General features: G+C 32.7%; 1 protein-coding gene and 1 long non-coding RNA gene across 5 annotated transcripts; one reads left to right on the forward strand and one right to left on the reverse strand.

Moving 5' to 3' along the window:
* Positions 1–13,576: 13,576 nt before the first annotated feature.
* LOC129291848 (uncharacterized) lies at positions 13,577–31,136 on the reverse strand. 2 transcript variants are annotated; one of them, XM_054929400.1, is made up of 15 exons: positions 30,986–31,136; positions 29,284–29,473; positions 28,731–28,852; positions 20,817–20,937; positions 20,652–20,716; positions 20,431–20,544; positions 20,178–20,252; positions 19,508–19,546; positions 19,361–19,441; positions 19,162–19,275; positions 17,279–17,350; positions 17,147–17,183; positions 16,255–16,367; positions 15,141–15,347; positions 13,577–14,105 (listed from the first exon to the last, which is right to left on the reverse strand). In XM_054929400.1, the coding sequence occupies exons 2-15, from the start codon at positions 29,363–29,365 to the stop codon at positions 14,028–14,030; spliced, it is 1,320 nt and encodes a 439-aa protein (XP_054785375.1). In that variant the 5' UTR covers positions 29,366–29,473; positions 30,986–31,136; the 3' UTR covers positions 13,577–14,027. The 2 variants fall into 2 exon arrangements, with proteins under 2 accessions (XP_054785375.1, XP_054785376.1); XM_054929401.1 differs by having other exon boundaries at positions 19,361–19,432; positions 30,986–31,129.
* A 164-nt stretch (positions 31,137–31,300) lies between these two features.
* Positions 31,301–38,976, forward strand: LOC129291849 (uncharacterized). Of its 3 annotated transcripts, XR_008588777.1 has the most exons (7): positions 31,325–31,814; positions 32,447–32,531; positions 33,437–33,661; positions 34,964–35,049; positions 35,400–35,490; positions 35,632–35,724; positions 38,644–38,976. It is a non-coding gene; the product is annotated as an uncharacterized LOC129291849 (long non-coding RNA). The 3 variants fall into 3 exon arrangements; XR_008588776.1 differs by lacking the exon at positions 38,644–38,976 and having other exon boundaries at positions 33,437–33,614; positions 35,632–36,999; XR_008588775.1 differs by lacking the exons at positions 34,964–35,049; positions 35,400–35,490; positions 35,632–35,724; positions 38,644–38,976 and having other exon boundaries at positions 31,301–31,440; positions 31,532–31,814; positions 33,437–33,880.
* The last annotated feature ends 33,113 nt before the right edge of the window (positions 38,977–72,089 follow it).

The raw sequence follows: 72,089 nt of genomic DNA on the forward strand, positions 1-72,089 counted from the left end.
AACACCATGTCCAACAAGCATTTCATATGGACAAACAAATTGTCTTGAAAATTCTCAATCTAGGAGGAATAAATAGTTTTAAATATCTAAAAGTGTGACCTTTTCGTGTCTAATTCTTGTGGCAAAAGTTGTTAAGTCATTGACTTGCAATTTCATTGGGGAGACCAAAACTTTATTGTTGCAAATGACCAAGAGAACCCTAGCATTTTGCTAATTTCAAGTTTTGTTCCCCTCTCGATCAAAATCCTGCAAATAAAAAGAAATGCATTTTATAATTTTAAATGCATTGAGCATTCCATATCTTCACATGAATTGAAAAAAAAGAATTACATCTTTCGCATCAAAATTGCCACAATTTAAATTGGGGGCAAAAAAAAAATTGAACTTTTGATTTGAAAAAAATCATCATGCATTGTGCATTATCCATCCATTATATGGTCAACATAAAAATTGCCTTATTTAGATTGGGGCAAACAAAAAAAAATTATTATGCATTATGCATTATTCACCCATTGCATACTTCACATAAAAATTGTCACAATTTAGATTAGGGCAAATCAAAAGCAAATCATTCACTCTTCCATATCATTTATGGCATGCATTGCATCAAATTTGCCACAATTTAAATTAAGGGCAAAAAAAAATTGATTGAACTTTTGATCAAAAAAATCATGCATTATGCATTATCATCCATTACATGCTCAACACAAAAATTTGCCTCCATTTATGTTGGGGCAAATAAAAAAAATCACGTATTGCATATTACCTTATTGCATGCATTGCCACAAAAAGTACGCCCTTTGGATTAGGGCAAAATAAAAATTTGTAGAACCCAAGGAAGTAAGAGAAGACATAACAAGCCTCACTTGTGAGTTTCTCATATTTTCCATGTGAGATGAAACCTATTCTCACGCACCAAAAGCCCTACATTGTTAGGCACTTCCTTACCGTTCAAAGCCCTGTCAAGACAGGCACTCACCAAAAGCCCTACATGGTTAGGTACTTTCTTACCGTTCAAAGCCTTGTAAAGACAGGCACTCACCAAAAGCCCTACATGGCTAGGCACTTCCTTACCGTTCAAAGCCCTGTAAAGACAGGCACACACTAAAAGCCCTACATGACTAAGTACTTCTTTACCGTTCAAAGCCCTGTAAAGACAGGCACTCACCAAAAGCCCTACATGGCTAGGCACTTTCTTACCGTTCAAAGCCCTGTAAAGACAGGCACTCACCAAAAGCCTACATGACTAGGCACTTCCTCACCGTTCAAAGCCCTGTAAAGATAAGAACTCACCCAAAAGCCCTACATGGCTCGGTACTTCCTCACCGTTCAAAGCCCTGTAAAGACAAGCACTCACCAAAAGCCCTACATGGGTAAACACTTTCTTACCATATAAAGCCTTGTAAAGACAGGCATTAACCAAATGCCTGATATGGTTAGGCACTTCCTATCTGCTTGTAGCCTTGTAAAGACAGGTGCCCATCAATCAAAGGACCTAGGTTTTCATAAAAGTCTTGCCCCTCCTAATAAAATATATGTTTCTTTCTTCATTCATTTCTAAGAGAAGAATATCATCTCATGAAATTCTCACTTAGAAATCTAATGAAGGGGGCATTTGATCAACATATATTTTATTTGGATCATTGTCAATTGTTTGCAACATCTTTCTATATTTTTATTTGGACATTTCCATTTGCATCACATTGCCAAAACAAAAAAAATATTTTATTGTGTTTGTTATCCAATAGTCTTGCATTGTGTTTGGATCTTTGTCAATTGATCATTTTCATTTGCATCACATTACCTTATCACACTGCTAAAAAAAATCATGTCATTGTATTTGTGATCTAATAGTCTCGCATTTAATCATATCTTGTCGTGCCAGGGGCAATTAGGTCTTTTCATAAGTATTTCATGGCCGACCAAAATACATGTTTTATCTTTACTTGTCACTTATGTAAGAATTCAAGAACACACTTTTTCATATACTTACATAAGAAACAAGTAAAGAAGGGCAACTGTGAACACTATATTTTGTCCGGGTATTTTTTTAAAATTTAATAAAAATAATAATAAATAACCAAAAAATATAAAAATAAAAATAAAATTTAATCTTTTTTAGGATTATATTTTCAAAAAAATAATTAATTTTGATTTTGTTTTAACCTAGATAACCTTTTATTAGTTAGGATCTTATTTCTTTTAGTCCATTCAAAACTAACCAAAAAAATATAAAAATACAAAATAAAATTTAATCCTTTTTTAGGATTATATTTTCAAAAAAATAATAATTTAACAAAAAAAAAGAGGTTAAATCTTAAAAAAATATTGAAAATTAACTTTTGAGGATTAAATGTTTTTAAATTTCTCTCCTTAAATCTAATAATTTTCATTTAAATTATGTATTTTAAAATTAGATTTTTTCCTTTCCCTTAATTTGATTGACAAGAAAAAGGCGCATTAAAATCAAAAAGATAAAAATGGGGCACTCAGCCTAAGATTGCTTTCGGCTAGCAGAGAAACGCATGCACCCCATTCTTTTCTCCTCCTCCTTCTGAAATTCAAATGTTCAAAGAGTCAAGGAGATCGATATTCTCTCTCCTCATTTTTTTCGGCATTCATCCTGGTTACTGTCAACGACGTGGGCAGTACTGGAGCTTTTTCCATCTTTGTAGGAATCCAACTCGTGAGTGCTTCCTCTCCCCTGTTTCACATCACAAACTGCTCAACCTCGTTAACGTCTAGCTTGTCCGTCCGACACCATCACTGCTAAAGTCACTGAAAAAAAAAAAGAAAAGGGACAGAGGAGAGCTGAAAACTCAGACCCACGAGTGAAAAAAAACAAAAAAATAGAGAGGAGAGTGAAGACGCATGCACGTTGTAGAAAAAGCAAAGGAAGCAGAACAAAAACATGCAAGAACAGCAAAAAGCAGACAGCAAATAAAAAAGAAAATAGAATGTAGATCAAACACATTCACGCGAGAAAAAAAAACTGGAGAGCATGCACACGCTGCAGAAAAGACAGCATGTTGAAGAAAAGACAGAGATGCACATTGCAGAAAAAAGCAAAAGCAGAGCAAAAATGCTGCGTGCACGCAAGTGAAAGGAAGGAAAGCAACGTGCACGTAAGAGGAAAATCCTGAGTTTCAGTGATAAAGAGCAGGAGAAACAGCAAAAATGACGGGATGGGAGAGCATAAGGAGAGAGCAAAAAAGAGGACGAGGGAGATATAGATGAGAAGCAAAAAATAGAGCATGGAGAGGAAAAACCGAGAAGAAGAAAAGAGACAAAAATAGACAAAAAAAAACAGGAGAAAGAGGGCAGAAATAGAGATAAAGAGAGATTGAAAAAAGAGAGCTATGAACGAAGAGAAGAGAGAGACCGAGAGGGAGACATAGGGATGAGAAAACGGAGTAGAAAACAGAGCATATAGGGACTGATCCGAAATTGAAAAAAAATATGAGAAGGAGATGACGCGAGAAGAAAACAGAGCACGAGGAGGGAGGAAAAAAAGCTGAGAGAGAATGGATGGCTAGGGACGCAGAGAAGAAACTAAAAGGAAAGAGCTAGAGATGCAGAAGCGAGAAAGAGATGGAGGAAGCACAGCCATGCAAAAAGGGGACGTCAAAACAAAGAACGAGAGAGAGAAGGGAAGCTGAAAAAATAGAGGACAAGAGAGAGAGAGAATCGAGAAGAGGAGGACGAGAGAGGAGACAGTGAAGTCTCTGGCTGAAGGCTTGACATTTGCTTCGAATCTTTGAGAAGAGACCGAGAAGCTCTGGAGAAAGAAAAGAAAAAGATCGAAGACTTGAGGAAGGTTAAACATTCAAGCCAAAATATTTGGTAACCTTCATTGTTGGCTATGATCAGGAAAAGAATGTTAATGCAGCAGTGAAAAAAGCTTCATAGAACTTCACTCTAAAAAAATACATCGAACTTGCATTAACACAAGTTTGGATAAAATATTTTTTAAAAAATTTGCTAATGTGATTATGGTTGTGACAAATTTTATGTGCATATATATTGTAGAAGGGTGGGGTGAAATTTGATTTAATATGGGCATATATTGAATGAATGTTTATTTAATACATGCTTAAATTCATTTAAATGCTTAAAGATGGATTAGTAATTTAGTTCTTCAAAATTCTAATTTCATGATTTTTCTGTTTGCATTATGAGAGCTATCCAAATTTAAGTGTTTGGTGATATATTAATATGCTCTCAAGTTTTAAAGCATCAGTTAAAAATTATGGGTTTGAATCACATTTTTTGATTTCAAGTTTTCATGGGTCATTGTCCAACTAAAATGATTCTATATCGTGAAGATCAATAAGATTTCACAGATGTGAGGATCAATTTTGTATAATAATATAGGTTCTAAAGTCTCATCATCAAAATTAATTCTCTTTTTATAATTAATAAAATATTTAAGTTTCATGAGAGATTTCAAGAATCTTCATAGAGACTTAAATTAATCACATTATTGTATAGGATAATAAATCCTCGCAGATATCATGATTCACAATTTATATAATAAATAAATAAATAAATTTTGTAAATAAAATTATAAATATTTTTAATAAAATTAATTAATTAAATTAATGTATTAAATCTTTTGATCATATGAGATTTTTAAATATCTATAGACCTCTACAATAATCATCTTACCGTGAAAGTCAATAAGACTTCACAGGTATAGTGATTAAGATTTTTATGTTAAAAAATGTAAATTGTATAATTACACATTAAAAATGTACTTAAAATATTTACATTATTTCACTCTTTCATCGTGAGAGATTTTGAAATCTCCACAGATATTTAGAATAACTGTATTATCGTATGAGCTAATAAGGCTCTGCAGGTGTAGCAGTTAAATTTTCTAAGAAAATAATAAAACATGAAAAATAATTTTAAAATTCTTTTCTTTATTTCAAAAAAATTCAAAAGTTGAGAAAATGATTGAAATTAAATCACTTTTTGCAATTTAAAAGACACATATCAAAATTTTAGAAATTGTTTTATTGACAAAATAGTGAATTATTTTTAATTAATTTCTCTTGAAAAAAAAATATTTTCACCAACAAACTTTTAATCCCGAACTATGTGTACTTTGATCCTATCATAGGGTACGTAGGCCTCAGAGTCAGATTTTGAGTCAAGTCCTCCCTCGTAAATAAATAAATATTTTTTACTTAATTATTATCATTTTTATATCAAATACATGAATAAGAAAGGGAGAATTCAAATAACTTTAAAATTATATTATTCTAGCACAACAAACTTCAAGTAATCGTTCTTACGAACGAGTGTTGTATGGTGCCTAACACCTTCCTTACACTCAATCAACTCCCAAACCTATTTTTTATTTTTGCTTTGCCATCTTTATCCACTTTTAAACGGTTTATTGAGATTTTTTCTTAAAATTTTGGTGGCGACTCTCATTTCTCCGGTCTTCCTTTCGAAGGCCAGAACCTCCACTCTCGCGCCGTCCACGTCGCATTTTCGAGTGCGACAATGTTCAATATAGTTGCTAACATTCTGTTGAACTTTAAAAAAATGAAATTATGAAATTGTAAATTGAGGCCTCACTTAGAAACTATTGGAGGATTAGAATTCATGTTAGCATTATTTGGTGCAACTTCTTTTTTATTTCTATTTCTCTAGTATTTATTGTTATTTTGTTTGTTTTCTATTATATTTTAAGAATTATTTAATATGTTCATGGGACCATGTTAGGGTGAACATATTCATACTGTCATGAAGAGAATTGTCCTTTAAAAGTTTTCATGTCAATTGAAAGAAGGCAAGGTGTATGTTATCTCCCAATTTAGTGTTGGTCAATTCATCGGGTTGAATAGGACTAACTAAACTTGCAATTCCTTGTTTTTCTACCTTTGTGACATGTGGATAATTTGCTTATTAATCTTTAATTTTGGCAATTTTAGTTTATTTCTTCATGATATTATTCTCTATAGCACCATTTATTAAGTTTTTTTTTTTTGTGGTGTAATCTATTGCCTTAACTCTCCTCATCAAATCAAATTTGATTCTCCTTGCATTAAAAAAAGTTAATGATGGGATGTTATTAATATCAATTTTAGGCATCCACATGCTGATCCTCATCAAATCTTATTTTCCAATAATAAGTATTTTATTTGTGCATTTTTTTGCAAGAGTTATGTATTTTTTATATGTTTTTTATATATGAGAAACATTGTTTTTAAAATATGTAATTACTGATTTTTTTACAAAATAAGTATAAATAATATATATACAAAAATACTTAGATTTAAAATTGATTTTGTACTATATGCAATTATATCTACTCAAGTATTAAGTTGTCCATTAAACAAATTGATTAATTTGGTGTCTTTTAAAAAATGAGTAATAATTCACACAAAATATGCATATAACTTTGGGGGGAAAAGATATAAAAATACTTACTTTTTAATGACTTATATTATTCAAAACACAAAATTATATTATACAAAAAATTGTAAAAAAAAAACATGTAAAACAAATTAACTACTTATGTTATAAAAAACACAAAATCAACAGTTAAATTAAATGAAAATAAATTCAAAAAATAAAAAACATAAAAAAATATTTGCAATACTTAAATCAATCAACATTGAATTAAAGAATCAATATTATTATACTAATATCAACTATATTTTGAATGCAGAAATTTATTCTTAAAAAAACTACCAAATCAATTAAAGGAATTTTTAATTTAAAGTATCTTAAATAAAAATCATAGAAAAATACATATTTTCAAATTTCACATTAACTTTGGTACAATAATGAGTATTTCTCTACCAGTATTAGTGCTTGTGATTATAATTATTCCATTTATTTATGGATTTCTCTAAACTTTGTTATATTCAATAACATGGGTGATTGTAAGACCAATGATAAATACTTGATAGGTCCTCCTCTTTTGTATTTTTAGCTGTTTTGTTTTCAATTACTTAGCTTCTATATGTATTGCGTTTGAGTACACAATGTTTTGTTTTTAGATGTCATTAGAAAAATATATGGCTTAGGTGAAATTAAGGAGTTCGATAAGGATGAAAAGTAGCAAATAAAAGAGAGTTGATATAGAGTTTGAGGATCCCAAACATGTATATTGTTGTGCATTCACTTTACCATATCATGATTATAAATTACTCACATTATGCAGTGACATCATTTATAGCTCATGGGGTTGATTTAATCTAATCAATTTTAATTGCAATATTTTATTTTTGTTTAAATCAATCTCTCTGTCGGCTCTCATCCATTTAATGCATATACTTTATTTAGAGTATTAATCTATACTGGTACTTTTTAAAAAGTTGTGCTTAGTTCCATTGCTCTTTTGTAAACAATGGATGTTTCTTTAGCTGGAAACAACACTAATATCATTTATTTAATGCATATTGTTTTTTGTTTATAATTTTAATATATCTTGATGTGTTTTTAAAATAGTTTCAAGTGTGTGTATGAAATTATAAATGTTTTGTGAGTTTTAATAATTACTTAAAAATAATTGATAATGAAAAACCTATATAACGCTTTCATGATTGTACTCCTTCTATATCAAATTATAAGACATTTCAAGATAAAATCACACATACTAATAAAGTTTATTAAATTTATTTTACAACTCTACTTTTTAAAATTTAAAATACAAACTTTTAAAAATATTTTTTTATTTAATACTCAATTTATTAAAAAATATTAAAGAGAGAGAATATATGATAAGGGTAATATTAGAGAAACACCATTAATGAAATTTTATTTTTATTAAAGTGTCTTATATTTTGAAATACTAAATTTTCTCAAAAAAAAAAGTCTTATAATATGAAACAGAGGTAATAACTAATTAATTTTTACAAAAAAATTGTTTCAGTATTTAAAATTCAAGTTCAATAATGACTTGGTCTCAATAACTGCCGCAAGCATCATGGGTCTTCCATCATCACCCAATTTAATCAAATATTTATAATTAATTTTAGATATTTATGTGATTTTTAGTTATTTTGAAAATGTATCAATTTTAATTTTATTAATTTTATTTTGTTATTTTATATATATATATATATATATAATTTTACTTCAATTGAGTATAAAAATAGAAATATAGAATATATTGATATTTTTAAACATGGATATCTAACTCTTTGAAATGTCGATGTGATTTTTTACTACCATTTAGAGTATTAAGATGAGAAGATAACTTTCTAAGGAAAATAGAAATAAAATTAAATTTTTATTAACATTAGTCTCAAAGATTGAAGAAGAGAAGACGACGGAGGATGAATGACGGTGGAGAAAGGCGATGAAAACCCAAAAAATGGACTTAAACCCATGACGGAGAACGATGACAGCAAAGGAAGGCTCTTTAATGGCAGTGGAAGTTTGGGCTTGGTCGGAAATCAATTTTTGAGAGCAATGAGAGTGGTTTCATGGGAAATGGGAGAGATTCATAGGAAGAAGAGATAGGTTGAGGATTCCAAAATGTTAATATGAATTTGTGACTGCAATTTTGTGTATTTCTCAAAATAAGTAGCGATATATATAGGAGAGAAGAGATATGATATGCTCAAATCAAATCTCCTCAAGATATAAGGAAAAAAAGGAATAAAATCTAATAGAATAAAATATAATAAACTAATTTATTCTAATAACTAATAATCTGCTAACTATTAGAAATTAAATCTAGGGTTAGGTTTAGAAGACTAATGGGCCTAAAGCCCTTGGCCCAATTAGCCTACTTTCAACACTCTCCCTCAAGCTAGCGAATAGATGTTTATCATTCCTAGCTTGCTAATCATTTCATCAAACTTGATTTTAGCTAGAGGCTTGGTCATCATATTTGCAACTTATTTTCTTGAAGGAATATAAGCTAGACCTATGACTTGTGCTTCAATATTTTCTTTAATAAAGTTCCTATCAATCTCAACATGCTTCGTGCAATCATGTTGAGTAGGATTGTTTGCAATTTTGAGGGCAGTCATGCTGTCACACCAAATTTTGATAGGGACTTTCATTTCCATCCTATGTTCCTTAAGTAGTTGTACAACCCATATACCTTCACAAATCCCAAGAGCTAATGCTCTATATTCAAATTCTACTAAGCTTCTTGAAACTATTGGTTATTTTTTGCTTCTCCAAGTGACCAGATTACCCCACACGAAGATGCAATAGCCTGTTGTAAAGCGCCGTTACATTTTTTGAACCCAAAGTCCTCTTATTTCCATCGATACAGATCTCCACATCCTTCTTATCCCCTTTTGAGAAAAAATAATCCTTTGTCTGGAGTGGTTTTTAAATATCTAAGAATCCTATATACAGCTTCCATATGTTCTTTTTGAGGATTACTTGCAAACTGGCTCACAACTCCTAATGCAAAAGATATATATGGTCTAGTGTAGGATAAATAAATAAGTTTTCCCATTAGTTTTTGGTAACTTTCTTTATTCACAGCTTTCCCATCAAGTTTCACTTCCAAGTTACAATTGAGTTCCATTGGGGTTTCTGTAGCTCTAACTCCTAACATTTCAATCTCTATTAAATCTAGATTATATTTTCTTTGAGATACATTAATGCCTTTTGATGAGTGAGCTACCTCCAAGCCCAAAAAGTACCTCAAATTTTTCAAGGTCTTTAACTTCAAATTCTTTAACTAGTCTTTCTTTCAACTTCATAATCTCTTCATCATTGTTTCCTATTAGCACTATATCATCTACATACACAACTAACATAGTTATTTTTTGACCAAATTGTCTTACAAAAAATGTATGATTAGTCTGACATTGAGTTTACATAATTTATTTTTGTTTTCTAGACCACATAATCCCAAGGGAATCTCCATGTATACTTCCTCCTCCAAGTCCCCATTCAAGAAGGCGTTCTTAACATTCAGCTGATGTAATGGCCAATCCAAGTTAGCAATAAGAGAAAGTAATACATTTATAGTATTTGAATTTAGCCACTAGTGCAAATATCTCTTGATAATCAATGCTGTAGGTTTAAGTAAAACCTTTGGCAACCAATCAAGCTTTATATTTATTAAGGCTGCTATTAGGATTATATTTCTTAATAAGAACCCATTTACTTCTTACAACTGACTTCTCATGAGGTAAATCCACAATCTCTCAAGTTTGATTTTTATCTAAAGCTCTCAACTCTTCATCAATGGCTAATTTCCACTTAAGATTAGATATGGTTTCCTTAAAGGTCTTGGGTATATTCTCACTATCAACAGTAACAACAAAGTTCTTAAATTGAGAATTAAGCTTGTCATAACAAACATAGCTGCCAATGAGATGTCGAGTACAACTTCTTTTACCTTTTCTAAGAGCAACAGGCCACTGAAGATCTTTAGGATTAACCTCAGGTTGAGAATCATGACTTTGCTATGGAATAACAATGGGATCTTTACTATTTGTGTGCTATTCAGCTTGATTCGTCCTTGTTGCATCCAAGTGTGGTTCAAGATTAGGTTCTTGAGAGGTGGTAGGTAGCTGTTCTGGACTAGGAGGATGATTATACACAGGTTTAGATTGGATAGGCTATGTTTCAGATCCAATCATAGGTGAATCAAGGTCGGGTAAAGCTGTTTCAAGTTCTAAAACAATGGGGACATAATTTGTATTGTTAGAAAGTTGACAAGAATCAATAGAGAACGGGTCTAGTGATATTTAAGGACCAATATGAGGACTAATACTAGAGCTGCTAGTTTGTGGGTTGTTATTGAAATGACCATCACCATTATCTATGGCACAAATTAACCATTCACTATCACTCTCCCCGTGAATGGGTAATTTGGAATAGAATGGTAATGATTCAACAAACTTAACATTCATAGTGACATAGAACTTATGAGTTTCAAGAGAATAACACTTATATCCCTCTTTTGTAGAGGAACATCCCAAGAAAATGCACTTGAGGGATCGAGGTTGAAACTTACCACCTTCATCATTAAACACAAAGATAGTACACAAAGATAGTATGCCCAAAAACTTTTATAGGAAGGGAGTTAACCAAATGAGAGTTAGGAAAGATATCAAAAACATATTAATGGGAGTTTGAAAATTTGAAACCTTGGATGGCATGCGGTTGATGAGATATGTAGCTGTAAGGATTACATCTCCTTAAAATCTGTGGCACATTATTCCTAGCAAGAGTGGCCTAGCAACTTCTATAAGGTCTATTTTTTTCTCTTGGCCACCCCATTCTATTGAGGAGAATGAACACAAGATGTCTGGAAGTGGATTCCATTTTCAACAACAAAGTTTCAAAAATTTAAATTGATATATTCAGTTCTATTGTCACTATAAAGGACTTTTATAGAAGTTTGAAATTGGTTGTGAACAAAGATATAGAAGTTCTTAAACATAGCACAAACTTCATATTTATCTTTCATTAAAAATAGCCATATTAGATGAATATGATCATCAATAAAAGTGACAAACTACTTGGCCTCAGAATTAGTTTCAATCCTAGAAGAACCCCAAACATTACTATGGATTAAAGCAAAAAGTTTGGTGTGAGTAAAAGAAGTCGAAGGGAAAAAAGTACGAGTTTGCTTAGCAAATTGACAAGTGTCACAATGAAATCTACTTTTATTCATGGAATCGGGAAACAAGATTTTCATATAATCAAAAACTTGAATGACCTAGTTTAAAATGCCATAGCATAATGTCATCTTGAGACATAATAGAAAAACTGGAAACAAAATTGTAAGTAAAATCAGCCAAACAACTTTTGTTGGTGAGGTTCCCTTTAAGGTAATAGAGCCCATTGTATTTCTTAGTATTGTCAATCATCTTTCCCAATAGTGAAATTTATCAAAGATGGCAAGGCAATTTAGGTGAGAGGTCATACATTTGACTGACAACAAGTTACATTGAATATCAAGCACATATAAAACATGGATTAAAGTATAAATCTACTTTTAAAGTTTTTTTTAGGTGCAATTAGTATCTTAAAATATTTAAAAGCATGATTTTACCCCTAATATTTTAAAAATGATACAATTTTGCCTTATCTAACAATTTGATTATGTTGACCGTAAGTGTTGATGTGACATCCATGTTACATTTACTCTCCTCTCTTTCCTCTTTCTTCACTTACCTAGCTTTGCACACTTCATCCTCTCTTCTTCTTCACTCATCTTCCCTAAAACAAAGCATCCACCATTAACTATTTAATAATATCCAGGCAAGAATACAAATAACAAAACACGTTAAATATTTAATAATATCCAGCCAATAATACAAACAACAAAACACGTGAGTATACAGGCATCCATACAAATCAGAACAACTGAAAAGGTTGCAGAGCAGTAAAAAAATTTAGAGCAAACATAGGGCTACTTATGGGGAAATTGATATCAAAATCATAACTCAACAAACAATTCGTCAATTTAAAATCAAAATTGATACGGAACAAACAAATCATTACAATAAAAAAAAATCCAATAAACAATTTGTTGATTTGAAAACAAAAGCGATTTGATATGAAAGAAACAAATTGTGAAAATCAAAATCAAAGTAGAGTAAAAATCAAATCGCCACAAGCTTGCCATTCTTTACCCAAGGGAACGACGATGAGGAGGAAGACGAAAGTTTTTGCTATGTGCCGTTGACAATCAAACCTTAACTCTGAGCACAGCAACCACTTGAGCCCACTACCTCAGCCTTCGCTACACCATCTGTGGATTGTCCCCTTCACCATTACAATCACACCCCAAAACACAAAATCAGATTCATCCATTGCTGTCAGATTAATCTATAGTCAAATTCAAAAACGATAACTAAGAAAGATATGTGGGTTGTGTACCTAGATCAAAAACGGAGGTGTGGGAATTGTCAAGAGGAGAGGGATTATCAGAATTGGATGACGGCGTAGCGAGGGTTGGCTTATGGTTCTCATCCACGTCCTCATCCGCACTCTTGATGCGTCGATTCTTCTAGTTCCCTTTTCGTCAAAGCCAAGCGTCATCGCGAAAGGCATCTGGCGACCACGATCTTCAACCCAAGTTTTTTAGCCTTCCGTCAGCACTCTGTGGTTTGATTTAGGTTTTATAGCCTCCTATCAATGTTGGCTCAGACGATGATGAGATCTGAGCTTGGTATCCTAACCAGTAACCCCATCTCTGTCTTCATCCTTGTAGTTCCCCTAACTCATTCTCGCAGACCTTTGATCCATTCCTAATTATTGGGTTTGTATGGTTGTTAGGTAGAAGATGAATTAGGAGAGTGAAGGAAGCGATAGGTAGAGTTGGAAGAAGAATTGAGAGAGAGAGAGGGGAGGGGGGGAGAGAGAGAGAGAGGGAGGGCAACAGAAACATGAAAAAGAAGATGAAAGAGGTCGTGGAAGCCACGTGAGCATGCCATGTAAGCAAAATTGGTCAACTAATAGTCAATCATTAGGATCTGTTAATGCAGAGCAAATTTGCACCGTCTTGAAAAATATTAAGATAAAATTGTATCTTTAAATACTTTAAAACACCAAACGTGCCTCCAAAAAAAACTTCGAAGGCAAATTTATATTTTAACCCATGTATAATTTTCAGACACCAAAATCCAAATTAAGGTTTTTCTTTTGAAACGAGTCATCCTGTAACTTGTGGGGGCTTAAATCCCCAAATAATTACATAGAGCATGGCATAAAAAATTCTTGCGAAAGATAAGAGACTGATAGAGGAAGAGTAACAATGCCAAAAACAAGAAAACATGCAAGAAAAGTTTAATTATTTCTAACAAAGAATTTAATTACATCACGGTTCTATCTAGCCCCAACAATTTCCAACACCAAAGATCTAGTTTCTTCAAGGGCTTCATTTCTTCAAAACTCACCAGTGTCAAACATGCCACAGAAGTATCTCATGACTTACCATTCCATGCTTAATTGTAACCAGAAAGCAAGCCCCCCTTAATTGCCATGGTGCCAAGGGTTGTACGACGAGTAAAGCTTCCCTTTTTTCAGCTGTGATGTTGCTTCACAGATCTGGTGTCCTCTAAGAACAAAACTTATCACTTTTGTTGGTTCTTGCTCATATCATTTATCTTAGCCATCTGCAAATTAAGCAGCTCACGCACTCTGCATTTCAGCTGCACAAGAAAAGCAGACTTGTGTTAAGGAATTTTGTTAGATGATATCAGAAACTTTACAATATATATGACCAATGCATGAGTTTGGATGCCCCCAATTCAAGCAATTGAGGGGATCTTTACTTTAATTTCCACTTCTAAATTGTTCACGTTTCATTTGGATCATTTTATGTTTTAATTTTTTTTTTATTCATTATGCTATTTCTTTTTTATTCACAATATTTTACATTTTGCTTCTCGTATAACAAAAAAAGAATCAAAGAAAAATAAAATTAAAAATCTAGATGATTCAAATTTAATGCCTATGATTCAAAATTTGCTACGAAGTAGAGTGAGGATCCTTGATCATGCTGATATAGTGGGTAGAAAACTGACATTATTTCAAGAAGTGACTTTATCCAAGGTAAAAGTTCAAATAATGAAGAAAAATGAGGATGCCCAATATTGACCATCAAAGGTTATTCATATTTTATATCTTACAAAGCATTACCGTACAATTTGTTAAAAGTAGAAATCCCCGTTTGATAGCTTCCGCACATCTTTCATGGCCACTGATGTAGAACAAAGGGGGAAAAGAAGGAAGAAGAAAGAGGAAGAACAAGGGACTTAAAAGGAGAATGAGAGGTAGAAGAAGGACGGAGAAGTAAAGAATTATAGGGAGAAACAGAGAGGAGGGATAGAGAATTGAGGGTAAATAATCCCAGTAATAACTTTTCAAAAGGTCTACAATGCAGTTAATCGTAAAGACTATTTATAGAGACTGAAATAGCATAATAATAACTTAACCTAAAATAAAATAAACTGCGGCTTGTAATAAAAAGTAAAAGAAAAACTGACTTAAACATCAAGTAAAAGAAAGCATAGAATGGAAAACAACCTCAGAAAGCAAAATAAAAATAAATTACTAAAGCATCCAATAAACCTTTCCTAGTTTTCCTAATTTTCCATCAGTAGGGAAGCATATTTCAATAAGGGGAATTACAAGTAAAGGAGTAGTGAAAAGAGAAAACTGAATAATTAATAAGAGAATCTCACCTCATGAAGTCCTTGTTCTGTTTTTACAGAGACATGAATAGCTCCATCAGGTCCTGAAATCCGGTACTTCAACAGCTCAAGCTGTTCAGGATCTGCATATTCTGTGGCATAGATTACTGGAGCCTTTTCCAACAGATCAGATTTGGAAACAACATCAAGCCACAAGTGCTCAGTAAAATTTTCCCTTATTTCTTTGTATATGCTGAACTGCATAAGCAAACATCATAAACTCAGCATTATCTTTTACAAAAGAAAAATAATCAAAAAACTGATCATTTCTTATCATTTATACACTCCAAACTCTCTTAAAATGAAAAGTGAGTGTCCGTGCATGCTTGTTGGTGGGGTGAGAGAGAGTGACGTAAGGCAAAAAGAAAAAAGACACAAGACTAGACCCAAACGTGCAAATTGAATGGATTCTTTTTCGTTCGTTCGTTCGTTTCTTCCTTTCTTTTTTTTTTTTTCCTCTATGTCGCATATGAAATAGATGTACAGGCAATAGTCACCAGTCTATCCAAAAGAACAGTAAGCTTCAGCGACCTAACTATATAATACATAGAGAGCAAGGACAAACACAAAATTTGCAGATCTTAGTGGCATAAGCTTAGCTCCCTTCAGTTTTACTTGGACACTGTTTATTCTCAAGTGGGTATCATCATTTTAGTTAACAACCTCCTTAACAAATGAGTAGAGGGATACCTTTTTTAAGAATATCTCGTTGTCAATCACATTCTCTTCATAAAGATCTTATAAGTTTTGGTCTCAAATTCTCTCAATTTCAGTGTATCACCATGACATTTTGGGTGCTTGAAATTCAAGCCGTACCTAATCATGTCACTCTGAGTACTTTTGGATCCTCCATCATCATCATCATAAGCATTTTATTTTAAAAAGTTTGATGTGAACATGGATAGAATGTGAGGGTGCCTACAAACTTTTAACTCTTAATCTAAAACATCTTAGTCCATGAATTTCCAAGATGTGCGAAATGAATTTCCAACTCTTGCATTATTACTTGGAACCCTCCACATTGCCACTGGCATGAAATAAGTTTCACGACACATTGCAATTATTCTAATAATCAAGATGTTGCAGAAGACGGAACCAATAATACCTGATCAGCAGGTGAAGTGCCACACTCCCCAGAAAGGTCATGGACATACAAAATTGCAGTTGGCAAATGTGAAAGGGCAGCAAGTGTCAACTTTTCTAAATTGTTCCTGTCTTCTGAATATACAAACCAGGAAGACACACAGAAAAATCATGTCAAAAGAGAGAACATATCAACGGTACTAAATTCAATATAACTGATTGAGTGGATAACTGAGACTTGACAATTCACCCCAAGAACATGGAAGTTGCTTGTGGGCTTTCAAGGAATCAAGGAGCATTAGCTGTAGCTATAACATCCTACTCCCTCCATTTTAGACACCAGATTAAAGAAAGTAAACCTCCCCCCTGAATTTATTTTTTTTATTTTTTTTTTAAATCTATACTCAGTCCTACGGCAGATCTCCCAACTCAGCGACTCTTCTTCCTATTGCCCTGAGTCACAAAATGTATCCCCTAATCATTTGCATTCATTCCATCTGCTACTGCAACTGGGATCCTAAAGCAAGATTAAATAGTAACAAGAGGCATCCTAGATGCCTGAAGAGTTGCAATAGATTTCACCAACCGAAGGAAAGACAATTCCAAGTTCCAACCATCCATCCACATGGAAATCAAATGAGCTATCAGCTTACCAGAGGGAATCCATTCAAAGACTATCGCAAAAACTCAGATATAGATAACAAATATAAGTTAAAAAAGGCAAGAAATTGACGACCTAAAAATTGATCACAGCCGCTACTCTAAGCCAAATTAATCCTCAAACCAACCAATATATAAAGGACCTGTAATTAAAAAAACAGAAAATCTCATAGATACATAACAATAAGCGACTATGAAACTAAAAATTCATCACAGTAATATAGTTTAAGAAAAACAAATGGAAGTTTCATTACCATATTGTCTCTTCAGTAGGCCTGGTGTATCTGTAACCTACAGTTGAATCAGGTATATAATTAGATGGGTAGTGAAAGAAAAACCATTGAAAAAAAAAAGAAAGAAAAAACAGGCTAGAGACAATTTTGAACCTGAAACTTGTGATAGTTCAAAACAATATGACCAATAAGAATCCCTCTTGTTGTGAAGGGATAGTTGCAAACCTGAAACGCCAGAGAGAAATCAAAGGATAAATGTTAACATTATATGGCCTGTGGAATCTTAAGTGCAAATGTGGTTTTGCAGCTTTAGCTGAAGTATATTGTGAAAGATAAGAATAGAGCTAATCAACACCTGTAATTAAGAATAGCATACTTTCACTTAAGTACAACAAAATTGTGCAAATGACTTTTTTGGCTTAAGTTCACGAACCATATCAGATATGCCAAACGAAGCACATGTGAACAAGGTAGCAAATAGCCAGGGGATTGATGGAATTGAGACATTTACCCAGCATAACTACTGTCTACTAATTTTTCTTGATTCTGTGTATTTGTCTCTGCCATAATTTTTTCATTCTTTTGCATATAAATGCCATGGACGATACATCAAACATTAAGAAAAGCCTTGTATCTCCTCTGCTTCTTGTTCCCATCTGTTTCTACATCTCCTTATTGTTCCGTTTGCTTTCATTTTTCATGGTGTTAGAGATCAAGAGATATTCTAGTGCTAGAAAATCATGTTTGAATAACAGATTTTATTTCCTTTTTAGTCTAACAATGCCTCCTATTTGCTCTTCCCTTGTACCATCATATCTACTGTTCTTTAATTTTTGAATGCCCTCATTTCATGGGTGGAGTGGCAGGTCATTCGCTGCTATCTTCCCCCTATGTGTACCCTAGTTTTCATGATTGAACCGACAGAACTTGAGTCTTTCATACTCTGAATTAGCAATGTCACTGGAACGAGAAAAATCAAGCAGTCCAAGGACTATTGCATCCTCACTAGTGCTAATACCTATGCCGGGATACCAGAACACACTGCAAAGATCTCTGCTACTATTACTTGATGGTACATTACAAGCCAATTTAGGAGGCAATAAAATATTTCAGCCCGAGGAGTTGTTAATAAAATCTTTTTCCTACCTTTCTTGAAGTAGGTAGCATCAACTACACAAGAATATTTGTGAATCTAACAGAGATTAATTTATTGCTAGAACTCCATAAGTGTGTTGTGGCATTGAATGATCCCCATCTTTCATTGTCTTAAATCATGGATAAGCCCTTCAATCTCAAGTAGCAAGGTGGTATTTTCCATTGAAGAGAACTTCTCCCTCACTGCTTCCTGCATTTATCGTACTCTTCTTAACAATAGAAGGAAATTTTTCCAATATCATTTGTTATGGAATTGATTAATCAGGAAATTATTTGTTGTTTTCAGAATATCAAATCTTAGTTTTTGGGTCATTAACACTGAGAGAAGTACCCATCAAGTAACCAACCTAGCCTTTTCCCTTTACATCAGAACTCTGGATGACCACCGAAGGCAATTACTTCTAAAGAGCCTATGCCCAGTGATGAGAGCAGGAGAGGCCCTGTGCGCTCCTTGGAGCAAAAGTGACCAAATATAACAGAGGGATGATCAGGCATATTGTTGCTCTGAAGTGAAAAATCAGAGTGGAATGACTCTCTGATTCAGCTTACACTCTATAAGAGTTGAAATACATACATACATTCAGGTTGAGAAGTCATACATGAGAATCCATAGAATCAGCATCAGCTAATCAAATTGATTTGAATACAAGATAATATCAATTAAATAAATGGAGATGAGAAGAAAAAAATATACAACGACTAAATTACAGCTAAAACTAGAGGAATAAATAAAATAAAATGTGTGCAGCCATCAGTCACATAAAACACAAGAAAAGAGTGGTAGTCCAGCAAAATCAGGACATTTTTGGCCAAAAAAAAAATCAGAATCATAACATAGCATGAATTATGACAAAAAGAGAGTCAAGGATTCTGTTGTACACCTCAGGCTTTCCAGTAGAGAGTACACGGACCAAGGAAGATTTTCCTACATTAGGAGCTCCAACAAGGCAGAGTGTAGGTGTTTCCAAGCTAATTACAGGCATTGCTCTTAAAGTCTGTAAAGTTTAAAAGTAAATATGCAATGTAGCAGAGGAAACAATTGTTTAAAAGAAATATTCTCAATCCAATGGTTCTCCCAACCTTGGCAATGCCCAACAAATCGTCAACAATTTTCCCTTCTCGATAAAAAATATGTTCAACTTTTTGAATGCCCTGCAATAACTGTAATACATAAGAATCATCATAAAAAATTAGGACAAGATGTTCCAAATAAGATAGAAAGGACACCTCATTCAGTCTTTCCTCCGCTTCTCTCTTTGACGAGGACTGTTACATGAAATAATGATATCAAAATGTTAAGAAAAGGACAGCAAGAGAAAGGACCAAAGTAACAAGATGTCTGTATAAGAGAGATATCAGACTCTTCCATCTTAAGGAATTCAATAATGAGTCCCGGGAGAGAGAGGGAGGTGGGGAGTAAGGCCTTGTGCATGTATTTTTCATGGTGGAGTCTGGACAAGGTAAGCATACTGTAGCTAACCCAGTGAGACTCACATTCTTCCAGGATTTTTACACGTAAATAATATAATTTCTGGAACTGGATCCATCAAATGTAATAAATGATAAAGCTGACTTTTGACCAACCTACAAAACATTAATTTTCTGAAAGAAAGCAACATGCTCAAACAAAAACTAAAACACATATTTAGCCATCATTGCTGCTTTTATAATGAAACAAGGCCATGAAGATATAAATAACGCTTAAACACTTTAGATCAATCATAATATAACAAGAAAAATTCCAGACGTATGTTGAACTTAAAATCAACATCTAGAGTCTAATCCTGTAGAACTTTAAAGTTACTTGATATCCATATAGTTAAAAAATTGATCCTATGCATACAAAACCAAATAAACTTAAATTTCATCATCAGCATACGTGAGTTACTAGACAAACCTTAGCGCAAAGTGAAGCATGTTCCTTGCCAACAGATACTACCTTCTTTCTTAAAGCATCTACCTTTCCCAAGACCTACTAAATAGTATATCCACAGTCAACAGAAGCATGATATTGTACAATGTGATAAAAATGTCTAAAAGAACAAAATTAAAATCCATGGTCATCAAATTTGTACTTAGAGCATTTACAATGGCAATGGAAGTCCAACAACAAATGTTCTAATTGCTGCAAAGCAATTTTCCTTATATACCATTTCATAATATCCATCTCCAAGAGTCAATTCAACAAGAGACCTTTCATAGGGATGAAGATATGTTTTCTTTGGAAAATTCTCCACGTACGTTCTCAAAGGAACAGCCAGTTCCTGAAAAGATCTACCATGTCAAATTTCACCAACTTTTTCTATAAATAGAATATATATGTTGAAACAGACATAGAATAACATGAAATATTTAGAAGTTAAGGACATACTTTCATCAATGCATCAAGTTGCTTTGCACCCCTGTTCTTCTCCCTTTTTGCAGTGTTGGCAATCCCTAGAGTTTAAACAAATTAAAATTAATAACAACAAAAGGTTCAATGATGAAAAACAGGCATTCCAAGATTAAACAAAAGAATATCATTCCAGTCAAAAACCTTTTGTTGGAGGAATTCTCTTTGCCTTTCTTAGTGCTGAACCAATAATATCAACAGATGGCATCACCATGGGTAACTTTTGAAACGCCCCGATGGCTTCTATTTTTCTAGATGGTTTTTCCTACAGTTGAATATTTAAATGGTGACTACAATTTGGTTTGCACAACTACTTTAATTTAACACAGGAAAGAAAGAACAACAAAAATTTGATAGTTACAACAAAACTCACAGATTCAAGATCCTGAGGAGTAGCAAAGAAAACTAAACCGTATACCACACTTGAAAGAATTATAATATCCAATGATATACTCTCTCACACACGTGCCAAAGTAATAAAGAAACAAAAATAAAAGGGGGCAACATCTTGAAAATGAAAATACCCCATTTAACATCCATCATAGATTGCCAAAACATGAGAAAAGAAAGTTGCTATGATTATTATGATTCATCTATGGAAAAATGTCACCCCCACCACTGAACTTCCCAAATATATACATTATTTGATCAAGAGGGGGTAAAAGTAAATTAAAATCCTAGCCTTCTCAATTTCCAGGAAAAATTTTATACATTTCTCACCTAATGAAAGATCACTAGTCTATAGCACTTAGTCACCACAACAATGTGACTAAGATGTGGAAAATAAAAGAGGACAATGTTGTGCAATTGTAATAAATAACAAAGTAATTAAGATTTAATTAGGGTTTAAATAGATTTAGATTTGATTTATGATTTAAATAGAATTTAGATAGGATTTCATATTTAATTATATTATTATTACATTAGAAGGATGTGGAAATATATGATATTTATTGCAAATATTTGGTGTTTATTCCCACAGATATTTACGATCAAATAGGATTAGATTTATTAGGCAAGTTTTGATTTTATTTTTTATCATTGTAAATCTCTTCTTTCTCGGCCCATATCAGGGCTTCCGTACTGTAAATATTCTGTTGACAGCCACTGAATAAAATAAGTTCAATTTTGCTCATTTATCTTTGTGGTATCAGAGCACGAGGAAGAAAGAGCAACTGAATCATCAGAGATGGCAGCGGACTTGAACTCTCAACCTGAAACTCACCAAAGAACAAAGTCGACTAGCTTGGAGGGTTCATCCAGTGTGAGCTCACGTCAATTTGCATCCTTTGTCATTGGCCAAGAGAGCTCGCCCATCTCTCTCGTCTCAAACAAGCACACGGGCATCAACTACGGAGAGTGGGCTCAGTCCATTTGACTTGCAATAGAGGGTCGTGGTAAATGGGGGTACGTTTCCGATGAATCCCATTATCCAGAAGCAACAAATGTCAAGGTTTTTAAATTTTGGAAGACCGAAAAATTCAATGCTGTGCTCATGGTTGGTAAATTCAATGATGCCAGCTGTGAAGAAAAGTTTTTTATTTCTCCCAACAACTCGAGAGACATGGAACGTTGTGAAGGAGGCATACTCTGATGGTGAAAATGCTTCTTAAGTGTTTGAAATTAAATCAAAGCTGTGGCTTGTGAAGCAAGATAATCGTGACCCAAGTGAATATTACCTTGAAAAAACTTCTTTATGACAAGAACTTGATCTGATTACTACTGAGGAATGGACCAGTTCAAAGGACATTGCTCAATTCTGAAAGTGACTTGAGAAAGAACGTCTTTATGAATTGTTAGTAGGACTCAACTCAGGTCTAGATGATGTTTGCATTAGAATTTTGAGTTTAGAACCTTTGCCATCTGTCCATGAAGCCTTTGCAATGATCAGAAGGGAGTACTCACGAAGAAAGGCAATGTTAAAAGATGAATCTATTCCTTGAACTAATACTCTTGAAGCATCAGCATCTACTCTTGCTGTCAAGTCCAATGATCCTAGAAACAATAAAAGGCGTCCCACATGTGAACACTGTAAGAAGGTCGGCCACACAAAGGAAAAATGCTAGGATCTTCATGGTAAACCCCTTGATTGAAAGCCAAGGAAAGGAAGAAGCCATGGATATGTTGCTGAAACCTCTATGGGAGATGACAATTTATAGCCCTCAAATGATCAACTAAGTAAGATTCTTGAGATGCTTTCAGCTCTACAAACTAATAGCAAGCAACCTGTTGCCACTATGGTACAAAGAGGTAATTTTTCTAGAACCTTCACTACTATTAAACAAGTATACACTAGAGACCGTTGGATAATAGACTTAGGTGCTTCAAATCATATGACTAATAATATTAAACTATTTACAACATATGTACCTTGCCAAAAGAAACTTACAATCAAGATTGCAGATGCATCAAAGTCTATTGTTATTGGTATTGGAAGTGTACAAATTTCGTCTACCCTCACTTTACATCATGCTCTTCATGTTCCTAAATTAAAATGTAGTTTACTCTCAATGAGCAAAATTGGCAAAAGATGAGAAATGCCATGATGACTTTTTTGCTACTTATTGTCTTTTCAAGAATCTACTGATGGGGATGATGATTGGTAATACTAAAGAGTTTGACAGTCTCTACTACCTAGATGGAAGTGAAGTTAGCAGTGTTAGGTCACACAATAAAGTGTCTCCCCTAGAATTAGTGAGTTGGAGTTGTGGCACAAATGTCTAGGTCACCCTAATTTCAATTATATGTCAAAAAAGTTTCCTTCAATTTGCAATAAAAGTGATTGTCCTCAATTCTATTGTGATTCTTGCGAAAAAGAAAAACATTACCATGCTTCTTTTCCACGTTAGCCATGCATCCAAACCTTTTACAACCATTCACAGTGATCTATAAGGGCCCTCTCAAGTTCTTAATAGAACTCACTCGAAGTAGTTCGTCACATTTATTGATGATCACTCTAATGTTAGTTGGGTGTTCCTTCTAAAGGACAAATCTTATGCGTTATAGGTGTTCATTGACTTCTATCATATGATTAAAACTCAATTTTACACATCTATTCAAACTCTCCACACTAACAATGGCACGAAATACTTCAACAAACACCTTTCAACCTTTTTACTTTCCAATGGAATTTTACACAAAAGCACTTGCCCCTATAGTCCCTAATAGAATGGTATTGCTGAAAGGAAAAACAGACACATTCTTGAGACAGCACATGCACTTCTCTTCAGTAGCCATGTTCCTAAATATCACTAGGATGTTGTCCTAACAGCAACTTTTCTTATTAATCGTCTCCCAAATTGTACTCCGTCATACAAAACTCCTCTTGAAGTTCTACATCAAACTTACAATCAACCCTACCTGGAAAACAATCTTCCCTTAAAAGTTTTTGGGTGTGCTGCCCACGCTGATCTTTATCATACAAATAAACCTGACCCTAAAGCTGTCCGATGTGTTTTCCTGGGTTATTCTGCCACTAAAAAGGGGTACAAGTGCTTTGACCCTACTACCAAATGTGTCTTTACCCCTTGTGATGTCATGTCACCTTTCATGAAACCGAATCCTTCTACTCCCAATCTACAATTGAGGTGAAAAATTGGAATGAATTGCAGATTGACATGTGTGAAAAAACAAGTGAAACACCTAAAACAACTTACCCTATACCTTACCATTTGTCTGTTGAACTCACAAATCTTGATCTCAACCTAGATAGTGAGATCGACAACACCAACACCACTATTCAAATTGACACAAGTGATGTGCCAAATCCTAGTCCCAAAGAGAAGGAGAAATCTATGACAAGGGGAGACAACAGATTTGCACAGACCTATGCACGAAAAAAACAAGACAAGTAAAGAGATCCATGCTCCAAGCACTAATCAAGAGTCAGAACCAAATGTAGGTCTAAAAGAAGATGATGGTGGTATTGTTGTGGAAGAATCAGGCTGTAATGATGATTTTGATCTGCCTATAGCTATGAGGAAGAAGCCGAACGCCTGCACTAGGCACCCTATCAAAAGATTTGTCTCCTATCAAGCATTGTTTGCTAAATTTTGTGGATTTACTGCTCATTTGGATAATGTTACAGTACCAAAGAATATTGAAGAAGCCATGGCCTTACCTAAATGGAGGCAAGCTGTAATGGAGGAAATGGAGGCATTGACAAAAATGATACATGGGATGTTGTAGAATTACCTCAGGCAAGAAAGCTGTTGGATGAACGTGGTTTTTTACACCTAAATACAATGTTGATGGTAGTCTAAACAAACACAAAGGAAGACTTGTTGCTCAAGGGTTCTCCCAAGTGCATGGTATAAACTACACTGAGACATTTGCACCTATAGCCAAACTTAATACTGTCAAAATAATTCTATCATTAGCAGCCAACCTTGACTGGCAGTTACATCAATTAGATGTAAAAAATGACTTGCTGAATGGTGAGTTGAAAGAAGAAGTATATATGAAGTTGCCTCTTGGGTTCCCAAGGAAGAAACCAAATCAAGTGTGCAAGTTGAAGAAGTCCTTGTATGGATTAAAGCAGTCTCCAAGAGCTTGGTTTGAGAGACTTACACAAGTACTAAAAAAGGCAAGGTTCACACAAGGTCAAAGTGATCACACTATGTTCTTCAAACACCGAGGCACTAAAATTACTATTTTGCTGGTTTATGTGGATAATATTGTTCTTATAGGTGATGATATTGAGGAGATTGAAAACCTTAAAAAGGCGCTAGCTCAAGAATTTCAAATAAAGGGATCTTGGAGAAATGAAGTACTTCCTAGGTAGGGAGGTGGCAAGATCCAAGAAGGTAAACTTGATTTCCTAGAGAAAACATGTGCTAGATCTCTTGAAAGAGACTAGCATGCTTGGATGTAGACCTAGTGATACACCTATCCAAGTTGACAAGACAAGCGATGAAGAGAACCTTAGTAAGTCTATTAATATGGGTAGGTATCAACGTATGGTGGGATAATTGATCTACTTGTCAAATACTAGGCCGAATATTACCTTTGCAGTTAGTACAAGGAGTCAACACTAATATGACCCTAAACAAAAACACTTGAATGAGGTCTACAAAATTCTCAAGTATTAGAAAGGTACTACTGAAAAAGGTCTATGGTTTAAAAAATTTGAGAAACAGAGTGTAGAAATCTTCACAGCTGCAAATTAGGCAAGTGATCATGAGGACAGAAAGTCCACATCTGGATATTGCACTTTTGTTCGGGGAAACTTGGTTACTTGAAAAAGCAAGAAGTAGAGTGTCGCCACTAAAAAAAAGTCATTAAGGAACTAAAAAATGTGAATTTTCCTATGACTCTTTGTTCAAATAGTATGGCAGCAATTAGCATCTCACGCAATCCAGTCCAACATGATAGGACTAAAAATGTTGAGATAGACAAACACTTTATCAGGGAAAAGATTGATACTAGCATCATTCAAATGAGACACATACCAAGAAGGGAGCAAACGGCTGATGTTCTCACCAAAGGTTGAGTAGAGATAAGTTTGATCATTTTATTAGCAAGTTGAACATAATTAACATCTATATTCCAATTTGAGGGGGAGTGTGGAAATATATAATATTTATTGTAAATATTTAGTGATTATTCTCGTAGATATTATATGATCAAATATGATTAGATTTATTAGGGAAGTTTTGATTTTATTTTTTTATCATTGTAAATCCCTTCTTTCTCAGCCCATATCATGGCTTTCCTACTGTATATATTCTGTCAACACCCACTGAATAAAATAAGTTCAATTTTGCTCATTTATCTTCAAAGGATTTGGATAGATTAGGATATATATATATATATATTCATATGATAATAATGCCTATAAATATGAGGCAGTATGGTACCTAATTTCAGAGGCGGCTTCGTCAGTGAGGTAGTGTGAGAGAATTCAATGAATTCTTTGATAGCCACACCAATAGATTAAAATTGCAAGAAAAATATTTGGTTTTTGCGTATGTAGCCGAGCTCAAGCCAAAACTTGTAGAACCGGTGTGCCTCTTCAAACCAAGAACAATGCAAGAAGCCAAAAGTCTTGCATGATTGCAAGAAATCATGTTAATGTGTCAAGTAGGAAAAAAGGCACAGGCACTTCAAGATATTTATGGGTCACAAGCTTTTGGAGAAGGATGAAGGAAGGACACCTCTACAAGAATGTGGGAATCAAGAAGCCAAGAATGGCATCAGAAATCATGGGGATCCTGCAACTATAACAATTGAAGTTGAAATAGGGTCTTCCTTACCATATTGACTCAAGATATGTATTTAGTGCCACAAGAAGGTTCTATCGTTCAAGAAAAGAGTGGGTCTTTTTCGATCAGCACCCAAGAAAATTGTGACAGCATTATCAAAAAGAGCCAAGAACTCCAAGTAATTAACAGTTATGTCAACACAAATTCCTTTAGTCTTGGGATTCTTTCAACCAAGATTCTTAAAAGTTACTGGTTGCAATCTGCCATCTATTCTAAGTTCTCTATTAATGCATGTTCTCCAGACTCAATCACCATTACCCTCTACTTTGCCGATGAGAACGTATATCTCTGCTTCTTCCTTCATGCTGGTGCTCGTTCCTGTTCTGACTTGGCTCAAAGGCAATTTAATTAGGATCCTCTAGGGGTCCAGTTTGATACAATTTTCTGTGTATTTGACCCTTGCAGGCAAGAGTCTTTCGGGGGAGGGGTATGGTTATGTAATTATAATAAATAAGAAAATAATTAAGATTTAATTAGGGGTTTAAATAGATTTGGATATGATTTGTGATTTAAATAAGATCTAGATAAGATTTTACATTTAATTATATTATTATTTTAGTAGGACGTGGATAGATTAGGATATATATATATATATATATATTCATATGATAATAATGCCTATAAATAAGAGGCAATAGGGTTCCTAATTTCAGACTTTAATTTCAAATGAGAATTACATATTCAAATTTGCTCTCTTCATCTTTCTGTTTCGTTTCTCTATTCCCCTCTCTTTCTCTCTCTTTCCAGCCTAAATTCTATACCAGACAACTTCATTTCTTGATGCAAAAGTTCAGCTTTAACACCATTGCGCCATGTGTTGTTTTCATTATTACCCACTTAGTCAAATGTACACATAGACATAGTAATTACCCTCCCAAATAATTTTATGCTTCATTATATTTATATTGCTCTTCCTTGAACAAATAAAACGAAAGAATCAAGCCCATGAGCTAGAAAAGGCAAAAAATTTTAGTGAAAACATAGCCAGAATTACAAGTCTCCCATTACATCAAAACAAGAATGGCAAGAAAAGGAAAAATATACATGATTAGCATGCTATAATAATTAAAAAGAAGTATATAAATCAATTTTTTGCTCAATTAATATTCTGATGGGCACCTAAGTTGGAGAGGGAACTCTCTCATAAAAGCTAGTTATTAAGATGGGAAAATCAATCTATTTACATGCCCCATACAACATTCCACACTACTCAATGTGAGATTAGGCATCACATACTACTCAATGGAATGATGAGCGGTGTGGAAGAGTATACCCTAGACAAAAGAAACCAACCAAAAAAGATGTTGAAGCAAGCTGTTGTGCAATTACCCTCATAAGGCAGGGCACAGGGAGAAGTGAGAGGAGTATTAGGAAGGGGCGAAGGATCTGAGGGGTATCAAATACTAGGCAGAAGAGGGTGTTTAGGATCCATTTTTGAGTATTATGTTCTTTCTTTCATTTCAGAATCAATGAGAGGTTCCTCTCAGCCACTGTAACAGTCCTTAATCCATCCTTGGAGTAAGGCCAGAGCTTGCCGCATATATAATAGAACACAAGTTCCAAAATATTGCAATTAGGAAGGGCGGTAACATGTCACCATGCTAATCCTTCTATTCAACTAGTGCACAATTTTATACTGCCTTTTCTTCAATCAATTGAGAGGATTGAATGGCTAAGCTATCTCCCGTAAGATTCATACAAGTTTACCCTAGCTTCATCTACTGTACAGGATATTATTAATCTACCTTACACTACAAGATACCAGATAAATGAGAGGTAAGGAAGAAATTCATACCTTGTTATTCTTGTCTTCGGTCTGCAAAGTTGGAATATAGCTTCCATTGGCAACTTCATATGAATTAGTTTGGATGTTGTTACAGAAGAGAATGATTGGATGCTTCTTGACATCGAGTATTCCTGCATTTAGTACCCAATAATAGGCAATGGCATGATTCTTGAAAGGAGAGGTGAAAGAATTGAAATCAAAAACCAGAGCGAACTCTGAGAAAATGCAAGTTTTTGAGAAAAAGATAACAAGAATAGATGAAAATAATTTCCTTAAAACAAATACAAGCGAGAACTTATTTCACAAAAGGCGTTTGTACTTTGTATAGAATGATTGAAAAGAAGATAAAGAATCATTCTTCTACATTAACTGCATGGCACAAACCAACTAAAAATCAACAACGCAGCTTTTGAGCCAAAATTAAAAGCAAAATTGGGAATTTATTGTCTTCACCAACCAAGTATAAAAAGAGAATCAATTTGGATTGCCTAAGAAAGACAATCAAAGGCGTAAGTAACTTTTGCCACAGCAAACACAAAGTTCAACAAAAGGGATGAACAACCTTTGTAGAATTTGGAGCTTCCGAAGAGTGTAGAATAGTAAGGAGTCTGCCCTCTGAGAAAGAGAGTTGAAGAGGCTCTCATTTCGGGGAGGGAGCAACTGCTAATGTCGGAGGATACCAATTCGCGAGTGTTATATGACGCTTCCGCGTCAAGCAGATGATGCGTTCCGGTTTCGAGCACTCTAGGGTACTAGAACAAAGGCAAAAAAATTGATCCATAAAGTTATAAAACATTAAAATTATTTTAATACTCAAAAATTTAAGTAATTATAAATATTACCAATTTTCAACTTAAATTTATAATTCTAAATTCAAGGGCACACAAGTCGGGTTTCATCTCAACTCAGTGCATGGCTTGATGTGGTAGTTTGAGCATTGAACTTAAAATTATATTAAAATAAGGTTAGGCAGGACAAAGTCCCTACCACGATGCCTAACTTAAAATATAAATGGGTTATATTTTGCAATTTATTATCCAACTTTACTCATGAGATGTCCAAACATTTTAGGCTCTATAACCTACTCAAAGGGTGATGGTGTACTCATCGTTTGTGAAATAAAAAAAAAAATTCACTAAATCAAATCTAATAATATTTTAAGAAGCAAATATATTAAATAAATCAATGCACAAATAATAATAGAGTTCATTTTTATTGGCTCTACTATTCTCTATCTTTATTTTTAGTTTAAAAGTTATTTCATTTCAATGTTTATCTTAACATAAAAATTATTTTCAACTTTATTTTTAGATTGCAAACCTTTGTTCCAACCAACAAAATTTATATTTGATAATTAACCAAATATAACTGAAGTCAATTAAATATATATTGAAATTTTAACTTTGAATAAAATTTTTAAAATGTCTTTTATTTAAATTAATATATTTAAAGAGTAAAATAATGAAAACTAATTGTAAAATAAATTGTATTGATGAATCATTATTTTCTTAAAAACACCTTAAACTATAGGACATGAAATCATTATAAAAAAAAAAACAGAAAACACCTTTATAACATGGGGATAGGCTTGTAATTTTAAGATTGAATAATATAGTGGGGGCTTTCTTTTGGGGATACTGAGGAGAGGGAAAACATTCATCTTCTCTATTGGGATAAGGTGGAGTTGGCAAAGCTAAGGGGTGCTTTGAAAATTTAAAGAAGAAAAATGAAGTCTGTATGATAAAACTTTGTTGAATACTTGTGACTCAACCAAATAAGTTATGAGTTGAGGCTCTGGAGGAAAATTATATGTGCAGTCCAGAGAGAATCCCTCAAGCGAATAACAAGAGGAGTGCCTCATCTATATATATAATAAAACAAGATCACCACAAATTGTTGAAAAAATGACTAATACGTGGCTCCTCACTCATATTACTATTCGATTGAACAGTGCCGGCTTGGTTAATAATACCGGCTTGTGGGGCTTTGTGTTGTTTCTTCTTAAGAAAAACATTCCCCCACTTTCATTTCAAAACTCCTCCAACCGATATGCCAATTTTTTAGCCAACAAAATTTTGAGGAATCATTTTGATATTATTTTTTTTGACATTCATCCTGTTGACAGTAAAAATCTTATCACTTTTAATATGATCTGATTTTAATCTTTGACATAGTTTTTTATAACGTGGCTATATATTAAAAAAAAAATAAAACTCCCTCCTTCCTTTCAAATTAAAAAGCAAAAATAAAAAAAAAATGATTACCGTGAGGTGCGTGAATGTCAATTCATTTGAACTCTCCTGCCCTACTCACTGTTCATCTTTTCCCATCATAACGCTCTATTCACTCTTCATTTTTCTCTGTCGACCTTGTCTGCTTTTAACAATGGCGCACACTACTCAATTTCCATGTGATTGTGACGGTGCCTATATGATCTGCAAAAGGGTGCTGGCGGATGAAGAGAAGTTGATGCACAAAACTTGCGCGATGCAATGGCATGTTAGCTGCCTCTTTAATCCTCTGGCCACTCTGATGCTTCTCTAACAAAACTGGAGGAGGTCAAGAAACGTCAGCAACTCATGAGCGAGAAGGCTGGGTTGGAGGAAGACGAAGGTGGCGAGGAGAAGAAGATAGGATGCGAAGGGAAGGATGTGTTGGATATTCTCAGTGGGACTTCGAACTGCTCCTTATGTATGCAGCTCCCCGAGAGGCCACCACGGTAACTTTGCGACTCAGATCATTCTCTATTCTCTATTATGTTTTTCGTTATCACTTCTATATACTCACTGTTCATCTTTTCCCATCTTTAGGAGCCCTCAGCCTCCCTCCTCTGCCTAATATACTCTCTCTCTACAGCCTAAGCTTCTCGCCATCCTTCTCCTCGTTTGTTCTCAACGACAAATCGTGAAAGGGAGGGGAATTATAGGGGATCTTCGGAGAGAGTGGAGTCAATTGGAGATCGATGAAAAATTGGACTCGATTGACAAATAAGGCTGGAGAGATAAACTTCATAACTCGCAGTGGTGAGATCGGGAACAAGAAGAAAAGTGAGGATGAGATTGGTTGTAACTCACATGTCCTTCATTTGCATAGGTAGAAGCACTCATTCCTTTTCTTGAGATCAGCCCAGAAACAAGACTAATAAATTTTCTTTCTCTTACCTCTAACCAATTCTGCTGAGATTGGTACATCTGTCTGACCCTTTCCAACTCTGTGTTAATTATGGTTTTTGTCCATTTTGTGCATTGAGTGAAATATCCTATGAGTTGGCGCATTTTGCAGCATGTCTTGTATTTTACTGTTTCTTCACCTTAATTTCGAGCTGTAATTTCAGGATAAGCTTCTTGGTTAAAATTGAAGTAAAATATTATCTTTACAAGTCAGTAATTTTGAGAAGGTTTTGCTTCTGTGCTAATAATTTTCTTCATCACTTTATGGCAAGTTTGCTCATGAAAGAACCACAAATTTGTGTGCAAAGGTTGGAAACTTTTGTAACATTTATTTGTCAAGTTCAATGGTAAAATTTACCGCCCACACCCTGATTCAGAAAGGTTATTTCATTATTATTATTTTTAAGGATGTGGATGTGAAATTAAAACTGAATAGATGCACTCAAAAGTACATTAAGAATAAGAATAAGTACATCAACTGAATCCTTCTCCAAGTTTCCCTTTATTAAATGTTATTATTTTACTTCTTGCTGACTGATATTTTGTATTTAGCAGGTGCTTTGATTCATTATTCTGTTGGTACATCTATCTCAAAAATTGTTGAAGATACAATGAATGTGTCTCTTACTCATATAAGTAGGTAAGACCAGTACAAGTGACTTGAAATACAATGAATGTGTCTCTTACTCATATAAGCAGGTAAGACCAGTACAAGTGACTTGAAGATGCAGATGTACTAGATGCTTACTTTATCCTTGATAGTAGCTTACATGTTCTGATCTAACTTACATTAAAAGGAGAATGGATTGTAATTAATGACATTGTCTTATTGAAAATTGTACTCAATGGTTAATATTGTAAACCATTGTGTTAATGTTCCTTTCATACACTTGCGAAAAAGGAAGAATGAAATGTATCTATATAGAATAATTTTCTGAGGCTAAACCCCGTAGGAGACCATAAAATCATATTTGTCTTCTTCCCTCCGTCAATTGATTTTAGATTGTTCGGCATGTAAGATTTTGATTCTCCTTTCAGTTGATATGTCTTCTTATCCCTTAAAATCTGTTGCCATCAAATTGTTTTCTTCCTAGCCAATTTGTAGGGTGCAGAGCAACTTGTATAGGGTCTGAAGATATGGAAAAATGTATAGTTAAGGTAGGTAGTTGCTTGCTAATCAATCAATCATTTCACTCCCTTAGCTTTTGAAATCATTAATTCCTTTTTGTTTTGCCAACTTCCCTTGGCATTTTATTTTGTTTCACTTGCCTTTTTGAGTTGAAAATAAAGTTATTTGCTATGTATATTCGTATAGCAAGAAGGCATCACTTGGTTTGTTCTCTCTCACTTTAATATCTTTTGATTCTTATATCTTATTTCTGATTTCTTAAGGACACCAAGATAAGGAAGAATGAGGTGTATTACTAGATGTTGTCTTATCATGACTTATACTTATTAGTAAATGTTAAAATCAAATATGTATTCCTTTCCCTTGTGAAAGATGTTTTCCTATGTACTATACTGAAACGAATTGCTTCGTCACAGATAATTTTGGATTTCTTCATCTAAGGCTAGCAAACAGATTCAAGCGGAGATGGGATATGAGTTCACAGTAGTGGTATAGATTGTTGTTTAATGAAGTAAAGTTGCAAGTCCCAGATGGCAATGTACCATTAGAGAACTTATTTGCCTTACAATCCTGACTGCAGACATTTTGAGAAAGGTATTAGAAAGGAAAAAACAGAAGACGTGGTAATAGTCTTAGCTAAGGTGAAGTTGAGTTTTTTGGTTTCTTCTTTTTTATTTTTCTCTGTCAATTAAAACTTGGCATGCCTGGGCCCAAGAGCAGTTGCGTATGTATAACAGAAGTCATTGATTTCTTGCAATTGATTTGTATGGACGGACTTGATAACTTTTTGGGAGTTCTCCTTTGATATTTATATGCCTCCGGTTTATTGATGTATTAGTCTGCATCAGAGACTTTGTATAGATGTGGCCTCATTCATCTCCCATATAGTATGTCAAAAACAATAAAAATTGGAATTTTGATAAGACTTAAAGTTGACAGCCCATTGAACCATGGGATTTGTTTAACTTTCCAATAATATGTATTTAGAATGCTAGAATCGAGAAATAAGGTTTTGCATGCAATTTGTTATGACTTTGAATGAGCAACTATTGCATTTTTCATGGTTACATCAAGAAACCCACTAAAAGTTATAAAATAAAGAAAAGAAAAGCATAACAAGTAGTTGAGAGAGTGTGCACATGTATTTTCAAGTGTGCGTTTGGTTTTCATTTTGTTAAAAGTTCATTTGGTAAAAATTCATTTGGTAAAAGTCAGTTTCATGAAAGTCAGTTGTTGTAACGAAATTTGTGTTTGAATATATTTTTTCAAAAATCAGTTTGATACATTAAAAGTTATTTGGTTTGTGATAGTGAAATGTGCTTTTGAATGTACAATTACCAAAAAGGACATTGATTTATAATGATTTATTATTTTTATTATACAAATGTAATAAAGATTATAAATAACATAAATTTTGATCTATAATGCTAAAAATTTGATCTCTAATTATTTGTACTTTTTAATTTGTAATTTTAAAAGATATAATAAAGATTTGTAATTTTTATTATACATTAATGCTAAAAATTAACATGATTAATTACTCAATTTATAATACTAAAAAAATTGATACCTAATTATTATTATTATTATTAAAATAATAATTATATTTTTAATGAATTAACTATTTTTTAAATAAAAAATAAGAGATTAAACTTAGGGTAGTATGGTCAAATAACATCTTACTTTTCAAATTCACTTTTCAAAAGCTTCAAATAGTTATGTTTCAGAAATCCACTTTCAGCTACTGTTTGAATGTACTTTCAGGATGTGCTTTCCTGCAAAATATTCTACCCAAACAACTTTCAACTTTTTAAAAGTGAAATTTTGCTTTCTGAATGTGAAACGGAGGAAAATTAAACGGACCCCAAGTTTTCTTATGGTGTGATTGTTTCCAGCTGCAAGTAATGCTTGAAATATTCAATCTTCAACTTTTATGGTCTCAGGGAAAGCTATTATGCAAAAGCTTCTAACTAGGGAGAATTCACTAGAGGAAGATGCTATAGCAACACTGTTAATTACTGCAGGCAAGGTAAGCATTTTATTTTGTCTTTACTTGGTTGTTTCACTTGCCTTTTGGGCTGGAAAATAAAGTTACCTAGCATGACTTGGTCTATCTTCTTTCACTTTAATTAATATCTTTGTAATTCTTGTATCTAATTTCTGATTTCTTAGAGATACCATTTGAGAAGAATGGGGTGTATTAATGAAGGTTATCTTATCGTGACTTATACTCATCAGTAAAGGTTAAAATCCAATGTGTATTCCTTTCCCTTAAAAAGGATATTTTCCTGTCTAGCATGTATAAGTAGATTTTATTTCTTTCCATCAATGCTGCCAATCTCATGACTTGGAGGTGAGATGTTGCTGATTTTGATGCAGAAGAGAAAAAAGTGGTGAGAGGAAGAGGAATAGAAAAATTTTGAAGAAGGACAGGTAGTGGCAGTGGCAGAAAAAGATCAGCTTTTTTAAGGTGAGAGAGAGAGAGATCTTAGATCATGGCTTAGCATGAGCTCCCCTATCAACATTATTTTTATTAGGAAATGAAAAAACATATGCTGAGTTATATGGCTTAGCATGACTTGAAGCTGAGATGTTGCTGATTTTGATGCAGGACAGAAAAAAGAGGCGAGAGGAAGAGGAAGAGAAAAATGTTGAAGAAAAGGACAGGTGGTGGCAGTGGCAGAAAAGATCAGCTATTTTTGAGGTGAGAGAGAGATCTTAGATCATGGCTTAGCATGAGCTCCCCCATCAGCATTATTTTTATTAGGAAAGGAAAAAAAACATGAAAAAAAAAATGTGCTGAGTTATCTGGTTGCTCTAAACATATTTCCATTTTCATTATTCTTTTTTTTTTTTGGGTAGTTGGTATAGCATCATTCAAAGTTACTCTATTCGGTCCTATTTATAAGACACTTTTTAGAAGTAATTTTTAGTTCAAAATATAAGATATTTTGTAATAATTAAACCATTTTTTTAATTTTACTTTTTCATGATTACCGTGAAAGTGTTTAATATAGTTGTATCCTTATTTAAAATTAAAGGTAAAATTGAAAGTATATGTCACTTTTTTATGCAAGAAAAAAAACTAACTTTTCTTAAGATGTATAGAACAATTAAAGCATATAATAAAGATCGGAGGGAGTATCATTTTTACCTTGAGTATGGCAGACCAGGTATCCGATCAAGATTTCATGAATATTGTGCAAAAAATAACCATAATGATAGAAAGAGTTTTTATTATTTCTTTGGTTTTAAACATAGGTTATGCTTTGTTTACAACTGGCCTTTTAAATAGAGGTAATATTTTGTTTGTCGCTGACCTGATTTAAAGTAAGTTTAATTTTATTATTTCTTAACATATTTGCTCCTTTCATGATTACATCAATTAAATGTTTTATTCAAAGTAGTTTGACAGTAATTAGAAGCATGAAGTTTCATGGCCATGGTCATTTTGAAGCCCAACTGCTCAGTCCTAATAACCAAACACACCATACATATCCAACTATCCTTCAGTTTATCGTTCCTTGAGCATGTGGTGGAGGTTTTGATTCCTCACTCATATAAATGGAGAGCATTTTATAGCCAGTCGTTTGCCCCTTTGTGGAAGACCTCACGGTGAAGGGATTAATCATTACTATTGATAGTGGATACCTTGAGCAATCGAAAAAAAAAATTTAAAAATGATTTGTATATATAAGGTTTGTTAAAGGTTATCATGCTACTTGACCTCGTACTTTTTTATTATATATTTGTTTATTTAGACGGGAAAAGGGGGAGGTTGTAGGGGTGACTTTGAAAGCTGGGAGATGTGTTTTAATTTTGATTTTGTTGAGTCTTTTCATTTCTTTTTTTCCTCTGATTTGTTCCTTTTTTTAAGACCCAAAATAAGTTCCATTCATCATTTTAGGCATGAAGCAAATGCTATATTGTTTAAGATTTTTTTTTATTAATTTGTTAACTTAGTGCCAGAATTTTTATATCATCTCTATTGATAAATTTCTTTGTAATTAGCCTTATTTTCAATATCTTAAGAAGCTCTTTTTTAAGTTTTGTTCCTTCATTTTTGATGGTATTGTAAGTATAATCATGGAGATGAGAAAAAAATTATTAATTGTTTCCTATTTTTACATATACAAATGTTTAAGTCATATTTATATCGTTAATTCGTTATCATAAAAAATTTCTCTGGACATCCCAACTGCTTACCTAATTTATCATAATACTATTACTTTTCTTATATAATTTGTATAAGTACAAAGGTTAATGAATTAAAATAATTAATTAGGACATTATTGTTCCACTATTAATCATAATGTATGGGCTTTTTGTGCACGGTGCGGAGGATTATAAATTGATTGTAATTATTAGGGAAAAGAAGTTCAAAATGAAGAGAAGAATGGATATAGACAAGTTCAATGTTAAGAATATAACCACTCTGTTTCAATTAAATTTTATTTATTCAAGCCTTTATTTATTCGTGGCTATTATATATTGCTTTTTCAATAGTAAGAAGTATTAAGGGAATGAAGATTTTGTTGCATGATAGTAAAAATAGGTATAAGTTTATCACTATAAATTATGAATGTAGTCTATATAAAAGTGTTCAAAAAATGAAAACAAGTAATGTTTGACATATTATTTCATATGTTAACATATGTGGCATGAACAATGAGCATGTGGTTGTTAGCCTATTTGTATGAAAATGAATAATTTTGTAAATATCTATGTGATGTAATAAAGTTAATGCATCTTGCGCATCGCACGGGAGTTAATGCTAGTTTGTTAAAGTACAATAAGTAAAGTACAAACTTGGTAAAACTATATGAATTAAATAATTAATTTTTTAAAAAAATAATAATTTATTAATAAATTTATTTCAAAATTAGTGTTTATTATTTTACTATTTAAATATATTTATTTCTCTAAATGAAAAATATTTTTAAAAATTTGTAAAAAGTTAAAATTTCAAACTATATTTAATTAATTTCAGTTATATTTGGTCAATTATTAAACTTAGATTTTGTTGGTTCATATTGAGATTTGCAATCTATCTCTTCATTTGGATGAGAAGAAATTTGGAAAGAAAAATAAAAGGAAGGAAAAAAAATGAAAAAAAGACAAAATCTGAACGGAAAACATTATCACTCTTTGTTTTTAGATGGATAATAAAAAAACAGGGAGAAAAGGAAATGAGCAAATATTATAATGAATATAATACCCTTATGTTACAGTATAATACTTTTATTTCTATCTTTATTAAAATTATTTGAAGGCAAAAAATATATCAAAATTAATATTATTAAAGTAATTAAAATGAAATTATTAAATATATTTTAATGTTATTATATTTTAAAAATATATAATTTAACAAACTTTAATTTCTATTTTAAAAATTTTAAAAAAAGTTGTTTTCTATTTTTTAAGTTTATATTTAAAAATTTTATTTTTTTTATCATTTTCAAAGAAAATGTTGAGTTTTTGAAGTTTTACGCAAGACTGCATCTTGTTTTTGGCTTCAACGTAGTCGTTGTATTATTTTTTATTTGTATTCCTGCATTCAAATATATTTATCTGCAGAAAGAAATAATAATATTCAATTTTATCATTTTACATATTTTTCCAGGCACAGATGTAATTAACAAGAGGAGAGGGTGGCCAAGGAATTCTCTAGGGGAAGATGAAGATGATGGTAAAGCCCTAGAGCAGAAGCGAAGGGCAATGTCAAGAAGGAAGTTTTACTCTCAAAATCTTTTCATATGTAGATAGAAAATTGGGGAAGAAAATATAATAGGTCTCATCCTCTATATTGAGACAAAAATTAAAGGGTAAATATATATTTTTGCTCATAAACTATTTTTTAAGATGCATGTAGTGTCTTAAACTATTTATTGTAATATGTTTGTGCCTAAATTAATTAAAATGTAACATTTTTTACCCTAATCTTAAATACCCACAAACGTCTCATAGGCCTCATTTTTTGTGAGTATTTAACTAACAGGCATTTATGAATATGTAACGTCATAGTAGAAAATTTATGGACTTGTTTTTTTTCTTAAATAATACTTGATTACAAATCCTTATTTATGAATAAGTTTTTTATCAGGTTTTTGAATATGATTCTCCCTTTTCCATATTTATAACAACGTTTGAATCCTCATTCTTTTGGGCTTGCATGCTTGATAGTAATTTTTTACCAGGTGTTCAACTTCATGTGTAATCTCAATCACGCTAGCAATGTGGGCCACGTCATTCTCGCCCACAGGGGAAACTTCAAACCTTTAATGGATAAGGTTGATTGTTTTGCTCAAGATATTCTCCATGTGTTAGGTTATTTTACTTTTGTTTTGATCGAGAGGCAGCAACTGCAATAGCCTGCTGATTTTTTTTTTTTTTTTCTATAATTGTCCTATTTTATTTACGTTTAATTTGTAAAACTTCTTTTTATGCTAATATATTCATTTGACTTTCTTTAAAAACAGTAATTAACATTAGACTTTTTTTAATATTTTGTTTGAATGTTGAAAAATTATTATAATAATTGTGATTGATATATCAATAATATCTTATTCCTTTCACATTTTATTAAAATGTAATATGAATATGAATTTATGTATTGGAAATTTTGTAGTTTAAATTGGATTTATATATTTCTTTTTTACTTTTGATAAATTTGATCATATATTTTTGGAAAACAAGGGGTCATCGATTCAAATTTCCCTTGATTCTTTTCCAAAATTGACCATCGTTGACCACCTCACCAGCATCAAAACTTCAACTGTGGCCCAACCACTAATATGGTGATGGTCTATCTGCCGGCAACAAAGTTCCAATAACAGTGAAGAGATTTTTTTTAATAAAGCAAGATCATTTCAGTAATTGAATGATAAAAATCAATTTAAATTAAGGATCTTGTGCATGCAAGAAATTTCACAATCATTTAAGCCTAACATGCAATTATTGTCTTTGAAGGGGCTTGGCTGATATTCTCCCTTTTATTTATTATTTGATAAATACAGTGGGCTACATTTCTGCACCCATAATTCCCGAAAGACATGGTGAAAGTTGATTGTCCAAGCTAGTCTTCCTTTAAGAGTAATGACTACATGCATTTGAACATAATTACTAGCAATACCCCGAGAACCATGCACCATTAACTTTAACTTTTTGTGAGTCAATTTTTTTTTAAATTTTTCTTCGTTATCTCCATCCAACCCAAAAATAACTGAGTCTCTTATAACTTGTCCTACATGGCACTAATAGCAATTAACAGTGTTGAAAATTATTGAGTTGGCGCTCAGATAAGAGCCACACAAGAAATGTAGTTTAAATTAAATATGTTGAAAAAAATAAATGATTAAATTAGAGTAACTTTATAAATTTTCTCACATAAATTTATGGGCAGTGCTAATTGAAAAATCAAAACTTACTTTATCCATTATATGGGCATAATGTTCCCATGTATGGCCACACTAATAGAACAATGTTTATACTGCTAATGTCTCAATTTGATGAAATCTAAATGGAGCACTGTAACATTATAAAATTTTTAAGACCTGAATTTAATTTAAAAAATATATATAATTAAATTAAAAATAAGAATAATTTGATAAAAGTTTAGAGTTCAAATTCTACTAAACAAAAGTTAGGTTTTATTTTGTTTTTAATTATAAAAAAATTATTAAAGTTGCCTTAAAGCTTTTGTGTTATAATAAAAAGATTTGGACCCTTCCTTATAATTTTTCCTAATTTTTTAGGATAAGTTTTTAAATAGAAAAGCACGTAGAAACAAAACAAAGAGCAAGAAATAAAGGAGAAAAACAAGAATGGACAACAGAGTGAGAGGAAGAAGAGAGGAGAAAAATAGGGAGTTAAGGCTTGGATTTTAGAGGCTTTGTGGCAGTTGCTTTCTTTGTTATGCAATAGGTAATGATAGGGGACGCGGAAGCAGAATCGTGCTAATTTAGGGATAGAACCCTGAAACAACAAAAACACAAGAACAAAAAGAAAGGAACGAAATTTATGATGAAAATAAAGAAAGGTATGAAGTAAACAATATGATAATGATCAAGGAGAAGATCCTCTAGAACACCTGCCTCTAGGAACCTCAACTTTCGAAGACACCACAAGAGTTGATCACGCTCTTAATCACGTCTGTTTCTCACACGGGATGCCACCACAAAGCACTAAGGCTCACAAGAGTTATAAACTCTAAAATGAATAATTTCATTCAACTTCTGTGTTCTTTACAATAGGGAGCATGCCTAATTTATATAGGCTCATAGAAAAAAAATATTTCCTAAAATTAAAACCCTAATTTCCTAATACTAAAAGGAGAAATAATATAAAATAATGATAAAATATTCAGCCACATAATTTAGGAGATGTGATCCTAAAATTATGGGATTACAAAATTTAGAAATTAATACTATAATTAATTCTAACCTTTGACTAGACTCAAAATAGAAAATCAAATCAAATGACCATTAAAATAGGAAATAATTTAGGAGACAATCAAGGGATCATAAAGATTTAAAATCACGCCACCCTTGACTTCTTTACTAGGGTTTCATGCCTCCTTGCTTGCAAGAGGCTCAACTTATAGTCTTCCTTGCATTGGGCTAAGGTCTGCATCTCTTGGGCTTGACTCTTCATGAGTTTGATCTTAAATACATTATACACGTATAGATGCTCTCCTTTGGGCTTGAGAGGAGTGCCCCAATGCTCTCCAAGCTCTTGAACTTCTTGCACAAGACTGAACAAGCTTGCTTCATGGCTTTAGTTCGGGCTCTTGTCATTGGACCTCCAATATGTTGTAATGGGTCTTTAGGTACGTTGGATTGGAAGTATTGGGCTCCTTCTATGTCACCATGCTCATGATTACCATCCTCAAGCTTCATTGCCATTAATGCTATGTCACCCGTGCCATGGGGTCCATCATTCCCTCCCAGTTAGAAAGGATTCGTCCTCGAATCTGCAGAATCATATAAAGATAAATTAGAAACATTAAATATGGCACTAACATTGCCATAAGAGCTAGGCAAATCAATCTTGTAAGCATTATCATTAATTCTTTCCAAAACTTGGAAAGGTCCATCTCCTTGAGCTTGAAGTTTGGACTTCCTTTGCTTAGGAAATCTCTCTTTCCTTAAATGTAACCAAACCCAATCTCCAGGCTCAAAGATCACACGTCTCTTGCCTTTATTAGCTTGCTTGGCATATTGCTCATTCTTTCGCTCTATGTTTGCTTTAACCTTAGCATGTAAGTCTTGCACAAACTCAGCTTTTTTCTTGCCATCAGTGTTAGCTTGCTCAGAGAAAGGCAAAGGTAAAATATCAATAGGTGATAATGGATTGAAACCATAAACAATTTCAAATGGAGAATAAGAAGTAGAAGAATGAACAGCCCTGTTGTAAGCAAATTCAATATGAGGTAAACAATTCACCCAATTCTTCAAATTCTTCTGAATTATTGCTGTTAATAGTGTAGTCATAGTTCTGTTAACTACCTCAGTTTGACCATCAGTTTGTGGATGGGCAGTAGTGGAAAAAAGTAACTTAGTCCCTAATTTATGCCATAGGGTACGCCAGAAATGACTAAGAAACTTCACATCTCTGTCACTCACAATAGTCTTAGGTAAACCATGCAAACAAACAATCTCTTTAAAGAATAAGTCAGCAATGTTAACAGCATCATTAGTCTTAGCACAAGCAATAAAGTGTGCCATCTTAGAGAACCTATCAACAACAACAAATATGGAATCTTTGCTTGCAGAAGATTTAGGAAATCCAATTACAAAATCCATAGAGATATGTTCCCAAGGGTGAGAGGGGACGGGTAAAGGAGAGTAAAGTCCATGAGGTTGGATCTTAGATTTTGCCTGTCTATATTTAATGCATTTATTACAAACAGATATGACATCTTTCTGCATGTGAGGCCAAAAGAAATGATCAGACAAAATAGCCAAAGTTTTATCTACACTAAAGTGTCCCATCAAACCACCATTATGTGCTTCCTTAGTAAGCAACTCACGCATAGAACAAATAAAAATGCATAATTTATTTTTCTTAAAAAGAAATCCATCAAATTTAAAGAAATCACCAGATCCATGATTTTCACAAGATTTTCAAATATTTTCAAAATCAGAATCAGTTTTATAAAGATCTTTTAGAATCTCAAAACCAAGTAATTGAGCATGCAAATAGGAAAGTAATGTATACCTTTGAGATAAGGCATCAGCAATGATATTTTCTTTACCTTGCTTATGCTTAATCACATAAGGAAAGGTTTCAATAAATTCCATCCAGCGAGCATGTCTCTTATTTAACTTACCTTGAGACTTGAGAAACTTTAAACTTTCATGATCAGAATGAATGATGAGTTCCTTAGCCCACAAATAATGTTGCCATGTTTCTAAGGCCCTCTTTAGAGCATAAAGCTCTTTGTCATAGGTGAAATAATTCAAAGCTGCACCGTGAAGCTTTTCACTGAAGTAAGCTATGGGCTTAGAATCCTGCATTAAAATAGCACCTATACCAATACTAGAAGCATCACATTGATTTTCAAATGCTTTAGAGAAATTAGGCAAAACAAGTAAAGGGGAATTAGTCAATTTATCCTTTAGGGTTTGGAAGGCCCTTTCTTGTGTTTTGCCCTATTTAAAGGTCGCATTCTTCTTAACAAGTTCATTAAGAGGGGCAACAATGCTAGAGAAATCCCTAACAAATCTCCTATAGAAGCTTGCTAAGCCATGGAAGCTTCTAATTTCACTTGCATTCTTAGGGGTTGGCCATTCACGAATAGCCTTAACTTTCTCCTCATCTACACGAATTCCCTGTGATCCAACAACAAATCCCAAAAAGGTAACAGCGTCCATGCAAAAGAAACACTTTTGAAAATTAGCATATAACTTATATTCCCTCAAGATGTCAAACACATTTTTAAAATGATTTATATGATCAGTCAAAGATTTACTATAAATCAGAATATCATCAAAGTAAACCACAACAAACTTACCTATAAACTTTCTAAAAACATGATTCATTAATGCCATAAAAGTGCTAGGAGCATTAGTCAAACCAAAAGGCATAACTAACCATTCATATAATCCAAATTTAGTTTTAAAGGCACTTTTCCATTCATCACTCTCTTTCATACGAATTTGATGATAACCACTTCTAAGATCAATTTTAGAAAAGATAGAAGCACCATGCAATTCATCAAGCATATCATCAAGTCTAGGGATAGGGTAACGATACTTTATAATGATTTTATTGATTGCTCTATAATCAACACACATCCTCCAAGATCCGTCTTTTTTTGACACCAAGATAACAGGGACAGCACAAGGGCTAAGGTTCTCATGCACAAAGCCTTTCATCATCAATTCCTCTACTTGGCGCTGGATCTCCTTAGTCTCTTCAGGGTTAGCCCTATAAGCAGGCTTGTTTGGAATAGCAGCTCTAGGCAAGAAATCTATCCTATGCTCAATTCCTCTTAAGGGAGGAAGTCCATTAGAAATTTTATTAGGGAATAGATCTCTATAATCCTGCAACAAAGAGACAACACTAGAAGGTAAAGTGGAGTCAAAAGTATTAGTAGAAAAATAAATATTCTTGGGAATTACAATAAAGGCTTGCTCACTCATCAAAGCCTCTTGAATCTTACTTTTCCCACTTTTTTTCACTATTTTCCTTCACTCCCACCATTCTATTTTTTTCTTTTCTCACCTTCTCACCACTCTTTTTCCTCTCTTTTGATTGATTTTCAAGTAAAGTAATACTCTCTTTCTTTTCTCTCTCACTCATGCCACAATCAAGGAGATCTCTCCTTTGCTTGTAATCTTGAGTAATCTTTAGTTGATCTTTATAGGCTTGGATGGGCCTAAGAGGATTTAATACAATAGTCTTGCCTTTAAAAGGCACCTTGTAACAATTTCTAAAACCATCATGAGTAGCCTTACTATCAAACTGCCAAGGCCTACCTAATAATAAGTGTCTAGCAAGCATAGGGGCTACATCACATAATACATCACAAGTATAAACTCCAACAGAGAAAGTAATCAACACTTGCTTAGAAACCCTAATTTCAGCAAAATCATTCAACCATTGCAATTTGTAGGGCTTAGGGTGTGGAATTAAAGGTAAAGATAATTTATTCACAAGTAAAGTGCTAGCGACGTTAGTGCAACTACCACCATCAATTACCATGCTACACACTTTCTCTTTGATGAAGCATCTAGTGTGAAAAATATGCTCGCGTTGCTCATGTTCATCATCCTCCTTTGGTTGAATATTGAGAGCTCTTCTTGCCACCAAGATAGAGTCAACTACACCATTGCATTCAAGCTCATCATTTGATTCATGGGAGGTAGAATCATCATTAACATTATCAGCATCATCTTTATCACTTTCATACATACTATGATAGCCACCATCATCTCTCAAGATCATAACCCTTTTATTGCTACAATCTCTCGCCATATGGCCCACACCATGACATTTGAAACACTTAATAGGAGAAGTGTTAGATGAATAAGAAGAAGGTTTAGGGTTAGAAGTTTTACCCTCATACTTGGTCTTTATTTCTTCCTTGGCCTGGGATGTATCTTTGGCTTTGGAATCCTTCCATTTGGAAGTTGTCTTGGAGTCTTTCCAAGAGGACTTGGAATGTTTGTTCTTATTTCTCTGCTCCAACTTTATAGCCTTGTGTATGAGCTTTTCCTTGTCCACAAAAGTGTACAAGTCAAGCTTATCTCTCAACTCTCGCCTCAAGCCATCCATAATTCTTGACATTGCTTCACGTTCATTTTCTTGAATGTTTGCACGAAACTTCAATATATTCAACTCGTGCACATACTCCTCCACTGTCATAGATCCTTGAGAAAACATTCTCAATTTTCTATTCAGCTCTGTATAGTAGTAGCTGGGGACATAAGCCTTTCTCAAGTACCTTTTAAGCTTCTCCCACGTTTTAATGAGCTTTTTCCCAAGTTGGCTTCTTTTGTACTATAAATCTTGCCACCAATAAACAGCATAGTTAGTGAAATTCAAAGAAGTAGTTTTTACCTTCCTTGACTCAGACAAATCAAGAGTCATGAAGATTTAGTCCATCTTCATTTCCCAATCAAGGTATTTTTCTGGATTGTTGCTACCCTTGAATGAAGGATACTTTACTTTTTGGTCCGGTAAGTCAACACCACGCTTTGAGGATTTCTTTCCCTTAGGAGAAGGGGGTTCTTCATACTCCTCATCATCGCTGGGGATCTTATGCTTCTTTCCTTTAGAAGAGGAAGTCTCCGGCTCATCTTTATCCTCTTTATGGAACCTATGATCAAGTTCCAAGCGAAACTACTGCAACTGTGTTTTGATAAGTGCTAAAATAGAGTTCATATCAATACTAGGGGATTCATCCTTATTACTCATGTTCACAAAAGCACTAGAAACCATATAAGATAAAAATAGGTCCTCACACACACAAACTCACGTGTTTACTCTCAAGATAAAGTCACTCGTGTTTCATAAAAAAAAAAATTAATGGCTTTTTTTTTTAATGATGAAAAACACACTTACCTTTTACCACTCACTAAGCTTGTGGGTAGAATCCAATGGTGAAACCAACACAAATCAAGAAACTAAGGAACAATCAAGTGAATATCTTCTAAATTAAGAAAACTAGAAAATAAGCACAAGGTGAAAAGAGAATTTTTTTTTTTTGCAATTTTGAAACAAATAGGAAAGAAAAATTTTCAAATAAAATTAAGCTTGTTAAAGGAAAAACCACACATGACAACAAAAATAAAAAAAAAAGAAATAAAAGTCAAAGAGTCAAATACTCAAAGACAAAAATAAAAAAACTAAATAAAATAAGAGAGTAGCACAAATAGCAAATAAGAGAGTAGAGAATTTGAAAAGTGCTATCAAAAATTAAAAATAAGAAAGTGATCAACGTATAACAAGTTGACTTTTCTCTTTAGGCAACCTCTTGGTGACTTGGAGTTCAAGAATAGCCTTTTTCTACAGTCATAACTCACAGCAATATATTTTTTTGTAATTTTTTTTGAATTTTCAGATTTTTTTTCTTTTTTTTTCTCAACACACTAACACTTTTTTTTTTTGCCTTTTTTTGCACGAATTTCTAGGTATTTTTTTCTCTTTTTTTTTTGAGAAGGCTAATAAAATAAAAACTCACATAAGATAAAAAGTCACAAAGATGAAGAAGAGAAAAAAAATCAAAAGATAGAAGTAGATGAGGTAGATAAGAGATGATCACAAAAATAAATAACTCAAGATGAAAAAGAAGAAGGAAGGACAAGAATTTAAACCAAAACTAGCAACCAAAGCTCTGATGCTAATCTGATAGGGGACACGGAAGCGGAATCGTGCTGGTTTAGGGACAGAACCTTGGAACAACAAAAACACAAGAACAAAAAGAAAGGGACGAAATTTATGACGAAAATAAAGAAAGGTATGAAGTAAACAATAGGATAATGATCAAGGAGAAGATCCTCTAGAGCACCTGCCTCTAGGAACCTCAACTTTCGAAGACACCACAAGAGTTGATCACGCTCTTAATCACGTCTGTTTCTCACACGGGATGCCACCACAAAGCACTAAGGCTCACAAGAGTTATAAACTCTAAAATGAATAATTTCATTCAACTTCTGTGTTCTTTACAATAGGGAGCATGCCTAATTTATATAGGCTCATAGAAAAAAAATATTTCCTAAAATTAAAACCCTAATTTCCTAATACTAAAAGGAGAAATAATATAAAATAATGATAAAATATTCAGCCACATAATTTAGGAGATGTGATCCTAAAATTATGGGATTACAAAATTTAGAAATTAATACTATAATTAATTCTAACCTTTGACTAGACTCAAAATAGAAAATCAAATCAAATGACCATTAAAATAGGAAATAATTTAGGAGACAATCAAGGGATCATAAAGGATTTAAAATCACGCCACCCTTGACTTCTTTACTAGGGTTTCATGCTTCCTTGCTTGCAAGAGGCTCAACTCATAGTCTTCCTTGTATTAGGCTAATGTCTGCATCTCTTAGGCTTGACTCTTCATGAGTTTGGATCTTAAATACATTATACACGTATAGATGCTCTCCTTTGGGCTTGAGAGGAGTGCCCCAATGCTCTCCAAGCTCTTGAACTTCTTGCACAAGACTGAACAAGGCTTGCTTCATGGCTTTAGTTCGGGCTCTTGTCATTGGACCTCCAATATATTGTAATGGGTCTTTAGGTACGTTGGATTGGAAGTATTGGGCTCCTTCTATGTCACCATGCTCATGATTACCATCCTTAAGCTTCATTGCCATTAATGCTATGTCACCCGTACTATGGGGTCCATCAGGTAAGCTCTCTATTTTAATCATCTTCCTTTCCTCTTAGCTTTCTTAAATTTTTGGAAGAGGCAAATTTTGGTTTTTAATCCCAATGACTTAGTTCTTGTAAGCTTTGGTTTCTTTAGGTCCTAGAGAGGTCATTTTGAGATTTTATATGATGCTTTAATGTTTTGAGTGGACAATTGGATAAAAAGAGATGTTTTGCGCACAAATTAAATCCTAAGGGATTGGCTTTTCTCTTCAATGGTTTGAGCATATTTATTTAGTTATAATTGTTCTATTTGAATCTAATGAGATTTAAATTAAACTTTGGTTTTCATTATACGGGTAAATTATAAAAGTTGGTAATGCTAAATAAATGTTTTTGGTTGATATAAAATTGTAAGGTTTGGTAATTGGCCTAATGGTGGTTAATAAATGTTTTTGGTGGTTAAGTAGTACTATGTAAATGGTTGGTATATGGACCATTAGGATGGATTATGGCTCATTGATCTAAATTGTGTGGTATAAATTGTAGTCTTTTTTATGATATTTGCCATGATAAATGATGTAGATCACTTATATGTTGTAGAGAATTGTTGGTAGAAATTAATTGGACAATAAGGAACAAGCCAAGCCATATTTTTGGTACAAGAGGAAACTCTTTTGGTACAAAAAGGTTGAGATAACAGGAAAATTTATATTTCTCATTACTTTGTTTAGCTATTTTGGAGTAGATAATATTATTTAGTATGCATTATATGTTTTAAACAATTGAATGTATATAAATATGTTTTAGAAGGGTTTATGGATATTACTTTAATAATAATGCATCTATGTTTACTATCTATTTAATAATGATATCATTTATGAAAAAGAGATTATTAGCATGCATTATGATCATAGAGACGATGAGTTGCCCTTAGAGAAGTACAACTAGGTTAAGTATCTTAGATAGGCTAAAGAATTGCTCGGGGAAGGTAGAAAAGGATAGAAGGCATGATTTTGGTGGGAATTCACTAATGGAAAGATGTGATCTTGTGATATTCTATAGCTCACTGTCAGTATTTAGTGTTACCTTACCTATTTATAGGCTCAGTTCACTAATAGTGGATTGAGTGTCTAACAACTCTTAGTGGAAGAGGGGATTTGACATGAGAAGTATGAGGTCAATATAGTCCTCACATAGAGAATAAGTCAGGCTGACTCTGGGAGGAAGTTAGTTTCAACTTCTCAGGATCCACATCAATGGGGCATAGGCAGTTCAATAAATCAAATCATGTCTTGGATTATATTTTGTGCCTATGAAGGTACAAGCAGGTACGTGGTTTACCTGCGAGCTAAAGAGTGCTAAGGGCATTCTATTGGTTAGAGCGGCTTATGTCATGCATTTAATCATTTTATTTGGTTTAATTATATGTTATTTTGAATTTATTATTAATTTACTTGACTATGGCTTTCCTTATAATAGAAAATATAGATTTCTCTATTACTAAGATTGTGGTTGTCTCACTCATTTCTTTATAATATTTATAGGTTCAAGCGAAGGATCAAGTGATGAACGGGGAAAAGAGTTGAGGTAGGAGTTTGCTTGTAGATTGTAAAGAACTGTAACCCCTACCTTTCAAGCAAGTACATTGTAATGTATTTATGATTAGGGTACCAGTAGGATGTGATTATATATATGTGTGTGTGAATATGTATGGATTGTATGTCTTTATATGAATTTTTGTCTGCTTGTAGACTTGTGAGTAGAAAACTTAATTATGGTGTGTGCGTTTGATGAATTCATTTAATAGATCAAGTTTTCACTATAAAAAAATGTTTATTTTGGTGTGTGTGTATATATATATATATATATAAATATGTGATTCTACAAACAAATGCAAAGTGGTTGCATTGCGGATGGGTGTTATAAGCAAACATACACCTTGGATAGAAAGAGTGAGTGCATGGGCCCTATGGGGATCTTTAAGCTAAGTAAAAATATTTAGCATATATATTTATATAATTAGATATTGTTTGGAATAATTTTTAGCCACTCTTGTGTGTTTTGTGAATTTTGAGAATCTAGGATCCATTTTGAAAATGGCACTCAGGTGGTTAAATTTTGATATAATGTATTTTTTCCATCATTTAAATGTTCCATCAAGTACTCCTAGTTCTATTTAATGTGTCCAAAGTGTTCTCACAGGTTTGTGACTATTAGGATGAGATTTGGACAATTTTAAAAATGATTTTTGCCAAAAAACTATACTTTAGCATCTGAAAATCTAAATCTCAATCTGACTCTTGGATTTCTCTAAAATTTGGATCACAAGTAAAAAGTTTTATAAGGTTCGTGTTGGCTTTGGAATTACCTCAATTAGACATTAGATGGAGAAATAGTGTACTTTGGAAATTGCGTCGGAGGTGTTGTCATGACAGTAACAACAACTGATGTTGCAACATGCACAAATTTCAATCCGTTCGTTGGATCTTTTTAAAATTTGGTGCACTAGTAGTACTCATTGAATGTAATGTGTAGGTTCTTGAATTACTCTGATTAGATGTCAGATGATGAAATGGTACACTCTGAAATTTGGTCCAAAAGTGCTGTCATGACAACAAAAATGTCTAAACTTGTAACATGTTCAAATTTTAATCTGACCGTTGGATTTTCTTGAAATTTGAAACATTATTAGTACTCATTAAAAGTGATGTGTGAGCTCTATAATCACTTTGATCAGGGGCCATATGGTGAAATGGAGCCTCTTAGAAGTTTGCCTAGGAGGGTTGTCATGGTAGCAAAAATTAATGCTGTCATGATAGGAATTAATTGTCCATATTTGTCTAGTTTTCTTTTGTGTGCTATGTATTAAACCTTTATACTTTTTAAAAAGGTTTTAAATGTGTGTTGTTCTATTGTCTAATTTGTTTATTGATTTAAATGATTTGTTTCCTAAGTTAGTTTTAAGATCAACTCTTTAATCACACTTAATTTATTTGACTTGGGTGATTTTGGAATAACACTCGAGGCAAGTGTTACAAGCACTAATTGATGTTTTTGGTGTAGAAGTGAAGCAGATTTATACCCTTCCTCCAGTTTCACCATCAAATAAAGCTTTTGATTTCTTTTTTATGTATCCCTTTAATTAGAGTTGTCAATAAAAGCTAGGTCAAGGACCTTGTATTTTTTAAGTGTTGAACTTGAAACATAGAAAATTTTGGTATGAAGGGGTTTTTAGGCCCTACCTTTCTAAGCACAGTGAAAAGTGACTCGAACTTAGTCTAGCCTTTAAGTCCTTATATTTTTTTTTGTAATTTTATTTATATAATTTACTTGAAGTTTTGACTTGATATATGAGAATAAAATAATTTATTAAATATTTATTTTAGATGATGAATATGAAGTTAGTGAAACAACAATTTATTATAGAATAAATAGTCTATAAATAATACATATGTATTGATTTAATTGAAAATAAATATCTTAAGTATATAAGGCTAAGTGTATAATTTTTTTTTTAAATAGCACCACCTCCTCCAAATTGACCCCTTTATAAAGGGTCTAATGTTTTATTTTTATATGAAGATTGATGATAATAAAAACTAAAGAATATTTACAATTTAAATATTTAATTAAGATATTCTATAATTTATATATGCATTAGTATAATTAGAAATTTTGTTTTTAAAAAAAAATCAAAAAGGCATGTGTGCTTTTGAGCCCAGCCCTAGGTTCTGTCAATAAGAGCTAAGATTAAAAAATTTGTTAATTTTAGGATAAGATAGTTTATAGGCTTGAGCCTTTAAAAGTTGAGCTTACAAAGACCAAGCTACTCTTATCCACAACTTTGCCCACATTTTAAACAAAGTCTAAGGAAGAATTGTCAAAGAAATTTTATTTTATTTTTTTAAAAAAGAGAGAATATGTTGTAGTTATTTAAATTCAATCTCATGCAACTTCAATAAAATTCAAGATAAAACAATATAATTTATTTTTAAAAAAAATTAGTGATGAGCAGTTCATATATAGTTTTTGTTTTTTGCAAAATCATCAAAGCTGTTTCATGCCATCAATGATGGACACTAATTGATATGTTTTTTTCCTTTCTTATAATATATATATATATATATCTAAACATCATACTCCACTGTACACTATTCTTAACATTTAAGCTAACTTCATGAGCTTACTTTTATGTATGTGCGTACGCAAGAAAGCGAATTCGTATCCAATCAAGTGTCATTATATTGGCTTGAAAGTAATTTGATTGTTGACATTGTTTGCACAACAAAAAGTATGATATGTTGTTTTTTTTTTTGAGCAAAGTATGATATGTTGTTAAAAAAATAAAGAAAGAAAGAAAGAAAAAAATTATGATAAGTGCCATGGTATTGAAAACTTGACTGGATCAACTAGTTAGATCGATGAACTGCGTGAATTGATCACCTAGCCAATCTAGTCATCTAGTTGAATCATAAAGTTTGTAGCCAAGTTAACTTAAATGACCTGGTTTTAAGTCAAATATTCTCAGCTAACTTAATAGGTCGTAGATGTATATATAGTTGAGGTTGGACAAAGGCCCTTGGAAAATTCACAAGGAATAAGGGGATCTTTTAAAAATGGAAGAATTGCACTAAAAACCCCCTATAAGCAAGAAAATCACAAGTAAGGCCCAATAGAATCTGAATTGATTTTGCGTGCCGAAAGGCCTTTATAGCAAATATATTTGTTAGTGAAAGGACTTATTTTATCTTGCTCTTGCCCTTGCCCTTGCTCGATAAGGTCTATATTTCATTGCCATTACTGATCTCACAACCCCTTCAAATCCTCCCTAGCTAACTTATCCTCCACTCTCCCTTTGCTTTCATCTTTCTTTTCCTTCTCCATAAATGGAAATTCCTAAGTTTCTTTCTATGTTGCCTTTGCATACATCAAAGGGAAATCATGATTCATATTCAAAAGATGAAGAGAAGAGACTAATTTCAAGGTTCCTAAAACCAAGTAGGTGGTGAATTGATGCTCTAGATGTCGAAGGAAGTCAAGTTAACAAAATTGTGATACTGGTGTGGTGAGTTGTGTAACGATATCCATCAGTAACTATCTTTAAACTTAATTAATAAAGCCAGACAATTCAATTAATAAACTAAGCAATAATAGAAGGATCAATCTTGGCAAAAAGATTACATTTTACATCATTGGGATCATAAAGTAAATTAAAAGTAATAGTTACAAATTAAGGCTCTTTGAAAAGCATATAAAATCATAGTATAAAAGGTTGTGTAAACATAGGGTTTGGTTGGGCTTTGAAAATAGGTCAGAAAAAGGGTGGAAAAGTCATTCCAACAATTATGGACATGTTTGCCACTGTAAAATCCCCATCTGCTATGACTTATGGCACAGAGGTCACTTGTCATAGTCAGAGGCATAGTTCACTAAGGCTAGGAGGAGCGACCATATTTGCTATAGTTGCTTGCACTTTCCACCACAATGTACCCCTAATTACAGCATAGATTTAACAATAATAAAATATAGCTTTCAAAGAACCTAATTTTTAACTTGGACCTCCTATTAAGGTGATCCAAATGTCCACATGCAAATAATTAAATACCCTAACCAATGGCTCTGGTCTTAATTCAAATTGGTAATAAACAAGGATCCTAGACACTTAGAGCTAAATTAACAATTAACACACATATAACCCTATCAACTAAGTGTCTCCCCTAACTAGCCATTAGCAAAAACATTCCAACAAGCATAATCATACCATATGCATATACCACATCTATGCATAAACATTTAATCATCATTCCAAAATCACATATTTTCATGCTAGGCCCCCATATACAAAATTCAAATGGAGGTCAACACCAAAAATTGCCCAAGTAGATGCTAGGCACATGAAAATGAACTATAGTTAACATATACAATCATCCCCATTATTGGAAAAACAAATACTTAGGCAAACATTAGTAAAACTAGTGACTTTATGATTACAACATCTAGTTCCTTGCTTTTGTAGCTTCTCCTTTCCACTTGGCCTTATATTCTCTTGGAAAAATATTAACAAACAAGAGTGAGAATATACAATTTCAATAAGCAATTTATTAAAACTTATTAAAGTGTGGCATTCACAGCAAGCAAATAATAATTTCACCCAAAAAACTTTCAAGCTAATAACAATGATCATTAAGAAACAATTCAAATGATCAAATGCAACCACCTTTTTTCTCTTTTTATATCATCTGATTGAATCTATAGACTACTGTTTATATAAGTCCAACTCATGTGACTAGGATAGCCTTTCTCTCCAATTGTGAAGGTTGACCAAGATAAAGATTTTCACACTCACTCTTAAACCATAAATTCTTCCTTTTGAGATTATAGGGTGTCATAGTTGCTCGATTCATATCGTTTCCTATGGAATATGTGATAATGAGTGTCGTGCCTAATTCATGCCATACTTGTAGGTAAATGGCAATACAAAGAACATGTATTAAATAATTATGCTTACCACTATGCACAAACATAGTGAAGGCTATACCATGTAGATTTCCAATAAAACCCTCTTCCTATCTCTCAAGTGAACTCTTACTCATCTATAATCATGCAATTTCAAAATACATATACATAGGTATAACATCTTAAATTTTAATCCAAAGGTTAGATTAATTAAGTAACAAATTTAATTAGTTAATTGAAGTGATTAGGAGTTAGTCATAGAGTTTGGATGGCATTTGGACCTATTGGGCCTTATGTGAGGTGTAAAATAGGGCTCAAGGAACTATTAGCCCATTTTAGGATCCCTATCCAAGGATCGATGACTTGACTGATCAATTGATAAGTGTGGTGATTTTCTCCAAGATCAACTTGAGGTTTGATTGTCGCACCCGGAAAAATACAATGCAGACGGCGCGCGAGTGGAGGTCCCAGCCTTTCCAAATCAAACGAGGAGTCACCACCAAGATTTTGAGGTAAATCTCAGGAAACCAATTAATGGAAGGATAAGGGTGATCTGCGTAATTAGAGAATAGGTTCGGGAGTCGATTGAGTATGGGGAAGGTGTTAGGCACCCCATAACACCCGTTCGTCAGAACGATTACCTGAAGTTTGCTGTGCTCTTTTAATATGATTTTATAATTATTTTAATTTTTCCTTTTATATTCATGTGTTTCAAAAAAATGATAAGAATTAAGTGAAAAATGTTTATTTATTTACGAGGGAGGACGAACTCGACTCAGAATCTGACTTTGAGGCCTACTTATCCTGTGATAGGGATCAAAGTCCACGTAGTTTAGGCTTGAAAATTTGTTGGTGAAAATATTCTTTTGAAGAGAAATTAATTAAAAATAACTCATGATTTTGCAAATAAAACAATTTCTGAAATTTTGATATGTGTGTTTTAAATTGCAAGGAGTAATTTAATTTTAATTTATTTTCTCAATTTTTGAATTTTGAATTAAATAAAAGAAAAGGGTTTAAAATTATTATTTTTTATATTTTGCAATTGGGAATTTAATCGCAGTACCTTATTAGTTCATATAGTAATACAATTGCTCTAAATATCTGTGGAGATTCTGAAATCTCACAAAATAAAAAAATTTAGTAATTTAATTTATTTTATTTTTAAATGCTAGTAATAATTGGTTTAAGCATGTGTATATATGTTTTCCAAGAATCTTAATCGTCATACCTGCAAAGCCTTATTGACTTATACGGTAATATGATTATTCTAAATATCTGTGGAGATTCTAAAATCTCACACGATAAAAGAATTAAATTTAAATACGTCTTTAATTTAATTAATTTAATATATAATTTATATATATATTTTAAAAACTTAATGTTTATATCTGTAGAGTCTTATTGACTCATACGATAATATGATTGTCTTAGAAGTCTACAGAGATTCAAAAATCTCACATGACTAAAAGATATAATTGGTAAATATGATTACAATTTAAATGCATTAATTTTGTTAATTAATCTCCTAAATTGTGTATTATGTGATTATTTTAAAAAAATTATTTATTATATATATTGAGAATCACCGCATCTGCGAAAACTTATTATCCCCACAATGATGTAATTAATTTAAATCTTTATAAAGATTCTTGAAATCTCACATGAGACTTAAATAAATTATTAATCTGAGTTATAAGAAGAGAGTTAAATTTAATGATGAGCCATTGAAACTCATATAAATATGTACAAGATTAATTATCATGCCTGTGAAATCTTTTTGATTTACATGGTATAAAATCATTCTAAATGCCCACAGTGATTCTTAAAATCTCACATGATAAATAGATAATCGAAATATTTGTATTTGCAGTCGGTATATAATATTGTGGTTAGCTAAACAATTCATGCAATAAAGGTAATGGAAAGAATAGAAAAATAAACTATTTTGACAATTCACTGTTCTTTTGACTTGAGGGTATATTCTAAAAAAAATCCAAATTTAGCATATATTTTTAGCAAGATTAGAACCATGATAGACACGACTTCAAACCACAATTACCCCACAAAATTATCAAAATTATCAACAATATTCTCGCAAGCTCTCTCTATTTTTTTTGTCAAATACCTTTTAAATATGTTCTAAATTCTACATAAAAACATTTAATTCTTGAATGTTTTAATGCCTAAACATGCATCTGGATCAGTCCGCACTCATAATATCTACCAATATATATATATATGTTCATCAATGAATCCAGATTAAAGGAGATGGTATAACTTAAATATTACCTAATTTAACTGCCATTGACTACATTTCGAGTTGCAGTAGCCTATGATTCCAGTGTGGCCCCATCATTGCCCCTATCTTCTTTAACCTCGACACTGCTTCCTTCATATGTGATGACTATGCCTGGTGACCTTCTTCTAGCTCTTTACAGTATTCATTAAGCTCAGATACAAGCATGTTATCACTAAAACCTAAAGTAGTTCCATGAGTTGTTGCGTTTTGAATAACAAGAAGAGTATTCTCTGGCATTCTCTTAGGTTGTAACCATGGAAATGGAGATGAAGCAACCATAGTGGAGGGAGAGAGACTTAATGTCACAGAAGGGGAGGGTGGCCTAATAGCTAAAGTGCTCTAGAGTTGGAAAGCTATGAAGGAAGCATAGCTCACAGAGGAGCTGGTGTATCAGTGAGAATAAATGCCTTATTAGAGGCAGCCATCAAGTAGGATAGGGAATTTACTAGCGTATGCTTCGTTCGCATTGCACATAGTCTCATACTTTCACTCTCCTCTTCCTCCTCCTCCTCTCTCGGTCTTCTACTCTTTCGTTCTTCCTCTCTCCTTTCGTCTCTACTCTCTCATTCTTGTTTTTCTTCTTCTTCATGCTCTGTTTTTTTTTCTCGTCTTTGCTCGTTCTTGGCCTCCTTCCTCCAGTTTTCCTCTCTTTTCGTCTCAATCTCTTCCTCTCTCAGCCTCTGTTTCAGCTTTTAATCTCTGTCTCTATTTTTCTACATTTTTCATCGTCCGTTTCCCTTCCTTGATTTTCTCTCTTTCTTCTCAGTTTTCTTCATCCCTTTTCACCGTGTTTTTGCTTCTTTCAGTCCCTTTCTTTGTCTCTATTTTTTTGTTGTCGTCCAGGTTCTTTGCTCCTTCTTCATGCTCTATTTTTCGTTTTCTCGTCCTTGTGCTCTCTCTCTCGTTCAGTTTTTCTTTCCTCCATCTCCTCCAATTTTTCTCAGACTTGCTCTCTCCTTTTTTAGCCCCTGGTCCCTATTTTTTTCTACCAGAATAGCCTCTTCCCTCATCCTCTCAGCCTCTATTTTTCTTAGCCTCCAGCCTCTTTCACGTCTCAATTTTTTTTTGTCTCCTCCTCCATTCCTATCTTTTTTTTTCTTTTCTAGTCTCTAGTGTTTCTTCTCCGTATCCTCCTCCAAACTCTGTGTGAGAGATCCCTTTATTGTTGAAGCTCGAGCTCCTCCTCTTGCTGTGCACGTCTTCTCTATTTCTTTCTCCTTTTCTCTATTTCTGAACCCCAGTTTCTTTTACTCGCGTGCGTGTCCAGCATTTGCTTTTCTTTGCTTCTTCGTACGTGCATGTGTTTCTTTTTCTGCATGTTTCTCTGGCTCCTTTTCTTTGCGTGTGTGTGTGCTGTGTTTATCCACTTTTCTCTGCATGACTGAGCATTTTTCATGTCTGATCTTTCCTAAGTCTGCCTTTGCTGTTCTTCTGCATTTCCTTTTTAGCTGTGTGGCTGTGTGGTTGTCCTTTTTTTTGTGTTGAAAGTGAGCGTATGTGAACCGCATAAGGCTTGTGATAAGCCTTTTTCTTTTTTTTTCTTTTAATTAATTTTTTTTAAACACACAAACGCATAGATGTGTATATATATATATATATATTTAATGAAAAGTAAGATTTAAAGAGAGAAAAGTTAGCTCTCAAAAGTTGGCTCCCAATATTTTAAATGATTGAGATAATTTTAGAGAGATTTTAAAAATTTAAACAAGATTTTTTTTGATTATTTTAATGAACTAAAAGAAATAAAATCCTAATAAAAAAGGATAAAATTAAGCCCTATCTATTAAATTAAAAAAATTTTTGTTTTGAAAATATAATTCTAAAAGGATTAAATTTTATTTTTGCATTTTTATATTTTTTTTGGTTACTTATTTTTGTTTTTGTTAAATTTAGAAAATGCCTAGACAAAATACGGTGTTCACATTAATTATCACTAGTTGAGAGTAAAGGATGATGATGTAGCTAAGATGGCTTTTAAGACGCATTATGGACACTATGAGTTCCTTGTGATGTCATTTAAGTTAATTAATGCCCAACAATATTCATGGACTCTATGAATTGGATCTTCTTACCACACTTGGATAGGTTCATGGTTGTCTTCATTAATGACATCTTGATCTATTCAAAGAGTAAGGAAGACTATAAGGAGCACTTAAGGATTGTTTTATAAACCTTTTGAGAGCATAAGTTGTACGCTAAATTTTTAAAACGTAACTTTTGGCTTGCAGAGGTCTAATTTGTTGGACACATGGTCTTAGAAGTAGGGATTTAATGAATCCTCATAAGATTGATGCAATTTTGATATTGGAGTAGTCGAAGTCAGTGTTTAAGGTAAGAAGTTTTATTGGATTAGCTAGTTATTATAGGAGGTATGTACAAGGCTTTTCTTAGATTGCCTTCTCTTTGACTAAGCTAATTATGAAAGATTAGTCATTTATATGGGATGACAAATGCGAATAGGCATTTCAAGAGTTGAAGAGGCAATTAACTAGTGCTTCAATACTTATAGTTCTAGACCTTAAGGTAGACTACACCATTTGCATTGATGCCTCATTGAAGGGTTTGAGAGTGTACTAATGTAGAATGATGGGGTTGTGGGATATGCTTTGAGATAATTGTGACCTCCTGAGGAGAATTATTTGACCCATGATCTTAAGTAGGCAGTAATGGTGTTTACACTTAAGTTATGACATCACTAACTTTATAGAGCTACTTTCATAATGTACAGTGATTATAAAAGCTTGAAGTATTTGGTAGACCAAAAGGAGTTGAATATGAGAAGGAGGCGTTAGATGGAGTTCTTAAAAGATTACCATTTTGAATTGAAATATGATCCAGGAAAGGCAAACAAAATCACTAATGCCTTGAGTTATAAGCTAGTGCATATGGATAGTTTGATGATGCTATATGAACACTCGCTATTTAAGGATATGATTAGTGAAACTTAGAGTAAACCTCATATCTTTGCAGTATTAGTACTGATGATGGAAGTTACTAATAAATTATTGGAAGACTTGAGGGAAGCTTAAATGTAGGATGATTTCTTGCTTAAGTTGAGAGAAAAGATTGAAGTGGGAAAGACTTTGGATTGTGGGTTTAATGATAATGAGTTTATGACTTATTGGGACCATATTTATGTACCTAATGACCTTGAGATGAGGAGGTTGATTCTTGAGGAGGCACATTAGAGTAAATAAACCATTTGTCTTGGTGTCACTGACATGTAACATGATTTGAAGAGGAGGTGATATTGGTAGGGTATAAATAAAGAAGTGGTTGAATTTGTCATATGATGCTTGACAAGTCAAAAAGTGGAGCATGAATACTAGAAGCCTATGAGGTTATTACAAACTTTAGAGATTCCAAAGTAGACATGTGATGGTATCTCTATAGATTTCATTTCTTGGTTGCTAAAGATGTCATCGATAAGTGACTTAGGTGATTGTGGATAGACTTATAAAGTTAGCTCACTTTTTAGCCGTTAAGATCTCACTGTCGTTAGAGAAGTTGGTAGACACCTACATTAATAAGTAGTATGACTTAATGGGGTTCCAGAGAGCATTATTTCAAATAAGGATTCAAGGTTCACTTTAAACTTTTAAAGAGTCCTACACCAAGCAATGGGTACTTGATTGAAGTGAGTGTGGCTTGTCATTAGCAAATGGATGATCAAATAAAGATGACAATTTAGACTTTAGAAGATATGTTGAGGACATGTGCAATCGAGTTGAGAGGTAATTAGGAGAGCTATTTGCCACTAGCTGAGTTTGCGTACAATAAAAATTATCACTTAAGTATACATATGGCAATATATGAAGCTTTATATGGAAGAAAATGCCCATCTCCACTTTATTAGATGGAATTGAGTGAGAGAAGTCTTTTAAGACTAAATTTGTAGATGATACCATCAAGAAATTAAGATGATTAAGCAAAAGTTGTTGACTTTGCAAAGCCTCCAAAAGAGTTATGTAGATAAAAGGTGAAAACCGCTTGGGTTTATGGTCAGAGACCATGTTTTCCTAATGGTAACACTAATGATCGGTACTTGAGGTCAATTAAGGTAAAGAAATTAATGTTGAGATTTGTTAGTTTGTTCAAAATCTTAGTAAAGATCAAGCCAGTTGCCCACTAGATTACTTTATTGCCACATTTATCAGGTGTACATGATGTGTTCCACATCTCTTAGTTGAAGAAATACACCTAAAACTATATCACATAGTTGAATTAGAGGATATTAAACTTCATGAGAACCTTACCTACTTGGCAGAGTCGAAGCAGATTGTTGACACCAAGGACAAGCAATTGATAAATAAGACGATTTGGTTAGTAAAAGTGGTTGGGAAGAGTATGACATCTGAGGTGCCACTTAGCAAACTGAGGATAAAATGCATCAGTAGTACCTGTACTTGTTTGCATAGGTATGATTGAGTAATTGCCTTACTTTGTGATTTGTTGGTATGGGTTGATTTTGTGTTTGATTGTTAGATTACTGTTTGTTTGGGTGCTTTATTAAACTAATTGTGATTGTTTTGCTTATCGAGTTTGTTTAATTTTGGAGACAAAATTACTGTAATATGGGAGAGTTGTAATATCTCAAATTTTAACTCAAGAGTTAAATTAATTAACTAAGGAACTTAATTAGTTAACTGGAGTGATTAGTGTAACACTTCTAAGATAGAAAATTATATATATATATATATATATAAAGGTAACATTCCTCTCAAAATTTTTAGAAAATTCACATGTTCCCTTATATTTTACAAAATATTAAGTATTTAACCCATGTTCAGGTAAACAAAAATTTTGGGTTACAAATGCCAATATAGTAAATCTGTTTATTATAGTTCTTTCTATAAATTAATATTCTTGTGATTTTAAACTTTAATTATTTGTTGTTGTTGTTTTAATAATAAAGTTTTGCTTACTTTTCCCATAATTAGGGCTATACGTGGAAGGGAGAAAGAAGTGTCAAATTTTAGAGAGAGAAAAACAATAAAAGAGGAAGAAAGAAGAAAAGTGAGGTGGGAATATGTGAAGGAAATGAGAACAAGACATAAAATATTAAATAAATATAGGATAGGAATGAATTTGTGGTCAAGAAGTGTTTTTGTAATTTAGATAAATCCATTAAGGGTTAGTGACATAATAAATTATGAACCACTTGCCTCTCTAATATTTTTCTATAAATAGCCTGATGATCAAGTAAAGGGGGTGAAAAAAATTTACCAAGAAAGAGTAAGACAAAATTATGTAGAAAGAGACATGGGAAAAAAGGAGGATATAATAAGATCCTTCCTTAAAGAATGTTATGGTGGGTGAACATTATAGTGTGAATATGATACTGGTAAAAATAGGAAACAATGACTTGAGAGTGAATTTGACATTGCGAGAACGCTCTTGTCAAGAATGGCAGATGGCAGGAATTTCTTGTGCACATGCATTTGTAGCAATAAAATTAATTCATGGTTGTGTATTTATACGTTGAAGAATGCTATACCGCCTGTGCATAAGAAAAATTTTATAGCTCTACAATGATTGTGGTGCAAATCATTGACATGCCTCAATTGATCGAGTTGCATTATAAAGATTATAAAAATAGTACCTTTTTGAAACTATCATTAACTGTATGTTCCCCAAGACAACCACATCAAGCAAAGAGAATCACAATTTTAGAACAAAAAGATGTATCATTGCTCGAGATGTAATCAAATTGGACTTACTAAGAATAGATGTAAGAATTTCAATCCAATGTAAAGATTGAAAGGGAGTGAAAAACTTATGCATATTAATTAGTTTGAAATTAAAATGTATATAATTTTTATTTATTTAATGTGCTTTGCTATCGAGTGACTTTTTATATAAACATCCACACCATATTTTTTGTACTTGTGGTGGTGACAAATTATGTAATAAGGTTTGTAGTATATGTTGTTGTATCATTTAGATAGATGGAATATTTTATTTGTAAAAAGAGATGCAAATATGGTGTATATATATTTAAATCAATGTAATGTAACATTGATATCTATTTCAGATTTAATTATGTGCAAGTGTAAATGTTGTGATAACATAAGACTGTTGAAATCCCTAACATAGAACGAGAATATTGTTATTGTAACTTGTGAAAATATGGACCCCACTTGGAAAAAGATTATTTTTTAGTATAAAAGAAACTTACTTTTGAAATATTACAAGGTTATTTATAAATATACTAAAGTGGCATGAGAATTCAATAACTTCAATGAAGAATATGAACCCATTGAGTTGTCAAATTCATACTTGTCAATGTATAGTCAAGTCTACTTAGAAAATAAAGTCACTTCATTAATGCAATCACTAACGTGGCATAATAATATTGTTATTGTATCTTATAAAAACATAAAACTCTACTTGAGAATAGATTGTTTAATAAAAAGTGAGTTGTCTAATTTGGGATTTACAAACATGACTTGAGAATTCACTAATGTTAATCGAGATAATTCGCTAATGACTTATCAAATTTCATACTTGTCAATGTATAGTTAGATTCATTTGAAATTTACTAATGTGACATGAGAATATTGCTATTGTATCTTATGAAAACATGAAACCACACTCAGGAATAGATTGTTTAACAAAAAATAACTTGTCCAATTTGGTATTTACAAATGTAACTTAAGAATTGACTAACGTGACTTGAAAATTTACTAACATTAGTCAAGATAATTTCTTGTACATTTAATAAAAAATACTTAGGATTAACTGTTTTATTATATACATTGAGTCACAAAAAAACAATTAAGAACATAAAGTTTTTGTTTACATCATATATATAACCAAAACATAATTTGTCAAATTCATATCATAGTTGTCTAATCTATACTTTCAATCTTTTTGGTCATTCATGCCCAACCTTTGAAATAGATGTCATGGCTCATGAGACTACTCTATTGTGTGGATAAGTCACCAACAAATACAATAGCTCAGACTCCTTTTGCTTAATTGTTTCTACACAATTAGAATAAGTCAATTAACAAATAAACAATAAACAAAATTGTGACATGTAGAAATTTTATCTATTACTCTTTCAACTAACCATTATTAATGGAGGCATGATAAGACCACCTACTTCCTCTTGTGCAATATTGTTTCTCTAAGGCAAATGATGACATACATGCCACAATAAGCTCTATATAAATATTTTTTAACATAACATTTGTTAATAATTCATAAGGAAATGACACATACAATTACATAGACACTCCAATTTTAGTTAGGAATACTCATGTCTCAGTTGCTATTTCATTTGCACAACTTTTAATTCTAGGTCCTAATTTTCATCAACAACTTTAGGTTTAAGTTTCATTAATATTTCAACAAACATGTTTTTCTAGGAATAATAATAAAGTGAATGAGAAGCATTTAACAATCAATTTTTATATGATATTATATGGGAAAAAGTATACCATGAAGTAAGCCATTTTTGCCTTCTCTTTTGGTAATAGAACTTCCTTTGATTTTTTTTTAATTCTTCTTTTTATTCTTTGATTCTTTATCACCCTCTGTCATTGAGCCCACTATATACATTGTGGCTGTTTTTGACTCCATAACATAACACCACCAATGCAAACACTATAGGGAAAAATTAAAATTACAATCTCTTATGTTATAATATTATCTAGCATAATGTTCTTTAAATGGTTTTTCAAGTCCCATAGTTTTTGTTGGTCAATTATGGTTTCATATAATGAAAAATTTAATAGTTATAACTAGTAAGCAATTAATAAAATAAAAGAATTAAATCATAAGACAAACTACAAAATCAAGATAAACAATATGTCATTGCACAACTTCATCCTTTTCCTTTTGTTCATTCACCAAAGGTCTTGCAATTAATGTTACAACCTGCATAAAAAAGTAACAATTAGATTATAATTTTAATAACTTATTCTGTTTTAACTAGCACACTTACTCACCAAACTACTAATCCATTGTCTGAGATGCAAGCACTTGGATTCATATCTTGTAAGATAATACCCTTCAATCTCCACAATTTTCCTATTAAAGAAAATAAAATTATATCAACCTATGGCTTATTATATCAATAAATGAGTTAAACATCATACTCATGTCCTTCATTTGGTAGAATAAACTTTGTACAGTATTAGTAAACTTCTCTCTCTATACATTGTCCTTTTTCTACATGTTCTCTTTTCATCTTCCCTTTATCATCTAAAAAAAAGTGAATGATTCGTGTTGACTATTTGTCATTATAACCTTCTTAGTGTCATTTCACTTTTAGAATCTTGTTTTTTGTTTCCTTTTCCACAGCTTTTTTTTCATCAGCTCCTGATTCTCCTTCCTCTTCCTCTTTTTCACTTTCTCCTAATTCTCCTTCCCTTCTTTTTTATTTTCTTCTGACTCTTCTTATCCATCTTCTCCTGATTCTCCTTCCTCTTCTTTTTTATTTTTCTTCTCACTCTCCTTCCTCTTCTTTTTCATTTACTGTTGATTCTCTTTCCTATTCTTTTTCAATGAATTGTTCTCCTTCCTCTTGTTTTTCATCATGCTCTAACTCTTCCTTCTGTTGCTCTTCATCATCATCTTTTTCAATTACTTTGTCTTGTCTTCTTTTACCTTAGATCTTGAAGAGTGTTTGTAAAATTCCACATGTAAAGTTTACTACATCTCTGTATAGTTCTTTTATATCCTACATTGTTTAAAGTGTCATAAGTTTTAAATTATATAAAAGATGACTTTGCTAATTAACAACCATTATTTTACCCTTACTAGATCATAAAATAAATTCATTAGTGGCAGCTCCACTAAAAAACTATCATTTTCTGGAGGAGGGTGATATAAAATTCCATGATCACTTGCTTTTTCAAGTTACACTCGTTTTGTGACCCTTTCCTCTATCCAATGTTTTAAAGTATCTTCTTGCAAAGGCACCTCATTTGGCTCCGAGAAAAAAATTTAAAAATACAAATTCTGCATATTTACATCAATGTCATATACCCTATAAAATTTTATTGAAAATAATTTAACAAATAACACATTTATCTTAATTGGTTCACATACCGCAAGAAATAAGTGTTCTCCAAAATCTTTTTGTGGCCATCCTCCTTCTATGCTTTATATTAAGCTATTTTTTTTCCAAGCTTAGAGAGTACAAAAGATGACCAATCGCAACATACACTTCCTAGCTTTAATCCAGATGTGAATATTGTATTTTGTCCGGACATTCTTTAAATTCAATAAAAATAATAATAAATAACCAAACAATATAAAAAATACACAAATAAAATTTAATCCTTTTTAGCATTATATTTTAACAAAATAAAAAATTCTTGTTTAAATCTTTTAAAATTTCTTTTCAAATTATCCCAATCATTCAAAAATATTAGGAGTCAACTTTTGAGAGTTAAATTTCTCTCCTTAAATATTATTTTTCATTTAAAAAATATACATATATGTGTGTGCGTGTTAATCTAAAAAGAAAAAGAAAAGAAAACAACAACAACAACAACAACAAGCCTTTATCCCACTAGGTGGGGTCGGCTACATGGATTGCAAGACGCCATTGTGCTCTATCATTTATCAAGCTTTTAAAAATATTATTAATTAAGAGATCGCGTTCAATAACTTCTAAGAGTGTTCTCTTAGGCCTTCCTCTACCTCTCTTAATCGGACTCAAAGTTATATGTTTCACTCTTCTCACTGGTGCCTCTCTTGGTCTTCTTTGTACATGTTCAAACCATCTCAACCGATTTTATACCATTTTTTTCTCAATAGGTGCCACCCTCACTTTTTCGCGTACGTGCTCATTTTAAATTTTATCTTTACGTGTATGTCCGCACATCTATCGTAACATTCTCATCTCTGCTACTCCAACTTTATACTCTTGTTGTCCTATTAGAGCCCAGCATTCACTACTATATAACATTGCCGGTCTAATAGCAGTGCGATAAAACTTTCCTTTAAGTTTATTAGGCACCTTACGGTCGCAAATAACTCCTTTAGCTTTTCTCCAATTAAACCACCCAGCTTGAATTCTATGTGAAATATCTCCACTGATTTCGCTATCATTTTGAATAATGGCTCCCAAATATCTAAACTTTTTCACTTGAGGTATAATTTGATCTCCCAATTTCACTTCAAATTATTGTAGAATAGTCCTTTACCAAATTTACAATATAAATATTCCATCTTACTTCTACTCAGACGAAAACCTTTCGACTCCAATGTCCTCCTCCATAACTCAAGTTTGCAATTAACCTCTTCTCTTGTCTCTGCTATAAAAACTATATCATCCGCAAAGAGCATACATTTCAGAATTTCCCCTTGAATATGTTCCGTCAAAACATTTAAGATCAAGTTGAACAAATAAGACTTAGAGATGATCCCTGATGTAGTCCAATCTTTATAGGAAAATCCTTTGTTTGACCACTAGGCGTTCTTATACTAGTTTTTACCCCCTCATACATATCTTGTATGGCTTTAATATAAGCCATCCGTACTCCCTTTTTTTCTAACGCTTTCTAAAGCATTTCTCTTGGTATACGGTCATAAGCTTTTTCCAAATCAATAAAAATCATGTGTAGATTTTTATCTTTACAACGATACTTTTCCATTAATCCCCTTAGCAGATAAATCGCCTCTGTAGTTGATCTACCTGGCATAAAACCAAATTGATTCTCAGAAATACTTGTCTCCAATCTCAACTTGTGCTCAATTACTTTCTCCCACAATTTCATTGTGTGGCTCATGAGCTTAATCCCTCTATAGTTAGTACAATTCTGAATATCTCCTTTATTTTTATAAATAGGAATTAATGTACTTCTCCTCCACTCATCAGGCATTTTCTTGGACCGTAAAATCACATTAAATAACTTAGTTAACCATCTCACCCCTTCTTCACCTAAACATTTCCATACTTCGATAGATATACAATTAGGTCCGTTGGCTCTACCATTTGCCATTTTCTTAAGAGCTTCCTTTACCTCCTTATTACGTATTATTCGATAGAATGACGAATTTTGTTCTCCTTCACCAGTTATTAAATCCTCTAAGTTACTAGATGAACCCTCTCCATTATTGAAAATTTTAGAAAAGTAAGTCTCCCATCTATTTTAAATTTCATCATCTGTAACTAAAGTTCTTCCCTCTTCATCCTTAATATACCTTACCTGTTCTAGATCTCTTGATTTTCTTTCCCTACTCCTGGCAATCTTATAAATATTTCGCTCTCCTTCCTTCGTCTCAAGGCTCTTATAAAATTCTTCAAAAGCTTTAGAATGAGCTTCACCCACAGCTCTCTTAGTTTCCTTCTTAGCCATACGGTACCTCTCCCAATTTTCCTCATTGTTACATAAATGTATGGCTTTAAAACAGTTCTTCTTATACTTGATTTTGTCCTGTACACTATTATTCCACCACCAAGACTCCTTATCTCTCAGACTAGAACCTTTTGATTCTCCCAAAACTACTTTTGCAACCTCCTGTATCTTTTTAGTCATATCCTCCCACATGATGTTAGCACTTTCCTGAGATTCCCAAATTCCTTTATCCAAAAGATTTCGCTTGAAAATATCTTGCTTCTCACCTTTTAATTGCCACCACCTAATCCTTGGTGCTACTACTTGTCGACGTTTTTAGATTTTACTCATAATACACACATCAAGGACTAGGACCCTATGTTGTGTCGTTACAGCATCTCAGGGAATCACCTTGCAATTTTTACAAAGTCTTCTATCTATGTTCCTAACCAAAAGAAAATCAATCTGTACCTTAAGGCTCTACTTTTGTAAGTGATGAGATGCTCATCTCTCTTCTTGAAACAAGTATTAGCAATCTTAAAATCAGTACGCCAATGAGAAATCAAGAAGAGTTTGTCCTTCATTGTTTAGCTCTCCAAAACCAAAACCACCATGCACCCTCACACACTGACCAGCTTCCCTCCCGACATGCCCATTAAAGTCTCCTTCAATAAAAATCTTTTCACTTTATGGTATGTGTCGAATCAACCCCTCCAGATCCTCCCAAAATAATTCCTTAAGACTGGCTTCTGTCCCGACTTGCGGCGCATAAGCGCTAACAATATTAACAGTTTCACGTCCAATTATCATTTTTAAGGAAATAATTCTATCTCTAATTCTGCTAACTTCTACAATATTCTTCTTCTACTCCTTATCTATAATGATGCCTACTCCATTGCATGCACTTACAGAAAAAGAAAAGAAATTAGAAACAAAAAAATGTAAAGCTTGGTGACAGCCGAAACAAAAAAAACTCACATACCTTTGGCATAGAGAAAAAAAGAAGAACAGATAGAAAAAGCAACACACACACACGAAAGTAGAAGCACACGAATACTAGACATGACAAAAGAAAAAGAAAGCCAAAAATGCAAAAAAAGGTAGAAAAGAGAACTAGAAACACACGCACAACAGAAGGAAACACCCTGAAAGCAAGCTGTGATTATAGAGAAAAACATAAAAATGCAGAAAGAGATTAGATGCATGCATGCACAGCAAAATAGAGTAGAAGGAGCAGTAAGCAACCAGCATTCGTACATACACTTTCGGCCAGCAAAAAAGAACAAAATGAGAAAACGCAGCATGGACGCAAGTGTTAAAAAAGAGCAGACATAGAAAACAGAGGGAGGAGATGGAGGAAAGAAAAACTAAATGAGAGAGAGGGCACAAGGATGAGAAAATAAAAAAAAAGCATGAAGAAGGAGCAAAAAAAACTAGATTAAAAACCTGGAAAGGAAAAGCATAGAGAATATCACTGGACTTTTAGCCAGACGAGAAAACTGAGGAGAAGGAGAGAAAATTGAGGAAGGGAAATGGATGAGAAACACAGCATAAAAACAGAGAGCTGAGACGAGAAGGAGAGGGAGTTGAGAGGAAAATTGAAGAAGAGAAGAGAGGAGGAGAACTTGAGGAATGAGAGACCGAGGATGGATGAGAAAGGGACGAGAAACAAAGCACAGAGGGAGAGACTGAGTGAGGAAGGGGAGGACCGAACACAGCACCTGAACACAGCACTCATGTGAAAAGAAGGGAGATAAGAATGAATGAGGAAGAGCATGAGAACGAGAGAAAGAGACCGAGGAAGAGTAGCTGGACAGTGATAAAAAGAGAGAGATAGGGACATGGAAGAGAGAAGGAGACAAAGGAAGAAGAGTCATGTAAAAAAGGGACGTCAAAACGAAGAACGAGTGAGAGAGAAGAGAAGCTGGAAAAAACAAAGGACAAGAGAGACAGAAAACCAATAAAAGGAGGACACAGTAGTGAAAAAAAAAGCTTCATAGAACTTCACTCTAAAAAAAAGCATCGAACTTGCATTAACACAGGTTTGGATAAAATATTTTTCTTAAAAATTTTCTAATGTGATTATGGTTGTGACAAATTTTATGTACATATATGTTATAGAAGGGTTGGGTGAAATTTGGTTTAATTTTATATGGGCATATATTGAATGAATGTTTATTTTGACTTAGTGATTAACGTATGTTTAAATTCATTTAAATGCTTAAAGATGGATTAGTAATCTAGTTCTTCAAAATTCTGATTTCATGATGTTACTGTTTGCATTATAAGAGCTATGCAAATTTAAGTGTTTGATGATATATTAGTATACTCTCAAGTTTTCAAGCATCAGTTAAAAATTATGGGTTTGAATCACATTTTTTTTATTTCAAGTTTTCATGGTCACTGTCCAACTAAAATGATTCTATATCGTAAAGATCAATAAAATTTCACAAATATGAGGATCAATTTTATATAATAATATGGGTTCTAAAAACTCATCATCAAAATTAATTCTCTTTTTATAATTAATAAAATATTTAAGTTTCATGAGAGATTTCAAGAATCTTCGTAGAGACTTAAATTAATCACATTATCGTGTAAGATAATAAATCCTCGTAGATATCATGATTCACAATTTATATAATAATTAAATAAATAAATTTTTTTAACTAAAATTATAAATGTTCTTTTAATAATAAAATTGATTAATTAAATTAATGTATTAAATTTTTTAGTCATGTGAGATTTTTGAATATCTATAGACTTTTAGAATAATCATTTTACTGTGAAAGTCAATAAGACTTCATAGGTATAGCAATTAAGATTTTTATGTTTAAAAATGCAAGTTGTACAATTACGCATTAAAATATATTTAAAATATATAATATTTAATCCTTTATGGTGTGAGGATTTTGAATCTCCACAGATATTTAGGATAATCATATTACCATAAAAGTTAATAAGGCTTTATAGGTATGATAATTAAGAGTCTTTAAAAAAAATATGTATGAACGTACTAAAAAATAATGATATTATTAATATTTAAAAATTTAAGTAAATAAATTAAGTTGCTAAATTCTTTTATTGTGTGAGATTTTGAAATCTCCACAGATATATAGAATAATTATATTACCATATGAGCCAATAAGGCTTTGCAGGTATTGCGATTAAATTCCCGTCATAAAATATAATAATAAAACATGAAAAAAAAATTTTAAAACTCTTTTCTTTATTTCAAAAAAATTGAGAAAATAGTTAAATTAAATCACTTTTTGCAATTTGAAACACACACATAAAAATTTCAGAAATTATTTTATTTGCAAAATGGTAAATTATTTCTACTTAATTTCTCTTCAAAAAAATGTTTTTACCAACATTTTTCAAAGCCCAAACTACGTGGACTTTGATTCTCATCACAGGGTACGTAGGCCTCAGAGTCGAATTCTGAGTCAAGTCCTCTCTCATAAATAAATAAATATTTTTCACTTAATTATTATTATTTTTATATCAAATACATGAATAAAAAAGGGATAATTAAAATAATTATAAAACCATATTAATAGAGCATAACAAAATTTAGGTAACCGTTCTGACGAACGGGTGTTGTGGGGTGCCTAACACCTTTCCCAAACTCAACCGACTCCTGAACCTATTTTATATTTTTGCAGACCATCCTTATCCATC

The sequence above is a fragment of the Prosopis cineraria genome, unplaced genomic scaffold (genome assembly GCF_029017545.1).
Source record: "Prosopis cineraria cultivar Desert tree isolate PC_DT_omini unplaced genomic scaffold, ASM2901754v1 PC13, whole genome shotgun sequence".
NCBI lineage: Eukaryota > Viridiplantae > Streptophyta > Magnoliopsida > Fabales > Fabaceae > Prosopis > Prosopis cineraria.

Coding starts and splice junctions, on each gene's coding strand:
- LOC129291848 (XM_054929400.1), bottom strand. CDS start 29,365: ATGAGAGCCTCTTCAACTCTCTTTCTCAGAGGGCAGACTCCTTACTAT. Junction 28,853..29,283: donor AAGCTCCAAATTCTACAAAG/GTTGTTCATCCC, acceptor TACTAAATGCAG/GAATACTCGATGTCAAGAAG. Junction 19,547..20,177: donor ATGCTTCACTTTGCGCTAAG/GTTTGTCTAGTA, acceptor TTCATGTAACAG/TCCTCGTCAAAGAGAGAAGC.